At 34.0% G+C, this 72,089-nt stretch overlaps 2 protein-coding genes across 3 annotated transcripts; both read left to right on the top strand.

Annotated features, from left to right (window-relative positions):
• Positions 1-23,234: 23,234 nt before the first annotated feature.
• LOC124938664 (probable protein kinase At2g41970) lies at positions 23,235-26,469 on the top strand. Of its 2 annotated transcripts, none has more exons than XM_047479146.1 (8): positions 23,235-23,469; positions 23,587-23,793; positions 24,046-24,302; positions 24,395-24,521; positions 24,611-24,884; positions 25,601-25,733; positions 25,876-25,962; positions 26,067-26,469. In XM_047479146.1, exons 2-8 carry the CDS (start codon positions 23,700-23,702, stop codon positions 26,196-26,198), a joined length of 1,104 nt encoding a protein of 367 aa, XP_047335102.1. In that variant the 5' UTR covers positions 23,235-23,469; positions 23,587-23,699; the 3' UTR covers positions 26,199-26,469. The 2 variants fall into 2 exon arrangements, with proteins under 2 accessions (XP_047335102.1, XP_047335103.1); XM_047479147.1 differs by having other exon boundaries at positions 23,558-23,793.
• Positions 26,470-42,186: 15,717 nt separating this feature from the next.
• LOC124938304 (F-box protein At3g58530) lies at positions 42,187-48,033 on the top strand. The gene is made up of 13 exons (XM_047478724.1): positions 42,187-42,418; positions 42,538-42,597; positions 42,764-42,847; positions 43,011-43,141; positions 43,251-43,326; positions 43,419-43,489; positions 43,567-43,653; positions 43,959-44,031; positions 44,121-44,188; positions 44,281-44,349; positions 46,525-46,630; positions 47,501-47,570; positions 47,728-48,033. The coding sequence occupies exons 1-12, from the start codon at positions 42,218-42,220 to the stop codon at positions 47,564-47,566; spliced, it is 1,092 nt and encodes a 363-aa protein (XP_047334680.1). The 5' UTR covers positions 42,187-42,217; the 3' UTR covers positions 47,567-47,570; positions 47,728-48,033.
• The last annotated feature ends 24,056 nt before the right edge of the window (positions 48,034-72,089 follow it).

Genomic DNA, 72,089 nt, shown 5'->3' with positions numbered 1-72,089 from the left:
TAAACAGTGAAGTCAAGATAATACTGACAAAAGTGAACAAAAACCGAGAGATCAAATGACAATCTCGAACTTAAGCCACAATGAGATGTCGTCAGGAGAGAACCTCACGAGTCTGCCACGAGGCTCCTTGTGTTTGTAAATTCTATCCTTATGACCGATTTTTTTAATAAATAAAAATGAAGTTCGAGAAATTTTATAAATTTGCTATACAAGTTCGTGTCTATTTATCAAGTTTGGACAAGTATTTTTCTCAAATTAAATGTATTATCCAAATTTTGTCCAAAAGGGGCATTGTGTATAAAAACATTTTTTACACCCAAATTTATAACTTTTAAAAATCCCGACCAAATAAATTAATTTTCTAAATATATATATATATATATATATATATATATATATATATATATATATATAGTTTTAAATTGTGTCCTATCAACAAGATACCAAATTAATTATGTTTCAAACTATTTTAAAATAAACCCAAATGAAATAAATATAATAAAAGGGTAAAATAAAATAAAATAAAATAATAAACTAGGGAACAATACACATAGTATTTATAAAACTACTGTTGCACAAGATAAAATATAGAAATTTAAATATATTTGTAAAAAAATAAGTAGAAACACTTTGCTCATATAATATTAAATAATTGTCTCTTATGTAAAATGTATAAAAACAAACAGATAACACAATATCATGTAAAATATAAGAACCACAAAATCTATGCAAAACAAAACCTTGAAAAAATAACTTTTTTATAAATAAAGCAAAAGTTATATTTTTCACCTCTTATACATAGAATTGCATTCATCATGGGTTACAACATTGTTAAGATTGACCCTCAGCATAACCTACAATTAAGGACGGACTCAGAAATTACACATAGAGTCTGTTTGAAAAAATAATTAAAATTAGTAAAAATAAATTTGGATAGGGTTGAATAAAATAATTAGAAAACTATAAATTTAACGTGAGTTTAGACTTTTTTTTTTAAATTTATAAGAAAAAATAGTAAATAAAAATGAAGGAGCCTTAACACTTTTCTATAGGTAAAGTATTAGATTGAATATGTAATTTGGGTTTTTAAATTTTAAGCTTTGTTTGGGAGGGAAAAAATAAAAAGAGAGGTTAAATAGGTTTATTTTAATTTTGTTTGATTTCAATAATTATTTAAATTTTTGCCATGTTTTAGAATTTATTTAATATGATTTTTAATGTTTTTATATTTTATGAATATTTTTATTTTTTAAATTTATTTATTTTCTTTATATTCAAATCATATTTTATAATAAATAATTATTTTATTTAAATATTAATATTTCAAAAATAATAATATTATTATTATTCACGTAATAACTACTTTCACCTTCTTTTTTTTTTACATGAAACCGACTTTCAATATAAATGTATATAAGAAAGTATTTTAAGTAATTTTATTTGGTTAGACAATTTTTTTATTATTATTTTAAATGTTACAAATTGAATTAAAATATTTTTATTATATTTAATTATATAAAAACTTAATTAAAATTTTATTTTATTAAATTTATTTTGGTTTTATAACATATATTTTTTAATATTTCCTTATGTATAAAAATGACTCTGAAGTAGATCTAGGTTTTTTTAACAAAAATATATATATATATATATATATATATATATATATATATATATATATATATATATATATATATATATATATATATATATATATATATATTTTGTAGAAAAGGGTTGAGGCTCTTCATTTTTTTATTTTTTATTTATTTATATTTTTTATTTTCTTTTATAAATCTAAAAAAAGTCTAAACTCACGTTAATCATTCCTTAAATTTATAGTTTTCTAATTATTTTATTTAACCCACCCAATTTTTTTTTTTAGTAATTTTAATTATTTTTTCAAGCACACCTATGTGTAATTCCTGGGTCCGACCCTGATTATAATATATTATCGATATTGTAATTATAAAAATTATTATAACATTAATCATAATTTTTTTTGGTTGTTTATTTGTGAAAACCTTTGTAACTGTAAAGTTATACGGGATTAATGGCTTTGTCCGAACAGTTCAAAAACAATAAACATGAAACTGATATATCTAAAAGTTATTTCATACTTCGATCCAATATTACAAACATAACATTTTCAATGGAGTCATCCACCTAAAAGTCGACTTTATACCTCATGTACAACACATACAACATAACATACACTACTTTTAATTACTATATAGACACGGCAATTAGTCACATACTTTGGAGTTTGTTTATTCGAAACATACGCGTCACAATAAAATCATTTCCATTTTGAGAAACCTTTTGTGCAATAGAAATTGCATGAATAATATAACCATTTTTATTGCAGATTCTATTAATGGCTTAATGGCTTTGTCCGAACAGTTCAGAAACAATAAACATGAATCTGATATATTTAAAAGTTATTTCATACTTCGATCCAATATCACAAACATAACATTTTCAGTGGAGTCATCCACCTAAAAGTCGACTTTATACCTCATGTACAACACATACAACATAACATACACTCATTTTAATTACTATATAGACACGGCAATTAGTCACATACTTCGGAGTTTGTTTATTCGAAACATAGTACACGCATCACAATAAAATCATTTCCATTTTGAGAAACCTTTTGTGCAATAGAAATTGCATGAATAATATAACCATTTTTATTGCAGATTCTATTAATGGTTGCTTCCAATATGATTGTGCATTTATGATTAAAATACATTTATAGAAGTAAGCTATACATTTATATATTCATTTTATTTCTTTACTAACATCATACATATAAATTTGAATTAATATACATGTAAATCATTTTATGATAGAAACACATAAATTTACAATTGTTTTTATTAATATTTAGGAGTCTTTCATCTTAAAATAGCCTAATATCTTAAGAGAGTTCTGATAGGATTCAAATTTACATTAGAAAATTTTAGAACACATACACCAAGTTATTTAAGACATTAAACTTTATACAAATAAAATTGCACAAAATACAAAATTATTTTATAAACGCTAAATTTTAGCATTTTTTAACATTATAAATTGATAATATTTTAATTATTTTTATGAAGATGAATGTTTTGTTGAACGAATATTTATTAATGATTAAAATATTTAATTTAAGTGATTTTTTGATGTTAAAATTGGATTATATATATTTTTAGCCAATCTATTATCATTAGTTAAAAATATTAAATTAAAGAATTTGGATTAAGAAATGTGTATTACAAATGACTTCAATAAATAAATTTAAATATATATAAGAAAAAAATCTCTTGCCCTAATCATTAATTGTACTTGAAATTAAAAGTTATTTATTACATTTAAATTCTTATTTATGTATAAAAATTTGATTAGAAAATAAATAAATAAAAAACATATTTAACTACTCATAATTGATTTAGAATAAAATAATACAGAAAAGTATATGTTAGTAATTTATTATATATATATAAATTGAACCATTATTATATATAAAATAACTGTTCAATTATATATATATATATATATATATATATATATATTTATATATATTTATATATATTGAACAATGTATAATTGGAATAAGTACATCAATGAACTCAATTTCCTTAGTATTGATGTGGAACTACTATCTATATGTATAGCACATAAATGCAAATGCATACATCCTCATCAAACCAGAGGTTTCTAGAAACGCGATAATAAATTTACGAATATCTTGAAACAAAGGAGGAATAAAAATACAACCCAGTTGATAGAAATTTAAAGAAGTACCTTAATGAAGCCAATTCCTTAACATTCAAAGAAATACCATAATGAATTCAATCATTAGCATTGATGTGGAAGCATTGTGTTCCGCACATAAGTGCATACTTCCTGATTAAATCATGAGACTTTCCACAAATTGACAAATGTTTTGGCAATCAAAAACAAAGTATGATTAAAAGTACAAACGAGTGGATATAAATTTTAAGAAGTACCTTAATGAAGCAATTTTTTTAGTATTGTTGTGGAAGTATGGCCTACAGCATATAACTGCATACTTTCTGATCAAAGTATGAGGGTTTCCACAAAAGCGACTACAAATTGACAAATGTTTTAAAAAATCAAAAACAAATGATGAAAATTACAAACTAATATGAATACATTAGTTCTATATAATCCACAAGAAGAGATAAAAAATTTAAACATTCAAAAGGTTGTAGTCGTACTAGTATAGCAAAATTTAAATATCAATGATCAATAAAAATCCATTTCAAATAAAACTGATCAAATGGGTATGAATAGATTGTTTTTATATCCATATACAAATATTATTAAGATATCACATGTGAGTCTAAATATTGATGGTTAATAAATTTGAATGTTGTTGGTCTTTATTGTGTTTTATTTATTAGGCTTATTTAACTATTAATGAGCTTGACTTGTATATATAAATAGTTTAGGTGTTATAGGCTAATTTACTTCTTTAAAAGGGTTGTTTGTTAAGATTGATACATAACATTTAAGACTTTTAAAATTTTTTATTTTCAATAAATATTATTATCCTTCCCAGTTTTTTCTTAAATTTCCTTCTTCATCATTGTTTTTAGTGTTAGATGTCTTGTCTTTAAATTATATAAATATATAAACAATACAATGTTATACATATAAATAAAATAATTGAAATGTATACGAAAAATGATATCACCAAATAAATGGTTGATTCGACGCATGTTCTTAATTAGCATAATCCCTTAAAACAGTTTCATCGTCTCCCGTTTGTGCTGGAACTTATCGCATATGAATGTCTCCCAGAGTACAACGAATCTAATAGTGATTCTGCACTAGAATCACTACGCATCAAACTTGACCAACGTACCTGAACTATCATCGAGTTTCAATGGAAAATGTCGAACGAAATAACTCGAAGATCACTCACAAAATAAGGAGATGAATTTTGCAATTCTAGAGTGAGAAATGATGAGATGATGTATTTGTGGGAATTAAATAGAAAGACTATTTATATTTTTGAAATATAAAACCAACCATTATTCTTTGATGGAACCACTAACATTGATTGTGTCTTCATTACCCTTTGTATTTCCTCTTAATTAGGAAAGACTACATTTTTCTAATTGCTAATAAATTGATAACAATAATCTCGTGAAGGTTACAATGACAAATAATAACATTGAATTTATTTAATTTGTTAATTACTTCTTAAATCATTAAATATTAATTAAACAATTAACAAGTTAATTATAATAATTTTTAAGTATTTGGATCAAATTTCATTTGATTTTATCTACTCAAATTCTCATTTCCATTTATTAATGGAATTTATGAACTAGTTTAAAATTCTAACAATCCCCCACATTAATGGAAATTTAAAGATTAACCCGGTAAAATATTCAACAGATGAATTATACATAGGATAGGTAGGTGTAACCCTTTGAACCTTCCCTTATGAAACTATATAACTTTACTAGTCGATTAGTAGTCTCAATGTCCTTGAACTATTCTGTCATTTGTGTAAACGATTACACACTTTCACATATAATTCTCTTTGAATAATGTCAATCTCTCATAGTTGTGTTGTTTTGGCCATGGAACACGCGCCTAGTTCTGTGAGAGGGTCTAGAATTGAGTCGTGCAATTCTTTTTAAGCGACCCCACTTCTCCATCACATAGGTGATCTCTTTGCTCACAAATAATTATTAAAAGCGATATGTTTATCCTCGTTAAAATATATATTGTTTTCGTTATAGGTTTAATACTCAACAATAACTTTCTATGTCAGTACAGTTATGTTGTCCAATTGAACCTAGTTCTTGGGATCTCTAGTCTGCATATGTTGAGTTTTACTTCATACCAATTTATAGTAGGCTCATGTCTTAAAAGACATTCATATTAACTTTCTATTCAATAATTTGGTTAGTGGATCTACAATGTTATCTTTGACTTATATAGTCAAATTTGATAACTCTATTAGAGAGTATAGTCTAATGACATTATGTCTAAGACATGTATGTCCAGACTTGTCATTGACTTTAAACTTGTCCAATTTCAAATTATTATCACATTAATTAAAATTCTCATTGGTACATTCTTAGATAACATTGGAACATCTTCTAATAAGAAGCATAGTCCTTCGTACATGCTTACCATTTAAACATTTTTTTATGAAAATATTGTTTACTTGGCTAATTAGTAGACAAAATGTCTTTAAACTATTCTGCCTTAGATAACTTGAACTATTGTGCTTACCATTTAAACATTTTTTTATGAAAATATTGTTTACTTGGTTAATTATTTCATATATCATTAAGAAAATATCTTTATAAAATACGTCGATAATTAATTATTATATTGACAATTTATATTTAATCAAATACAAAATAACTAATTATTATAAATAATTATTTATGTCATCAATTCGTCAATTTCTTAATGAATGATGACTTTTAATTTTTCATAGGAGTTATTGTATACTAAAAGTCACATAACGTTTTGACATTTCTTAGAATTTTCTATTAAAATAGATATACAATAATCTTTATTTACGTATGTATACAAATAACTAGTTAATCATACATATTATGAATTAACACAAGTTATCATATTATTAGTTAATATGCATGTTATATATATAAGCAGTCACTTAGTAACACAATATATAACTATAGATGTACTTCATGTCTTAATTGAAGTAATTACATTATCATGATTTGACCGATAATTAACGTGAAGCGACAAATCTTAAAACAAATCTAGGTGGATCGTTCTCAACGAGATAATTCTTGCGAAAATATTTTTGACTCACATAGTGTTCTCTTTGAACGCATTCATATAATTAGTTCTAACACAAATGACATTCATTCTCTGTCATGATTAATCACATAATTTCTGTTAGGATCGACACTGACAATAGAGACTGGGGTTTGACAATTGTGAACAGCTTACGATATTCGATTCGATAATAATCCTATAGGCGATTAGTATCTGTTTTTATTTTTCGCAAATCTTCACAAACTCTTGAAATGGATTCAAGTGCAGAACTGTTTGTTGGATTTGAAACATTAGTCAAGCGAATGCAAATGGAAGAAAGTAAAGAGCACATGGAGTTTTATGGATGTTCGGAGATAAAACTCCTACGTTACCCTTTCTTCCACAACCGGAAGGATATCTATTAAGACTTTAATTCAGATACAACTCACTGAACTAGATAACTCTCTATAGAACAAAACACCCTCTATTCAACTTACAACATTGAGGTTTCTCATAGAAAAGAAAGTATGCAATAACAATATGATCACGGCTAGACATTAAGAGATTATTTTTCTTTTGCTTGAGAGACTTTCTTGAAGTGAATGTGTGTGTCGTTGTTCGAGTGTTGTCCTTGGTCTTCTATTTATAGTTGAAGTGCACCAACGGTCGAATATTCTTTGTGGACACATAACATGTGTCCCTTGGACGACCGCCTATAATACGAGAGTACAACAGACTCTGAGTATATTGATCGTGGCCGTACCGAACAGGTAGTGCGTCGAATATCCTCTAATATTGTCTTGTACCGGGGATGCAATTGAGAGATATCCACGTACGTGGTATTAATTCATTTGATAGAATTAGATATCTTGTCAGACTGCTGAAGGCAGGAAAAGCAGACAGCTGAGTGATCGTGGTTAGACAGGAGCTACTTTCAGATGGTTGTTAAAGCAAGAGATCAGACGTTCTTCTTTAGACCGCGTCTAAAGGAGTTAGTCAACCTCGTCTAACTACGTTTCCCTTTAAAACGCGTCTAAAGGGGTTAGACTTCCTTGTCTAACTATATTTCCCTTTAGACCGCGTCTAAAGGAGTTAGACTTCCTCGTCTAACTACGTTTCTCTTCAGACCGCGTCTAAAGGAGTTAGACTTCCTCGTCTAACTACGTAAGACGTTTATGACTGTATGCTTAAGACCGAGTCTGAAGTAGCGAAGTCTTTTAGGTTTGTGCATGCACAAAACAAATAAACAGCTTAGTCTTATTTAAACCACATCATCAAAATTATGTTCCAGACCATAAAAATCGTTTGTATTCTTTTAAGTTAATTAAATTATTTATTTCTTAATTAACTTTCTCTTTTCTTTTTTTTTTTAATTTTTCCCAACAATTTCAATTAGGGTGTGTTTGGTAACCCTGAAATTGGCATTGGAATTAGAATTGGAGGGTCCAATTCCAATTTTTATGTTTGATACACACTTTAATATTAAGAATTGGAATTGGAATTAGAATTCCAATGGAATTCAATATTTTATAATTTTATAGTTATCAATTCAAATCTTTTTAAGTCGGAATGGTAATTCCAATTTTTTTTATAAATTTTTTCAACAAAATAATTTATTTTTTATTTTTTAAAACACTATTAAAGTTTTCGATCGATAATATTAGTTTTGGAATTTATGATGATAAAATATTGAACCGATATTTTTTTTAGTTGAATAAGTTTAACACGTTTTTTTACGTTTTTGACATGTTTAATACATTTTTCATACAATAAACACATTTATGTCATGTTTAACACATTTTTCACGTTTTTGGCACGTTTAACATATTTTTTTTACATGTTGAACACATTTAATTTATTTTTGGCATGTTTAACACGTTTAACTCGTGTTTTACACGTTGAACACGTTTTTTCTATGTTTTTGACACATTTAACATGTTTTTCACATTTTGGCACGTTTAACAAGGTTTCATATATTCGGCACGTTTAACACGTTTTTGACACGTTTTCACGTTTTTGACACATTTTACACGTTTTCTATTTTTGGCACATTTAACACGTTTTTAACACATAAAACACGTTTAACACGTTTTTCACACATTAAACAAGTTTATCATGTTTTTGGCACGTTTAATACGTTTTTCACGTTTTTGACACAATTAACCCTTTTTTTATACGTTTAATACATTTTTCATGTTTTTGACACGTTTAAAACGTTTTTCACACATTTAACACGATTTTGGTACGTTTAACACGTTTTGACACGTTCAACATTTTTTCACGTTTTGACACATTTTTAACATGTTTTTGACACGTTTTACACGTTTTCACATTTTTGCACGTTTAACACGTTTTTCACACATTAAACACGTTTAACATATTTTTGGCACGTTTTTCACATTTTTAACACGATTAATGCATTTTTACACATTTAACACGTTTTTCATGTTTTTCACATGTTTAAAACATTTTTCACACATCAAATACGTTTAACACGTTTTTGCATGTTTAATAAGTTTTGACACGTTTAACGCATTTTTTACACGTTTTTCACGTTTTTGACATATTTAACACGTTTAACAAATTTAACATGTTTTGACATGTTTAACACGTTTTGACACGTTTTTGTCACGTTTAACATGCTTTAACACGTTTGACACATTTGACACATTTTCTCATTTTTACACGTTTAACACATTTTTCACACATTCAACATATTTATCATATTTTTGGTACGTTTAACATGTTTTTAACACGTTTTTTACATGTTTAACATATTTCATGTTTTGACACATTTAATACATTTTTTATATGTTTAACATGATTTTGACACATTTAACATATTTTTCATTTTTTTTACGTTTAACATGTTTTTGGTATGTTTAACACATTTTTGGCACGTTTAACACGTTTTGACATGTATAATAAATTTTGGCATATTTACCACATTTTGACATGTTTAATACGTTTTGGCCCGTTTAACACACTTGTGACACATTTTATATTTTCGATCTATTTAATTAATTTATTTATTTTTGAAAATTAATAGGGTTTACCATATTTAAGACTTTATTTAGTATGAATGATTTAAATATTATTTAAATAATTCATATTAATCTCACATTTTATTTCTTTAACTAATTTAATAATTAAAATAATATAAAAAAATCAACATTGTGTTAAACGGATTAAAAAAACGTATTAATAATGTCAAAGACATATTAGACGGAGCAAAAAATAAATTAAACGGATCGAAAATTTTAAATGTTTCACAATTATGTTAAATGGGCCAAAACGTGTTAAACATGTCAAAATGTGTCAAAAGTGCCAAAGCGTGTTAATTATATTGTTAAACATGTCAAAAACATGTTAAACGTTCCAAAATGCGTTAAATGTGCCAAAAAAGTGTTAAACGTGTTAAAACTTGTCAAATATGTTAAACGTGCCAAAAACGTATTTTATTGTTCAAAATATGTTAAACGTGTTTAAATGTCAAAAACATGTTAAATGTGTTAAACGTATTAAAAACGTGTAAAACGTGCCAAAACTTGTTTAATGTGCTAAAAATATGTTAAACGTATCAAAAATTTATTAAACATATCAAAATGTGTTAAACGTGCCAAAAACGTGTTAGACATTTTAAACATATCAAAAACAAGTTAAACGTGCCAAAAATGTGACAAACGTGTTAAACGTGCCAAAAACATGAAAAACATGTTAACCGTGTAAAAAAAGTATTAAACGTGTTAAAAACATGTTAAACGTACCAAAAACGTGTAAAAAATAGTTAAATATGCCAAAAATGTGTTAGACATGTTAAACATGTTAATAATGTGTTAAACGTGCTAAAAATGTGAAAAACGTGTTAATCATGCCAAAAACGTGTTAAACGTGTCGAAATGTGTTAAACGTGTCAAAACGTGTTAAACGTGCCAAAACGTGTTAAACGTGCCAAAAACGTAAAAAATATGTTAAACGTGTGAAAAACAGATTCAAGATATCAAAAATGTGTGACAAAATCATTTTTACAAATTAAATTTCTATATAATAAATCATTATGATCTCCAATTCATTTCATAATTTTACATAAAAAATTGTAATGATTTCAACAGTCAAGAATAATGTTATTTTGACAAATTAAATTTCATATAAAAAATCGGTACCGACTCCATTCATCTCATAATTTCTACACAACACACATTTTTATCGTTATACTACTACTTCAGACCTTTTGTCTTATTTTTAGAGAAACTTATTTTTTACCTTTTTGACTTAGGTCTTTCAAAAAAAATGATAACTTAATATCATAAATAAAAGTAATATATAAGTCAATCTGTTAGATAAAATTAGACCGGTTCAAATAAACCTAACTTAAATAAACCTTCCATGTAGGAACAAGGAACCGGACCGGACAAACAAAACAACCGGCTAAAGAAAACTAGCCGGTCAAGCTAGTAAACCGACCAAGAATACTTGGAACATGACCGCACAAAGAAAGGATCGGCCAAAGCTTAAAACCGGAAACATCAGACAGCCGATCGGCCACAAGGCAAAGGAATAACCGGAAGAAGTCCGGTTACATCACTCGTACCGGAAGCCATCCGGTTAAGTCAAATGACCGACCAGTACAAGAAGATAATTCGGGTATCTGTTGAGAATGATACCAAAGGAACAGACTGAACACTTCCATATCCATACAAGTCTGAGGAAAGTCTGTAGACTGCAGAAGACAGTCCTACAAGATCTTTCCACTTCGGGATAAGTCAGAAAGGAGATCTTCCAAGTACAGACAACTGTCTAACAGACAGTGCCTACATTGAGTAAAAGACAAACCTAGCAGGTTTGTCTTACACACCGGAAGAACAGACCGCCAGGTCTGAGACAGACCGCCAGGTCTGAGGTTGACCGCCAGGTCTGAAAAGATGACCGCAGGCTCTGAATCACTGAATCACTGAACCTCTGCACCTCTGCTCAGCCAATCAGATTCAAGGAAGTGAAATATGACCGTTGGCATATTTCACCTATAAAAGAGGCAGTTGAAGAAGAGTAAACACGGGACACATGTGGGACAAGTAAGATACAGTGAAACAAGTGAGAAATTCTAAGAGCATTTACTCTACAAGTGATAAGACTGTGCTGTTCTAAGAAAGCCTAAGTGCTAAAGTTAAAGTGTGTGTTTTACAATTTCGGTGTAAATTGTAAGAGTGTTATCGAGCAGGAAATAAGTCTCGATCGGATTGTATTTGTATTCCTTAGTGAATATCCTTCTCGCGGTTTCGAGAAGAAGGGGTGACGTAGGAGTTTTATCTCCGAACATCCATAAAATCTGTCTTGTTATTTACTGTCTGCCGATTTCATTATCTAACCGATCTGTACCGCTCCAACCTACCTAATCCCATCTAAGCCGAATATCCAGATTACCGAAACCGACCCACCAAATCTCAAACCTTCATCATCTAAAACCGGTTAAGCCTATCATATAAGTGTGCCGCTTCAACCTGAAAGCAAACCTCTTCCGCGCTTGAACCTAGTTCAAGGGTTTGTGACAGGTTGTGAAGTATTGAAACCCCGATGTTAATCTCTAACCGGATTAACCACCACCCTTCGAGTGAGAACCGCTAACCGGTCCAACCCCCGGTCCTCCAGCGGCTACCTAGATCCTAACAATTGGTATTAGAGCTGAATCACGGTCTGACGAACCGGTTGAGGATCACGGTACAAAATCACACTTGAGAGCTGAATATCAGCTCCTCAATGATGTGATCGGTAGGAGCATCTTCGGGAAAGATGTCACAAATACCTATAGTACCTCGAACTTCAACATGATGGCGGCTATAATCACCGGTACACCGGTGAACTGGTCTAGGGTGCTGTTTGACGTTCTCATCTGGATGGTTGGTATCCGATCAATCGGCTTCATCCCCCAACTAAGCTGCCTTCTTGTGGAACTTGGTGTTCTGACCTGTCCCGGAGAAGGTCTGAACCAAGCCCAAGTGCTGACCAAAGAGATAATCGACTCTTTCTATGAGCAGTTTGAGAGGGCCTGGAGGAGAAGGAACCGCCGTAACAACCCTACCGGTGTCATCAACTCCCACGCACATTGAGTCACTCCCTCCTGCACCCGGTCATTTTGTTGCACGTACCGGGTGTATCCTTATCCAGCATCATCATGATCACTTTGGCTTCTATCATGTTTCCCTTCGGTGTTATCTTTGTTCCCTATTCGGCTCTATATGTGCCTTTTCGGTATTATCTATGTTATTTTCGGTCTCTGTTGATTAACCGCGTTCGTGTTAATGCAATTAATGAAAGAGAAATCCTTAATTAATGAGATAACCCCCAACCACCTGAACATTTACTATCCAACCAACTTGGTTACTTCCCAACTAATACCTACCTCGGGCTCCGCAATCTGCCTCTTCCCAATAAACATTGGAAACATAAAGATTCTCTTGTCTAATAAAACAAAACTGACAATCAAAGCTCATGTTTTCCCTCCAAAACCGACCTTATATAAAGGGGTATCCTTCACTCAGCTCAACACATCCTAACACATATATTGCTTCTGAAATCTCTTGAATTCTATCTCTCTCAAAACCGTAATCATGCCAAGCCGAACCTTGGGAAATTTTTTAAGCATCGATTTCGATTCATGTATGGAGGAATGGGACGGGTTGCACGCAAAGGAACTCATGTTCGAATCCCTCATTCTTACCGGCCTTCGACCGTTCCTTGAAGAATCCGGTCCGATTCTGACTGAGGACGTTAAAGCGTTCTTCAGAAGCGCCTGTATCAGGGGCAATTACATTGTCTCTACGGTAAGGGACCACACTTTCTGGCTCGATGAAGCCGACTTTGCCTCCTTATTCAACCTGCCCACAGAAGGGTTCTCTGATTTTCCACCTCTGGAAGGGCTTGACGAATTCTATTATGCACTCGTCTTTTCTGGAACCATGGAACCGGTGGAAAACCATGGGCCCAAAAACCTTTTGGGGAGACACGCTCAACTTCTTCTTGAGATCGTCACTCGGTCCATTCTTTGTCAGTCCCCAAATCAGCGGTACTCAAAGAACACCTACAACATGATGACCAACATCTTTAGCAAAAAGGCCATCAACTGGTCCACGGTCATCTTCTAACGTCTGAAATCCATGGTGATAACCAAGAAAGGTCTTGGTTATGCACCTCACATCAGCAAACTAATTCTCTCATACCGGCCAGAGTTTGGACCGGGTACACCGGCTTCACCCTCGAACATTCTTGACAAGGATTCGGTGGAGGAAAGGATTTCCAGAATGTTTCTTCCATAAGCTGTATTTTTCTATTTTTATGTATGCCTATTTCAATCTACTTGTCGGTTTCCCTTCTGCAATGCTTCATGAATACAATCTCATTTCAGTTTAAATGACCGAGTTGTCTTAACATCTTGAATATACATCTAAGTAACCGATTAACATTATCAAAACAACCGCGTTCCTATCCGGCTTCAAAGAAAAACCGCTTAAACTCAAAAGATTGCAAAACTCTACTCACTCTAACTAACCGGTTAAATTTAGAAACCGGAGCATCAATCGGTCTCAAAAGAGGGTTGCGTCATCAATGGCGAAAGCAAAACTTTTGGAGGGAAATTTCCTGCCCAAAACTCCCGCCCCTGGTTTACCGCCCACGGATTGGCACCTTTTCACTCCCGCCCATGGTTTGCCGCCCTTTCAACTTGGAGGGAAAACTCCCGCCCAATGTTGATGGGACGGTTGGGCTTTCAAACCGCATCTATAAAAAGGATTCTCGGCCATTCTATTTCATTCTCACGCGAAACTACTTTCTCTCTCTAAGCTCTCAAACTCTCTGAAGCGGTTATTCCTCAAACTTTCTCAAACTCTCTAAGATGGGGCGCGATTCGGCATTGTTTAAACACTTGACTCAGGTGGATTTCGAGGAAATCCGACAGAAAGGCACGCACGAGGCAAAAGAGGTTATTGACCGGGTAGCCGAAACCGGTCTGGAGTATTTTCTCGGCGGCCCTCATATTCTATATAAGGATGCGGTTACGGAATTTTTCAATACCGCAACCATCTCTGACAATAAGATCACCGCAACTGTATGCGGTACTGAAATAAAGCTCATCGAGGCATCGGTGGAAAAGAGCCTGCGACTTCCAACAGCCGGCCAGGATGCAACGGCAGACATAGAGATTAAAACCTTTGAGGCAGCTTGCCAGATACTCTCGGCGTCTAAGGAGCCGATAAAAGTATCCGGTAGCAAATCAACGTTGAAACCGGAGTATATTCCAATCTGTGATATCTTCGCAAGGCGATTCTAGCAAGGGGAGGAAACTATAGCAGCCTAACAAAGGACAAAATCAGGATGCTGGTCGGCCTGATAGAGGGAACAAAGGTTAACTGGGCAAAGGCAGTGTTCCACAATTTAATGGAAATGGTGAAACCGGACTCAAACCGGTCTTGGGGATACTCCGTTCCTCTCGGTAAGATCTTCCTTCATCATAATCTCAACATCGGTCCCGGCGTCACCATCTCCTCAAGAAGCCTGATACGGTCCAAACAATTCCTGGAAAGGAAGCAGCCGGCCCCCGGTTCCACAGGTGGCCGAAAGAAGGCAACCGGCAAGAAAGCGGCCCCAGCCAAAGAAAAGGCCGAAAGCAAAGGAAAGGAGAAAGTAACTTTCTCGGAACCGCCGCAGCAAACGGAGGATGAAGAGTCGGCCTCCCTTCTGCAAGAACCGATACAGAAAAGACCGATGACGAAAGATCGGCCAATGAAGAAGAGCATTCGGGGCAAAGTCCCGATAATGTAGGTCCTGACACAAATCCTGAGACCACCGAGGGCGGTGAAGAGGATGGTGAAGAAGGTGGTGACGAAGGCGGTCACGAAAGAGGTAACGAAGAAGAGAAGGAGGACGAAGAGGCCGAAGCCGATAGGGTAGCTCTGAAACTCCTAAAGGGCATTAAAAAGCGAGCCGAGACGATTGAGGAGTTATACCTGGAATGGCATGAGCACCGGTTCGGCAAACCGTATAGGCAAATCCTACCGGGCTACACAGACGTGGAATGCCTCCAAAGACTGAAGAGAGTGGAGGACGTGGTCATGGATATCACAAAATCCGATACCATTGAAGAGGTATTACACCGAACCTACCTCTTAAAACCACGAGCACAACTACGGAAGCTAACCATACGCATCCGGAAGATTACGGCGAAGTTCGAAGAGGTGGGACCGGAAGACACCTTAACACCGCTGGTATTGGAAAGGATGGAAAAAGCCAAAGGAGACCTTATTCAAGAAATTGATCGGCTGGAAGCAATGTACGGTCAAAGGGAAATACCGGTTTATACAGCTCCCCAGATTGATACAAGTCCGGATCACTGCCCAACACCTCCAAGGGCGAATTTGGCAACAGAGGAATCCGATGAAAGGGCGGATCCTACTCTCACCGGGCATTCTCCACTTACACAACCGGAAGTCTCCGAATCAGACTTCACAAAGGAATGGGTTGAGAGCCGATTTCAAGAGTTTGAAGACTCCGAGGTTCTCCCTTTGAAGGAGAAATTCCAAAGAACCGTTTGCTCGGTACTCAAGTTCGCCAACACCACAAGGTATCTTTTGGATAGAACACAGGACCGGTTCTCAGAAATTGATGAAGATCAACGGGAAGAAGCGGTTCTGCGCGGAAAACATCTTAAGCGAACCGTAATTTTGGAGGATACGACCTCCGAGATAAAAGAGAACTTTGCCCGACTTGAAAGAGAGACCGATCAACGATTAACGGAGGTTGCTAACGACCTGGTCGGCACAACACTCGAACGGGTCTCCGACCTTGAAAAGAAAAATGAGGGTCTCGAGGCCGAACTCAAGGCGCTTTCCGAACAAGTTGCCGAACTGCTGAAGGCCAAGATAAATGCGGATGCCGCGGCTGTAGAGGCTGATGCCCAAGCGGCTAAGAAGGTCCAGGATGAGCTGGACGCCGAAGCAAGTAAAGAGAAGGAGGCACCGCGACCATCGCAACTTACCGAAGAGGAAGAGGAAGCCGAGCGGATTCGAAGGGCAGAGGCTAAGTTTCCAGGACTTGCAAAGAAGGCAGTCGCTCAAGCTGCGAAGGATGCTGCGCGGTTAGAAAGGGAAAGACGGAGGCTGGAAGGCTTCGCAGACGACAATAAAAAGAAAAAGGCGGCCTCTTCCATTTCAGCTCCGACAAAGTGAAAGAGGGAACCTTCAAAGAAAGCTCAAATAGCCGACATGCTCAATGAGGTCACTGTCGGTCATTGGGAGTACACCGCAGCAGGTTACTCAGGTCGAAGAGGAGGATGAAGAACACCTGCAGCCCCGGTCTACAAGACAACGAGTCTCCGAACCGGCCAGTCGACCGCAACCGATGAAGAAAAAGTGGAACATATATGATTTCTCGGACTCGGAATAGGGGCTCTCTTTCCTTTACTTGTCTTAGTATTTTTATATATTATGTTATTTTCGGTTATCTATCATATATATAAAGCTATTTTTGAAACCGGCCATCTTTTGCATCTCTACTTAGTTTTGATAATTTTAAATAAAATAATCAAAAAGGGAGAAATTGATAAGATAAAAGATAAGACTTTTCCAAAAATTTTCTCAAAATTTTTCGAAAAATTCTCCTAAGTCAGTTTCAAAAATCCGGACAAACAAAACAACCGGCCTACGGTTGCAAACTTACATGATTTTGATAATTTTAAATAAAATAATCAAAAAGGGAGAAATTGTTAGATAAAATTAGACCGGTTCAAATAAACCTAACTTAAATAAACCTTCCATGCAGGAACAAGGAACCAGACCGGACAAACAAAACAACCGGCTAAAGAAAACTAGCCGGTCAAGCTAGTAAACCGACCAAGAATACTTGGAACATGACCGCACAAAGAAAGGATCGGCCAAAGCTTAAAACCGGAAACATCAGACAGTCGATCGGCCACAAGGCAAAGGAATAACCGGAAGAAGTCCGGTTACATCACTCGTACCGGAAGCCATCCGGTTAAGTCAAATGACCGACCAGTACAAGAAGACAATTCGGGTATCTGTTGAGAATGATACCAAAGGAACAGACTGAACACTTCCATATCCATACAAGTCTGAGGAAAGTCTGTAGACTGCAGAAGACAGTCCTACAAGATCTTTCCACTTCGGGATAAGTCAGAAAAGAAATCTTCTAAGTACAGACAACTGTCTAACAGACAGTGCCTACATTGAGTAAAAGACAAACCTAGCAGGTTTGTCTTACACACCGGAAGAACAGACCGCCAGGTCTGAGACAGACCGCCAGGTCTGAGGTTGACCGCCAGGTCTGAAAAGATGACCGCAGGCTCTGAATCACTGAATCACTGAACCTCTGCACCTCTGCTCAGCCAATCAGATTCAAGGAAGTGAAATATGACCGTTGGCATATTTCACATATAAAAGAGGCAGTTGAAGAAGAGTAAACACGGGACACATGTGGGACAAGTAAGATACAGTGAAACAAGTGAGAAATTCTAAGAGCATTTACTCTATAAGTGATAAGACTGTGCTGTTCTAAGAAAGCCTAAGTGCTAAAGTTAAAGTGTGTGTTTTACAATTTCGGTGTAAATTGTAAGAGTGTTATCGAGCAGGAAATAAGTCTCGATCGGATTGTATTTGTATTCCTTAGTGAATATCCTTCTCGCGGTTTCGAGAAGAAGGGGTGACGTAGGAGTTTTATCTCCAAACATCCATAAAATCTGTCTTGTTATTTACTGTCTGCCGATTTCATTATCTAACCGATCTGTACCGCTCCAACCTACCTAATCCCATCTAAGCCGAATATCCAGATTACTGAAACCGACCCACCAAATCTCAAACCTTCATCATCTAAAACCGGTTCAGCCTATCATATAAGTGTGTCGCTTCAACCTGAAAGCAAACCTCTTCCGCGCTTGAACCTAGTTCAAGGGTTTGTGACAGGTTATGAAGTATTGAAACCCCGGTGTTAATCTCTAACCGGATTAACCACCACCCTTCGAGTGAGAACCGCTAACCGGTCCAACCCCCGGTCCTCCAGCGGCTACCTAGATCCTAACACAATCTATATATACATATATAATTACTTAGCCCGCAGCCCGCAGGTTGTACAAAGCCCGTAAAACATACTTAACCAATTAACCAGGCGCAGAACTTGCCGCCTGACGGGCTCGAACCCAGGACCTCATGGAAGCCTCGGGGATATCCACCTCTTGTTTCCACTAGGCTAGAAGAGGGGATTATATTTCCTTACTTAACAATCAACATACCACATTCTTATTAATTACCAATGTTTAAGAATGTATATATTTATAAGGGAAAATTACCTGGGCGGCCCTCGAACTATCTCTATCGCATTTGTATATATATATAAAGTTTTTATAAATGATAAATAATAATAACTAATTTTTCTTTTCTAATTATTTTTTCTCTCATATTATATATATATATATATATATATATATATATATATATATATATATATATATATATATATATATATAATAGAGATATTAAAAAAAAATATAAAAAGATTTTATCTTATATTTTTTCCCTCACTTAATCATATAAAATATATATTGTCTTATAAATAATTATATATATAATAACACTATAATATATTTATATATATATATATATATATATTTAGGACCGGTTTCAACTATAGCAGGGGTCTTAGTATAGTCAGAAGCTCACTTCAATTTTACTTTGCTTAGAGATTAAGATCTGTTTCTATTCTTCTCAAGCTCTTGAACAAGTGCGGAACAACTTGCTAGGTTTGAAGCGTCAGATGATTGAATGCAACTAGCGGAAATGAAATAACACAATGAGTTTTATAAATGTCCGGAGATAAAACTACTACGTCACCCCTTCTTCCTCAACAAAAATGATTTCACTAGAAGGATTTGATTTGTATAACGCCTACACAAACCCAGTCAGAAATCCAAGACTTAATTGGCTGTCTGTTATGAACTCCTAGTTAACTCTCCGTTGAACAGAACAACCTTTGTTCAACTTACAACACTGAAATTTCACATAGAAAGAACAGTAGAGAAATTTTAGAGTAATATTAGAGAATGTAAACACAATGCTTTAGAATTCTTGATTTGTACAGAGTGTTCAACAAGTAAGAAATATTTCAAGTACTGAGAGTAATCATATGGTTGGAGAGATAGTGCTGAAATCCGAGAGATTAATAAACCAAAAAATCAGCAATTCGTCTGTTGTCCTTGGATAACTATTTATACTAAAATCGAGCCAGCGGTCGAATCTTCTTTATGGACATGTGTCCTCTTTCCATTGGATGTACGCCTAGATATACGAGGTAGTACAACAGAGGATATGTGTTTGATCGTGGGCATACCGGATTGTACTATAGGATATTCTTGAGATCGTGGAGTACAGGACATTACAAAATGTAAGATGGAATATTGAGTATGTGGCACTTGGGCAATATAAGCATGTTTAGACGTTTGAGCAAGACAGCTGATAAGGAAGCTGAGTGCCATACTGATGAGCTGAGTAGATAATCAGATGCCTCTTCAGACGACTACTAACGTACGGCATCAGACATTTTATCAAACTTCTAAGAATATTAGACGATGTTTAACTGTGTTTCTTCTTTAGACTAACACGTCTAAGAAGATTATATGATATCTAACTGTGCTTCTTCTTCAGACTAGCACGTCTAAGAAGATTATACGACGTCTAACTCCGCTTCTTCTTCAGACTAGCACGTCTAACCGCGCTTTTTCTTCAGACTATCACGTCTAAAAAGATTAGACGACATTTAACTATGCATCATCTTTAGACTAGCACGTCTAAGAAGATTAGACGACGTCTAACTGCGCTTCTTCTTTAGACTAGTACGTCTAAGAAGATTATACGACGTCTAATTGTGTGGTTCTTCTTCAAACGAGCACGTCTAAGAAGATTAGACGACGTCTAATTGTGCTTCTTCTTCAGACTAGCACGTCTAAGAAGATTAGACAATGTCTAACTACGTTCTTCATCAGACTACCACGTTTAATTGCGCTTGTTTCGGACCGCGTCCGAAGAGACATGTTTCTTTAGATTTGTACCTACACAAATATAAATTACCCACTTAGTTTTGTACAAACCATATCATTAAAACTATGTCATATTAATTTAAACTTATTCTCTTAAGTTTATTAAATCACTTTTCTTAATTTATTATTTCTTGTTTAATTAATTTTTCTCTTTTCTCTATTTAATATAATCTAACAATTTCCCCCTTTTTGATAATGTTAAAATTAAGTTAATATTGAGTTAAAAGGAGACAATCAAGTTAAAACATGAACTTAATAACTTAACCATTATATTTATGAATATAAGCTACGAAAAATTATTCAAAGTTTAACACTTCCTCCCTTTTTGGTCTTCATCTTAGTTATAGAAATATTTGTGCCAACCTTGACCTCTTCCTCCACCTTGACCACCACCGCATTCACCTTCACAGCCACATCCGCGGTCTTCTTGACAACTCCCACTTCCATTTCTATTTGTCTTCTTCCTTGTGGAACGAGTGCCACATGCACTTATTCCCCCTTGATTTCTTTCTCCTTCATGTCTTTCTTCCCCCATTTTAGCATCATCAGTAGCGACCGCATCTTCTTCAGCCTAGAAGCGTGAAGCAACCGCATCAACATCTTCGATTCGCTCAGCATCCACAATCCTCAGGAATTTGGAGATTTCAATCATCTAGAGGGTGAGGGATTCCATCATAGACCCTATTTCATTGTGAAGCTCGAGGCTGAAAAACTTGGACTTGTCATGATTCTCAACACGATATCTGAATAGAAATTCTTGCATCCTTCCCGCCTAATGGTGGAGAATCTTTACGTCATGAGCATTCTTCAGCAAGTCTTTATGATTTCTCTTTTGGGTAGCAACTAAATCAGCATTAGCCTTGGAAGTCTCTTCAGAATGCTTCTCAAGGTTCTCCAGCCTTGAAGACATAAATTGGATGCTCTACTACATCGGAGCCAGAGCGTCTAAGATAATCTTGTGAATGTTCATAGCTCTCGGATATGCTTCCTCAAACATAGAAGGAGTAGCGAAAGAGACAATATGGGAATCAGATGGCATAGAGAGAAAAAAATTAGCATGAACGCTTACCTGAATAGAGTGCTCTAGTTCCTTGTCTTGAGGTTCCTGAGACACATTGATCAATGCCCTCGATTCACCTCTAGCTTCTTGGATTTCGACGCATAAATCCTTGATAAAGCCTGATACATCTTCAGAACAGAGAAATTGATCAGCCTCCTTCTCTTCAGATGCCCTTTGGAAGATAGAATCAGAGGTCAGCTCGCCCATTTTGATGTATGTTCGGTCAAAGAGGAGGAGGGCTGAACAGGTTCGGATGCCCTCTTGGAACAGATGGGTTCCCCCTCAGGAGACGGGGTTTGCCTTTGTTCGGACGTCAGGGGAACTTCAGACATCCCCTTCTGAATAGACATAGTCGTCTACTCAGACGTGAGAATAAATGCCTCCTCAACAATAGGAACTATCTTCCGAGCTTCAGATGGGAGGGGTGTCTGTTCAACAAAGTGACAGGAAGAGAACCACCTTTCTTCAACGGACGATTCTTTTTGCTCGATGAAATGAATCGACGACTTCAGACATCCCCTTCTGAATAGACATAGTCGTCTACTCAGACGTGAGAATAAATGCCTCCTCAACAATAGGAACTATCTTCCGAGCTTCGGATGGGAGGGGTGTCTGTTCAACAAAGTGACAGGAAGAGAACCACCTTTCTTCAACGGACGATTCTTTTTGCTCGATGAAATGAATCGACGCTTGCTCTTCATCTACTGAAAGCATCTGTCGGCTATAAAGATATGGTGTGGTTCACCTTGTAGAATTTTGTCACTTAAACAAATAGTATGCAAGGAGATTTGTATAGAACATCAAACAAAAAAATATCATTGAAGATTAGTGTATAAGTTTGTATCATAGGATGAAATTTGTTATACAATATTTGAATCTTTCTATTCTCTATACATTAATTTATTCTCATAGTTATTTGAATGTATATGTATTAATATTTTAAATCTCGAATAACTCTATTTTTCACGGGGTATTATCTATCGGTCACGTTTGGTTATGCTTGAGTTTTTCTTCCTACAAATATGTTTGAATTTTTATTTTATTTTCAAATTTATGCTCACCAATCATATCTGGTGAAGTTCAATTTTTTGATGTGAATATTTTAAATTTGAATAGAAAAAGTAATAATAAAATATTTGAATTCCATGTGAGTACTTAAAGAGCATGGCGGATAATTGTTGGCACGTCGAGAATGGTTGCAGCATAGTGGAGGCCTTGTTTGGTTTATGGGTTTAAATACTATACAACTTTCCCGCGAAACAAGCAAGATCATATTTATTATTTATCACCCCTTCAACATATGTGTGTGTGTGAGAGAGAGACAGACAGACAGAACGAAAGGGAGAGCGAAAATCGGCAATAATTTGTTCTTTGTCTTCTGTTCCTTCTCTCTTTTCTTTCGTTTCTTACAATTTTTTTCTTCCTCATTTCCTATAGCAGTCCGTTTTCTCTCTGCTTTCCGAAGAAAGACAGCCATTATTATAATTATTATTATTATTATGATCCTTGTTCTGCAACACTCGCCTGATCACAACGTATTTCACTCAAGGTATGCATGGAATTTCTCCGTTGATACTTGAAAATGCAAGCCTCGTAATTGCAGGCTAAATGATTTGATATATTATTCCGATGTTCAGGTAGGAATTCCCCATTACTTCCTTTTCAGGGCTGTAAGAGTATAATACCCTTTCCATCCATCAATCCATCCATCCATCAGGGTTGGTTATTCATGATCTCTTGAGTTTAGCTTTCAAGGTTGCCTTAAAATAAGGTCAAACAATGTCGTGTTGTGGAGGTGGGGAAGAAGAACTTGCTGGACCACCTGCGAATCAATATGCAGCCCCTTATAAAGGGGGAAATGCCTATGGTGGTGGTAATGAATTTTCTCTTTACTTTTTGTTTAATCTTTTTTTTTTCTGGGATGCAAATGCTTCCTTCAAAATTAATAAGTGTCTGATTATAAGTTTAGGATCTTATAATAATTGTCTATGATCATTGCCTAGATAACATTTTTGGTTTCTACTAATTGTAGCTGTTTTTGTTTATTTTGGAAGACATTTGGTCCCATATTTGTGCCTATTTAATATCAATAGTAGTTTTGACCGGTTTTGTACTGGATACTTAGCCGGTGGAATGGGAGAACCGAGAAGCTCAAATCAACCAAGAGGTGGTGGTCCTCAAAAAGTTTTGCCCATTGAAGTCCCATCTATGGAATTGAGTGAACTCAATAGATTGACGGGTAACTTTGGAACCAAGGCTTTGATTGGTGAAGGTTCTTATGGTAGGGTCTATAACGCGACATTACAAGAGGGTGAGCAGGTAGCAATAAAGAAGCTGGATACAAGTGCTTCAACAGAGCCTGATAATGATTTCTCAGCCCAGGTGAATTAATAATCTCATTGCCCATTCTTCTTTCCAGCATAAAAAATGGCATGCCTTATAATCAACCCTTTTTTATATTTGATTATTTGCAGTTATCAGCAGTTTCAAGGCTTAAGCATGAACACTTTGTGGGCTTGTTGGGTTATTGTTTGGAGGCAGACAACAGAATTTTGGTATATGAATATGCAACAATGGGATCTTTACACGATATATTACATGGTATGCTTTGTTTCCATATGCTCAACATTGTTGTTTAGATTTTCTCTTGTTTATACCATTTATTATTGAATTATTCGATGATGATCCAGGAAGGAAAGGTGTACAGGGTTCTGAACCTGGTCCGGTTCTAGCCTGGAGTCAGAGAGTGAAAATAGCTTATGGTGCAGCTAGAGGGCTTGAGTATTTGCATGAAAAAGTGCAGCCTGCAATTGTTCATCGTGATGTCAGATCTAGCAATGTCCTTCTATTCGATGAATTTTTGGCAAAGCTAGCTGACTTCAATTTGACAAATCAGTCTTCGGATACTGCAGCTCGACTGCATTCTACAAGAGTCTTGGGAACTTTTGGTTATCATGCTCCAGAGTAAGTTTTCCCTAAACATGTGATTCATATATATATATATGGAAGATGATGAGCTTGCCTTCTTGCTTTCTTATCTATTCTCCCAGTAGTTATATATTTTTCCCTATTCAGAATCCAAAACTTCTTAATTCAAAAGATCTGGTTATGCAGACTACACCACTTAAGTTTAACTGACAAAATATGTTTTCTATGGTCCTACAGAAAGATTTTTTTTTCTATATCTTGATGACTTAGATACAAATACATTTAGCTGGATTCAAGAATTTATTGATTGTTCGGAATAAAGAAAAACCAAATCATAAGTTTTTTCTAGTTCATTTGGAAACACATTTTGAATCTGTTTTCTTATCTTGATCTGGATTCAGATACAAAAAATAAAATTGTAAATATATTTGAATAACTTTAGTTTTCAAATGTGTATGTATCTAAGTCAGATAAATAAACAGAGGAAAAATAAAAGTGTTTTCAAATGGGCCAATATGTTTGGATCACAAAACAGGCAACAAGAGATATATAGCCCACAAGGAAAAGGTTGTACAAGCATTGATTCATACTTTGCAACCTTGCAAATTATATTAACAGTCATATTTAGGTGAATAAGAACTTACAAATATAGTATTCAACATGTTGCTTTTGGTAGCCATCTTAAAATTACACCTTTGTGTATCCCTTTTTAACAGATATATATAATGTAGCTACATCTCTTCTTTTTGCAGGTATGCAATGACAGGGCAAATAACTCAGAAAAGTGATGTCTATAGTTTTGGAGTCGTTCTTCTTGAACTTCTAACGGGAAGGAAACCCGTTGATCATACAATGCCCAAGGGGCAACAGAGTCTCGTTACATGGGTATACATATATATTGAGCATATCTGGAAACTACTATTCTATCAAAATCTATCAAGACAAACAAAATTGCAATGAAAATATGTTGATAACAAAATAGATTTGTCAAGGTACATGTCTAACAATGCTGCTAAAAAATTGACAGGCAACTCCTCGGCTAAGCGAAGATAAAGTGAAGCAGTGCATAGATCCCAAGCTAGGGGATGATTACCCACCAAAAGCAATTGCTAAGGTTAGCTTTCTCTTCTAAGTTCATCATTCATTTTCATGTATGGAATTTTACATTATAGCAATTTCCTGCTCACTCCTAACTATCTAGTGTACTTGTTGGTCCAGATGGCTGCAGTTGCAGCACTTTGTGTTCAATATGAAGCAGACTTCAGGCCAAACATGACAATTGTGGTGAAGGCTTTACAGCCGCTTCTCAATGCAAAACCGGCTGCTGCTTCCGCAGAATCTCGTGTATAGAGGTGAAAAGTGTTTCAGGATGGGATACCATTTTTTCCTCTTCTACGATTCCTTAAATTTGTTAGTAAAAAATAGTTTGCACTGTTGTTGAAAGTAATTTAAAAATTTACTGGAGCTAATGCAGAACAGAGGAAAGTCTGATTATTATTAGCAGTCATTTTTTTATTTATGCTACAGTACTTAATGGGAAACATCCCTTGTACCAATCTTATACATACATTTCTTGTCTACATGTAATGGATCATGTTGTTCATTCTTTTTAAATCATCTTTTCATTAAAAAACGAAATGGAAAGTTTCTTTCAAACATTATAAAAAAGAGAGGGAAACAAAAAAAACAATATATGGAAGAAGTTTAAATCCCCATTTTCGAATTGAAACGCACCGGACATCTTTTGAGACAATCAAACTCATAATTTTATTCCTTCAAAGAGTTTAAGGTTTCTACTGCATCATAAGAACTTAAATCAATCTATTTCTGGTTTCTACTGCATCATAAGAACTTAAATCAATCAAATTTAAATCAATTTATTTGATGTAAGAGTCGGCGACATTGAGTGGAGTCGGCTTAAGAGACTAAAATGTCACGTGTTCAATTCCATCTGCAAGCGCTTTGAATTGAATCGGAGGGACATTGCTGTCGGGTGTCATTCGAAAAAAAAATTATGTTAAAAATGTGTATTTATAATTTAATTCAATATCTTTTATCTAATTATTAAAAAAATATGACAAAACTTACTTTTATCCACTCGTTTTATTTAAAATTATTTTGTTATTTTTTTAAGTTTACCCAAAATCATATAAATTGAAATATTTATTAGGTACAAATAAAAGTAATTTCAATAAACAAATCTTCAAACATTTAACTTTAAATCAAATTATCAATCAAATATAAAGTTCTACAAGGTATAATATTACTTATTATTATATACTTATTTGAAAAAAATAAGAATATTAAAAAAATCATTTACCCAATTCATTCGAGGGTGCATTCTTAAATATTTGATTACACCTTTAGGCATCTACACTAAGGTTTTTTATCACCAATGTTTGTGTTACTTAAGCCGATATTCCCTCCATGGGCGAACCCTTAGGTTTTCTCACAAATATTTGCGTTACTCAAGCCGACATTCCCTCCATAGACAAACCATTATGCTTTCTCACCAATGTTCCGCTTCATCTACTAATGTTCGCGCACTCACATATAATAATTATTTATTTTAAATGGATTCGAACTCTGATATTTAGTATGAAATTTTAATATTTTAACCGTTAAACCATTATGATTGTTAAAATAATTTTATAATTATATATATATATATAATATATATATATAATATATATATATACATATATTATAAATTAAATTTTGAATAATTATATAAATTATCTACTATATCTAATATTACTTATTATTATATACTTATTTAAAAACATAAAAATATTTTTTTTAAAAACTAATCAATTCATTTAAGTTTTTATATCTATAATTATTTTGATTATTTAATAACTAAATTTGAAAATGCATTCTTAAACACTTAGATTATATACCTTTAGGCATAAACCCTTAGTTTTTTCTTATCATCAATGTTTGTGTTACTCAAGCCGACATTTCCTCCATGCACGAACCCTTAAGTTTTCTCACCAATGTTTGCGTTACTTAAGCCAACATTTTCTTCCAAGATCTTTAGTATGAAATGTTAACACTTTAACCGCTAGACCACTTATAATTGTTAAAATAATTTTATAATTTTGTGTATGTTTATTTATTTTTGTAAGTTAAATTTTAAATAATTATATAAATTATCTATTGGAGTCTAATATTAATTATTATTATATACTTATATATATATATATATTAAAAAAAAGTAACTAACTAATTCATTTTTTAAGTTTTATATTTATAATAATTTTGATTATTTAATAACCAAATTCGAGAGTGCATTCTTAAACATTCAATTATACATTTAGGCATAAACTTTTAAGTTTTCTTATCACCAATGTTTGTGTTATGCAAGAAGACATTCCCTCCATGGACGAACCCTTAAGTTTTCTCAACAATATTTGCATTACTACTCAAGTCGACATTCCTCCATGGACAAACCTTTAGGTTTTCTCAAGCCAACATTCTCGCCTCCGCTACCAATGTTCGCGCACTCATATATAATAATTATTTCTTTGGGATTCGAACCCTGATTTTAGTATGAAATGTTAATACTTTAATCGTTAAACCACTTGTGATTACTTATTATTATATACTTATTTGAAAAAATAAAAATATTTAAAAAATCAACTAATATACTTCTTTTAGAGGGATTTGAACCCTAGTGTCTAGTATAAAATTTTAACCATTAAATCACTTAATGAAAATCATTATATTATATTATATATATATATATATATATATATATATATATATATATGAGTTAGATTTTGAATAACTATTTAAATTATGTAATTTTTTTATACAAAAGAAAAATATATAATAAAAATAATTATAATGTATCTCTTATACTAATATTAAATATAAATTTTTTAATTAATAATTTAATAAAGATATAACATTATATATAATAAAAATTATTAAATTTATTATCCTAATTTTTCTTAATATATTATATAAATATATTAATAAAAATAATTTTATTTTTATTTTTTTCCTCATATATATATATATATATATATATTATTTTAATTAAAAATATTTTTACTTAATTTATTTTTCAATATATAATAATTATATAATATTTATTTATATCATTATTTTATATTTCTCCTTATGAATATATATGGTTAGAGACTTATGAATATATATGGTTAGAGAAAGAAAAAAATTAATTAAGATAGAGAGAAGATAGAAAAGAAGTACTTGAATGATTGTAGTGCTTTGATTTAAGTATCATTATATATTTTTTCTAAATATATTAATAAAAATAATTTACTTTTATTTTTCCTCTTATATATATATATATATTCTAATTAAAAATATTTTTTACTTAATTTATTTTTCAATATATAATAATTATATAATGTTTATTTATATCATTTTTTAACTAAATTTCATTTTAAAAAATATTAAATGTGCTTTTTTGTGTTATATATATATATATATATATATATATATATATATATATATATATATATATATATATATATATATATATATTAAAAGAAAAAAAATTAATTAAGAAAGAGAATTAATGACGTGAATTGTTGTGGTGTGTTTAAATATCATTAATTATATATATATATATATATTATTTACTATTATATAAATATCATATATAAAATTATATTTTAATTATAATTTATATAAATTAGTATTTTTTATTGTATTTTACTCTATTTATATATTTTAATTATATATATATATTTAAATATATATAATGAATAAATAAATTAAGATGAGAAAAAATAATCTATATGATCCTTAATTTTATAAAAGAAAATTAGTATCCCTTCTAATCTATATATACAAAATTAATATAAAAAAAACAAATTCTCTACATATATAAATATATTAAAAAGATAAAAGAGAAAATAATTAATTATTTTTTTATTATTAATCTATATAAACTAAAATTTTAATTATTTTTTACTCTATTTATATATTTTAATTATATATATATAATAATAATAAAAAAAGAAAATTAAAATGAGGGAGAAAATAAAAAATAATTTATATAATTATTAGTTTTATAAAAAAAACATTATCCCCTTTAGACTCTATTCTATGTATCTATAATAACGTTTTTTTCAAAAAAAAAAATAACGCTTAACCAAATAAACTTGTAATATAGATTTAGAAATCTACTAGCTCTCTACAATTAATAAAGATTACTCTCTTATAATTTATATATTTTCATATGAAGTCTAACTATATATATATATATATATTCTCTCATTAGCCTAAATTTTGTACATTTATATATAAGAATATATATTTAAAATATTATTTATCTATAAATATTTTAAATAAAATTAATATTATTCAAATTTAATTAATAAAAAATTATTTTTATTTTATAAAAAATTAATTTAATTTTAAACTTAATGTTAACATATATTTTATTCCTTCGACACCACACTTAACCCCTCAATTGACCATTATCTTGTGACTCACACTTTTTCATATGTCTTTTTTATTCATCGGTGAACCATTCACCAATCTTAGTCGACCTCAATTGATGACACATCTTTTATCTCTCATCAAACTCAACCACAAATCTTAATTCCTACCTCACACTCGACAAACCACCTACCACCCGACCTCCATCTCGTGACTTCACACTTTTAAATACTCGTCAAATCACCCATTAATTTCGGATTCACACTCGACAAACCACCCACCACCCGACCTCCATCTCGTGATCTCACACTTACAAATGCTCGTCAAACCAACCACTAATTCCGACATCACATTCGACAAACCACCCACCACCCGACCTCCATCTCGTGAACTCACACTTTCAAATGTTTGTCAAACCAACCACTAATTATGACCTCACACTTAACAAACCACACACCACTCGACCTCCATCTCGTGACCTCGCACTTTCAAATGTTCATCAAACCAACCACTAATTCTGACCTCTCAACAAACCACCCAACACCCGACCTCCATCTCGTGACCTCACATTCGACAAACCATCCACCACCTGACCTCCATCTCATGATCTCACATTCGACAAACCACCCAACACCCGACCTCCATCTCGTGACCTCACATTCGACAAACCATCCACCACCTGACCTCCATCTCGTGACCTCACATTCGACAAACCACCCAACACCCGACCTCCATCTCGTGACCTCACATTCGACAAACCATCCACCACCTGACCTCCATCTCGTGACCTCACATTCGACAAACCACCCAACACCCGACCTCCATCTCGTGACCTCACATTCGACAAACCATCCACCACCTGACCTCCATCTCGTGACCTCACATTCATCAAACCAACCACTAATTTCGACCTCACACTCGACAAACCACCCAACACCCGACCTCCATCTCATGACCTCACATTCGACAAACCATCCACCACCTGACCTCCATCCCGTGACCTCACACTTTCAAATGTTCGTCAATCCAACCACTAATTTCGACCTCACACTCGACAAACCACCCAACACCCGACCTCCATCTCGTGACCTCACATTCGACAAACCATCCACCACCTGACCTCCATCTCGAAACCTCACATTCGACAAACCATCCACCATCTGACCTATATCTCGTGACCTCACACTTTCAAATGTTCGTCAAACTAACCAATAATTCTGACCTCACACTCGACAAATCACCAACCACCTGACCTTAATCATGTGACCTCACACTTTCAAATGCTCGTCATACCAACCTCACACTTTCAGATGCCTCGTATACCACCCGACCTCCATCTCGTGACTTCACACTTTTAAATACTCGTCAAATCACCCATTAATTCCGGCTTTACACTCGATAAACCACCCACCACCCGACCTCCATCTCGTGATCTCACACTTACAAATGCTCGTCAAACCAACCACTAATTCCGACATCACATTCGACAAACCACCCACCACCCGACCTCCATCTCGTGACCTCACACTTTCAAATGTTTTGTCAAACCAACCACTAATTCTGACCTCACACTCAACAAACCACCCACCACCCGACCTTCATCTCGTGACCTCACACTTTCAAATGTTCATCAAACCAACCACTAATTCCGACCTCACACTCAACAAACCACCCAACACCCGACCTCCATCTCGTGACCTCACATTCGACAAACCATCCACCACCTGACCTCCATCTCGTGACCTCACATTCGACAAACCACCCAACACCCGACCTCCATCTCGTGACCTCACATTCGACAAACCATCCACCACTTGACCTCTATTTCGTGACCTCACATTCATCAAACCAACCACTAATTCCGACCTCACACTCGACAAACCACCCAACACCCGACCTCCATCTCATGACCTCACATTCGACAAACCATCCACCACCTGACCTCCATCCCGTGACCTCACACTTTCAAATGTGCGTCAAACCAACCACTAATTTCGACCTCACACTCGACAAACCACCCAACACCCGACCTCCATCTCGTGACTTCACATTCGACAAACCATCCACCACCTGACCTCCATCTCGAAACCTCACATTCGACAAACCATCCACTATCTGACCTATATCTCGTGACCTCACACTTTCAAATGTTCGCCAAACTAACCAATATTTCTGACCTCACACTCGACAAATCACCCACCACCCGACCTTCATCTTGTGACCTCACACTTTCAAATGCTCGTCATACCAACCTCACACTTTCAGATGCCTCGTATCCTTTGTTTAAAAGTTGCGTCAATAAAGCATTCTTGAAAATCTAAATTTGAATGTTTTGGCATTCGAACCCTAGCCTTAAGTATAAAATGTGAACACTTTAACCACTAGACCACTTCAGATTGTTGAAATAATTTTATTATTTTGTGTATGCATATATATTTTGTATTTAATATTTATATTTTGTGTAAACATTAACTAAAAAATTATTTATATATATGATTAGAGAAAAAATGTATAATAAAAGATAAGATGTATTTATATAAAATTAATGATATATATATAAATTATTAATAAATATATATATAATTAACGAGGGAGAAAATAATTAGAAAAAAATATATATAAGATAAAAAAATATATTTATAGTCAACATTTAATTAAGAAAGAGAGAGGAGAGAATATTTGATGATGAAGTGGATTATATTTGTGGTGCTAGTTGACTTTAAGCGTTATTATATATATATATAGATATATAGATATATAGATAGATGTTTATTTACTATTTTATATAAATTAGGAAATTTCTCAAGACACACCGATAAAAATATAAATTTAATAAAAAAATAATTATAATAATATGTATTTTATGTTTAAAATTTTTAATAAATCACGGATAATATATTAAAATAAAAAAGTAGAACATTCTCATTTCACATTTTATTTATTTCGGTAAAATAACTCATTTTCTCACATATCTTATCACATTTTTTTTTTCAATGAACCTCTAATCTCGTGACCTTACACTTTCACTTTGGTCAAATAAAATATCTTAAACATTACCAATCTCTTTTTTACCTCACTTTAGTCTATCAATGCTCAGTCGACCTCTCATCTTATGAACTTAAAACACTCAGATTGACAATCATTTCATTCCACATTTATCTACCAATTAAATCGGACTTCTCATCTCGTGACCTTAACTTTCACTTCGGTCAAACAACTAATATTCTCGTATATTTTAACCACCAATATGAATTTATTTCCCAATCGACCTTTATCTCTTTACTTTACTTTCACTTCGACTAATCAAAAATCATATAATTCCATATTTATCCATCAATCACAATCGACTTTTATTCTTTTAAAGACTTTACTTTCACTTCATCAAACAACTCATCTTCTCACATATTTTATAATATATAACCCAACATTCTTATTCTTACTTTGGCTAATCGTACATCTCATTACACATTTATCTACCTCAATTAACCTCTCATCTCGTTACCTTACTTTCATTTTGACTAATTAACTATCTCATTCCACATTTATCCATCAATTCACAATCGACCTCACATCTCGAGACTTTGCTTTCACTTCATCAAACAACTCATCTCCTAACATATTTTACAATAATACAACCCGAACTTCTTTATCCTCAATTCGGCTAACTATCCATCTCATTCCATATTTATCCACCCTAATAATCAACCTCTCATATGTGACCTTACACTTTCACTTCCGCCAAATCAACCATCTCCAACATCACCTATCTCTTTTACTCTTAACTTTGGTCATCAATCCTCAAATGACCTCTTATCTCGTGATACATCTCCTCACATATTTTACAACATGATTTTTTTATCCTCACTTCGGATAATAATTTCATTCCACATTTATCCACACCCTAATCACCCTATTATATTGTGTGACTTTACACAATTTCATTTCGGTCAAATCAACCATCTCCAACGTTACCAATCTCTTTTACCCTCACTTTGACCCATCAATCCCAATCGACCTCTCATAGCGTGACTTTTACTTACATCGATTAACCAAAACCATCTCATTCCACATTTTTTATCCCACTAATCTCAATCGACCTCTCATTTAGATACTTTATTTTGATTTCGGTCAAACAATTCATCTTCTCACATATTTTACAATAAACGACCTGACTTACTTAACCTCACTTCGATTGACCATCCCATCTCATTTCACATTTATTCACCCTAGTCGGACATCTCATACCGTGACCTTAAACTTTCACTTTGGTACATTACCAATCTCTTTTAACCTCACTTTGGCCCACCAACCCTCAATCGACCTCTCACCGTGTGGCATACTCACTTTGACTAACCAAATATCTCATTCGATATTTTTATCCACCTCAATTGACCTTTAATCTTGTGACCTTACACTTTCACTTGGTCAAATTAACAAACAACAAACCATCTCCTTACATATTGTGAATGTTATTTACTCAACCACCAATTCATTGCATATTTTAACCATCCATCTCAATCGACCTCTAACTTTGTTAATGTCAATTACCCAATTTCATTACAAATTTTAACCAATATCATTCGCATTCAACCATCTCTTCACTTCGATAAATCAAGATTTTTATTTCACATATTAACCATCAATGTTTTTAATAGTTTAAAAATTGTTCCTAACGAGATTAAAACCATGGTCTCTATTATGTAGCATTAATACTTCAACCATTAGACCACTTAAGATTGTTGATTTATATTTATAATTTTGTGTATGCATATATAATTTGTATAACTAACCATTAATAAATACTTATTATTTTAATATATTTAGATTAAATTTTTATTTTAAAATTTATTAATTTTTTCACTAAGGTATATATATATATATATATATATATATATATATATATATAAATGAATTATTATTATATTATTAATGTTAAATTTTTATTATTACTTTAAATAAATTTTGTATTATTAATTTTATTTATTTAAATTTATTATTAAAATAAGAAATAAAGAAATGTGTCATTTTTTTCATAATTAACTAAACTCTCTTTTTCACTGTTAATGAATTATTATTATACTATTAATATTGATTTTTTAATATTATTTTAAATAAATTTTAAATTATTAATCTTATTTATTTAGATTTATTATTAAAATAAAAAAAATATTAATTTCTTTCCTAATTAACTAAACTCTTTTTTTCAATTATATATATATATATATATATATATATATATATATATATATATATATATATATATATATATAAATAATATATTCCTGGAAAACCAACCACCAATCTCAATTACAATTTCACACCTCGTATCTTTCAACAAACCAACCACCAATCTCAGTTGACCTCTAATCTCGTGACTTCACGATCATTTGTTATTAACCTTTAATCTTTTGACAAACCACATCCCAATCACACTTTAACACGTCTTTTATCCATAAGAAAACAAACCACCAATCTCATTTGATATTTAACATTGTGACTTCACACTTTAATCAATCAAATATTTGATACATATCTTTTATCCACTTTTAATTGTTACAAGCCTATTATCAATCGGTAAACCACATCCCATCACACTTGGTTAAAGAGTTATATTTTTTTTGTCAGATTGCAAGTTTGAAACATACATATATTATTTTTAATTTTATTTTAACCGTTTTAAGTTTATGGGTGGGTCAACCCACAATCCGACCTAAGTATTTATTTACTCTCACATATATATTCAAATTAACCAGAGCTATTGACCCGACAATCTGGATACTTTGAAATTAAACATTATTATATTTATAAATTAATTAGTTAAATGTCTCATGTTTATAGAATTTGGTGTTAAATTTAAAATAAAAAGTCTTATTAATCTAGTTGGTTAAATGGTTGTACTTGTTTTTATTAGGTTGCACTTTCAGAACATACATATAGAATTTTTAATTTTATTTTTAACCGTTTTTAGTTTATGGGCGGGTCAATCCACAATTCGACCTAAGTATTAATTTACTCTCACATATATATCCAAATTAATCATAACACTCGAGCCTACAATCTAGACACTTTAAAATTAAGCATTATTATATATATAGATTAGTTAGTTAAAAAGTTGAACTTGTATTGTTAAGAATGTCCCACGTTCATCAAATTTTGTGTTGAATTTAAAATATAATGTCTTATTAGCCTAGTTTGTTAAATGGTTGTACTTGTTTTTGTTAGGTTGCATGTTCGAAACATACATAAAAAAATTTAATTTTATTTTTAACCGTTTTAAGTTTATGGGCGGTCAACCCACAATCCGACTCAAGTATCCATTTACTCTCACATATATATACAAATTAACCATAGCTCTCGAACCCGACAATCCGACACTTTGAAATTAAGTATTATTATATATAGGACAAATTACCTAGGAGGCCCTCTAATTACTCTAGTCGCTCTCGCTTTTAGCCATCAAATTATTTTTTAAAACAAATCGCTTTTCAACTTTTAAAAAGGTCACCAATGACCCTTATATTAAGTTAAACATAACGTGTTAAGCTTAATTTTATATATATATTATCTTTAATAATTAATTTTTATATTTTTATATTTATAATTATTAAATCTCTTATATATATATAATATTATATATATATATATATATAAATATATATATATATATCTTTTATCATTATTTTTTATATTTATATAATTATTAAATCTCTTTATATATATATAGATAATATATATTATTTATTTTCATCTATACATATTTATTCTAAATTATTTAATTTTTTATTTGCCAATCGTTATTTCTTTATCATTATTTTTTTTCAAATTTCTTCTCCCTACCATTTATCTAAAATAAATTAATGTCCATTATTAAAATATCAAATTAATTATAACATTAATTTATTCTTTATTATATTTAGTCCAAAGAAAACCAAATAACGTAAATAAAAAATTGATTTGACGGGCACTAATCCGCTATGTCCCTTCCCACCGAAATTTAGGTAGGTCTGAAATTTGATCTCTCTTTCTCTTTCTCTTCCTTTGAAATCGCGGATTCTCCACAAAAACCAAAACGCCGACAAGAAAATGGATTAACGTCCAATGGCAACTTTACTCTCTCCATTAATCTCACAGCTTCTCGTTCTCTTCCTCCTTCTCCTTCATTCCTCTTCAAGAAGTCCTCTCTCAATCTTTATTTCTGCGTTCGACAATGCGTTATAATGAAATCTCCTCTCAATCATAACTCACTTCGTAACTACAGCCGAAATTACTGCTTCCTTCTTTCTCTTCTATAGAGAAATGATAGAATAAATATGTATAGATAATAATAAATAATATATATATATATATATATTTAATCTATATATAAAAGAAATTTAATAAATATATAAATATAAAAATTAATGATAAAAGATATATATAATATTATATATATATACATATACGATTTAATAATTACATATATATAAATATAAAAAATTATGATTAAAGATAATATATATATATAAAATATTTTAAGCTTAACCCGTTATTTTTAACCAAAAAGTTAACGGAAGGGTTATTGGTGACATTTCTAAAAGTTGAAAGAGTGATTTGTTTTGAAAATTAATTCGAGGGCTAAAAGCGAGCGATCGAAGTAATTAGAGGGCCCATGTAGATATCATATATATAATTATTTTTTTTATTGCTAATCTATATAAACTAATATTTTTATTGTATTTTACTCTATTTATATATTTTAATTATATATATATATATTTAAATATGTAATGAAAAAATAAATTAAAATTAGAGAGAAAATAAAAAATAATTTATATGATCATTCATTTTATAAAAAAACATTATCCTCTAATCTATATATACAAAAATCAATCAATTTTTTCTCTATATATAAAAAGATAAATATATTAAAAAGATAAGAGAGAAAAAATTAATTAAAAAAAATAATATTTTAATTATATATATTTAAATATATATATATAATAATTATTTTTTGTTCAAATTATTTTTCTTTTAATGCTAGGTTAGATTGTTTTATTGTTACATGATAGTTTTTTTTTTTCAATTTATGAGAATGCATGTATTCGATAAAGAAGTGGATGAGTTACAATATGTGATTAGGATGGTAGTATTAGTTTTGCTTTCACAAGTTAATATGTTAAATTAAAACCATATTTTTGTGACATTTCTTTTTGTCTTTAAATGAGAATAAAAGATGTTGAAAGAACTAATCAACTGAAATAAATGATAAATTTAAGTTTTTTTTTTCTTTTTCAATTTATAAGAATGCAGGCATCCGATAAAATAGTGAATGAATTATTAGGATGGGAGTATGAGTGTTGCTTCCACACGTTAATATGTTCAATTAAAACAATATTTTCGTCACATTTTTTTTAAACGAGAAAAAAAGATGTTGAAAGAACTAATCAAATGAATTAGATGATAAATTTGAGTTTTTTTTTTTATAAATTTGATAAATTGAACCATCATTGACCGGGGAACTCTCGGTCGAGGTTATGATTTCTCGGTCGAGTGCGGGGGTTTCTCAGTAAAAAATCATGCCATGTTTGTTTTCTCAGTCGGATGCATGATTTCTCGGTCGGGTGTAGGAGAGGGTTCAATTTTCTCGGTCAGAAATTAAACCTAGGAAAAACCCTCGATCGGACGTCAATAACATCAAACTTGTATCTTGATTGAGCCTTTATTCTTCAATCCAAGGGAATTAGGAGCTCTGTCTAGTCCCAAGGGTAATTTATAACATTATCCCGATGCATCATTCGATCGGGTTGATGTCCCATTTGATTCAAACAATTTTTGAACATAAATAAAAAAAATTTATTTTAATGATTTTATTGGGTATAAGGAGTTTACCAACAACTTTCTTATACATAGAAAATATAAAGTTCTTATACAAAACATACTCGTTAAGTTTGTTACAAACAAATCTCTCTTGTTGATATTTACATAAAGAGTCTAAAAAGGAAAAAGTGTTGACGGAGGTCACAGACTATATATCCAACTGTAGCATGTTCCCACATTAGAAGCTTCTTCCTCTTTATTTTTCTTCACCTATTCATATTCTTGAAGAATGAAAGTCATGTAACTCTTTCTCTTTTCTAGGATAATCATCTAGAGGGAGTTGTGCCATTTCTTAAGATATTACGCATAGACCTTGTGGTCGATTGGCCTGTCTATAACGAAAGTAGTCTATATAGAGTTATAACCGAATTGTTTGAAAATGCTGTGGGTGTAGTAGAAGGTTAATCATTCCAAGCCCATAAGAATGATCATGAGTTTGTCATCAATCATGAATGTAATTTTCTTGATGGGATACCATGGGAGTATCTCCCTGGCTTCGTCGTTATTCTCCACAAGAGGTTCAGGCGAAGCTTTCTTCATTCTTCGGTATTGAAGAGAAGAGGACATGATGTCTTTAGGACATACTAGAGGCAAACGTCTAAGCTTGTCGAGCAGCCAGATGTAGAGAATCAAAGGTGAGCCTCTTTTGCTCATAGTGGAGGTTAAAAACGAGTCGTTCAGACCCATTAACATTTCAGCCAGAATGATATCTAAGGGGTCTTTATTTCCTCTACGCATGTGGTATGCTAACTCCATGATTCTTGAGGAGGGTTTACCATTTGATGGCGTTAGGAAGAAGTGAGCTAGTAGGATCATTACCGTCATCATGGATGATTATAATGTCAAGGGGATTTCACCATTTCTTACTTACATCTTGGTCCATTTTTGGAAGTCGATATATGTCTTTGCAAGGATAATATCGGATATTGTCTTGGCGTATCCATACTCCTCTTGCAAGAGCTTCTTTAGGGACATAAATTCTAAAAATGGTTTCAGATGCATAACATTCTCATTGTCCATAATTAGGATCGATAGTTCCACTCGTTTTCATGGAAAGTATCAATCCACGAGATCCGTACGATATTTTTTAGCATTGACATCGTATGTGATCGGAAATTCAAAACATTTACAAAAATGTGTTTGTTTTGAAGAAGGAACATGTTTGAGACGTTAATTTAATAGACCCATGCATATTTGCACTCGTCTTCTTTGTCCATCAAATACTTTGTGCATTCTTCATGACACATCAATGCCCAATATCTATAGGAATCAATTAAGAAGTTTTGAGAGAGGTGTTTTTCAAAGGATATGATTTGGGAAAATGATTCTAACAGTTATCAATTCAGTTCTTCTTTCAGGATCAATTCCCGATACTCCAAATATCATCTTTTCTGCAGATATATTCATTTGTATAGCTACCCCGTAACCCGCAAAGCAACCTCTCTTCTCCACTGAAAACAAACCAGAACTATATCAAAATTTTGAACCATCACAAGCACTATACAAATAGATTTATCAGATCTCAGCACTAAACTGACTAATATATACATATATCTCTCCTGAAAATTGACGTTGTGTGTCGTTGTGTTCACCGTTTACGGTTTAGGGTTTAGGAAGAGAGAGTTTCTTACGGTTTAAGTTTAGGTTTATGTTTAGAGAGAAAGGGAGAATACCAAGAAGAGAGAGAGAACGAGGAAGAAGAGGGCAAAAAAATAATGGAAAATATATTAAATATTAAGGACATTATGAACACTAGCATGTAGCTCGTGCATTTGCACGAGTAATGATAAATAAACCGAGAAAAAAATTACGATTAAAATGTGATAACAATTTTAATTTACTCTCACATATATATTCAAATTAACCACAACTCTCGACACAACAATCCGAACACTTTGAAAATTAAACATCATTATATATATATATTAGTTAGTTAAAAAGTTGAATTTATATTGTTAAAACGTCCCGCGTTCATCAAATTTGGTGTTGAATTTAAAATATAAAGTCTTATTAGCCTAGTTCATTAAAAAATTGTACTTGTTTTGTTGGGTTGTAAGTTTGAAACATAGCTGTAACATTCTTAATTTTATTTTTAACCGTTTTATGTTTATGGGAGGGTCAAACCACAATCCGATCAAAATATCCATTTACTCTCATATATATATTCAAATTAACCACAACTCTCGACTCGGCAATCCGGACACTTTGAAAATTAAGCATTATATATATATATATAGATTAGTTAGTTAAAAATTTGAACTTATATTTGTTAAAATGTCCCGCGTTTATCAAATTTGGTGTTGAATTTAAAATATAAAGTCTTATTAGCCTAGTTGGTTAAGGGTTGTACTTGTTTTGTTAGGTTACAAATTTGAAACATACATATAACATTTTTAATTTTATTTGTAACTGTTTTAAGTTTATGGACGGGTCAACCCATAATCTGACCCAAATATCTATTTACTCTCACATATATATCCAAATTAACCACAACTCTCGACCCGGCAATCCGGAAACTTTGAAAATTAAGCATCATTATATATATAAATTAGTTAGTTAAAAAGTTGAACTTATATTGTTAAAACGTTCCGCGTTCATTAAATTTGGTATTGAATTTAAAATATAAAGTCTTATTTTATTAGCCTAGTTGGTTAAAAAGTTATATTTCTTTTATTAGGTTGTAAGTTCGAAATATACGTATAACATTTATAATTTTATTTTTAACCGTTTTAAATTTATGGGCGGGTCAACTCTTAATCCGACCCAAATATTTATTTACTCTCACATATATATCCAAATTAACCATAGTTCTCGACCCGACGATCCGTACACTTTAAAAATTAAACATCATTTTATATATATAGATTTCATAAACTATCTCTTCGTGTGACGAGAATACATAGTTCGCGTGACTTAAAGGCTATTTTAGACTTTGTAAATGTAAAAAAAAAAAAAAATCATTTAGGTAAACATTACAAGGCCTAGATAATTTTCCAAAAACCGGCCATTACCGGGGTCATTTTGTCAAATTTCCCACCTTCTAAGCATCCGAATATTTAGGTCTGATCTCTCACGACTCACGGTAAGAAAGAACAATGACCGAGCTACACGAAATGGAAGAAGAGAGAGATGAGACACAGGTAGAGGAAGACAAACAATACGCTTGGAACCGCGAAACAGTACCCAGAGTTCTCAAGATTGTTAGTACGAGGCTGTCTCAAAGAGATCTCATCTCTCTTCTACTCGTCAGCCCCTCGATTCATCGCACTCTCATTTCTTATTCCTCTCTTTGGCTGGTATTTGCACTTCTTTAATACTTTCCCGAATTATCACTCTATTTTCTCAAGGAGAATACCTCTAAAATTATTATCACTGTGGTGTGTGTTGATGCTAAATTCTTAATATTTTGTACTAGGTTCTTGATTTTCATGAAATGACCAATGCTGGTGATCGACTCGTCTCTGCTTTATCTCTGGTCTGTCCTTAGAAAGATTCTATCCTTTGTGTACGATATGATCACATTTCTTTTGTCCTCCTGAATTAACCTATCTGGGCATTAAGAATACTAGAAAGAAAAATATGAAGTTCCCTTCAGGCAGATGGGTTATTTCACTTCATTTGATGTGTTTTGAATTTTACAGCAAAGGTACAGAAATGTGAAACAAATCATCCTTGAATTTGGTCAAGATATTGAAGACACGCATCTTGATATCCTTAGAAGCAAGGTAGTTTATAATGGATATGCCTACTTGATCAATCTTCCATCTTGTTAATGAGTATCATTGTATGCCCATGATTTGGCCAGTCACAACATATTAATTTGATAATCACTGAATGGCTTCAAATATGATATCTTCTTAAGCAATATAATTGGCTTCAAATGTGCAGTACTCAGATTTTCTTGGAAGTCTGGAGCTTATAAATCTGAATGGCTGTCAAAAGATATCTGACAAGGGAATCCAAGCTATCACAGCTGCATGTCCAAATTTGAAATTATTTTCCATCTACTGGAATTTGAGGTACCTTAATGGCACACTTAAGAAATCTATAATATAGAAACTCAATTAAAACATGAAACTATATATATATTTTTTCTATTAGTTCTTGTTAAGTTTGGGATATATTCAGGGTTACAGATCAATCCATAAAGCTTTTGGTGAAGAGCTGCAAACGCATAGTTGATTTGAACTTGAGTGGATGCAAGGTTTACGTTTTTTTTCTTTCTTTCTATAAGTTCTCTCATGAGTGTGCTTTTTGCAACTTCTTATGAACTATTAGACCTAATTGAATTTACAGAACATAACGGACAAAGGCATGAAAATTATTGCTGACAACTACAGTAATTTGGAACATTTGAATCTCACTCGGTATATTTCATTGATTAAACTTTTGGAATATTACAAAACACTTGTTTGTTATAGAACCACCCTCCCCTTACTTTCAGGTGCATAAAGCTAACAGATGATGGCTTACGCTACATATTGCTAAAGTGTCGTTCTCTTCGCAGCCTGAATCTCTATGCGCTTTCGAGGTATTTATGTATATTAGAAATTCTACCTATAGAGAGGACACATGATTCTACTTCCTAGAAGTTTTGTATTGTTTCAAACTTATTTTGCTTCCTGAGCATGGATCAAACTTGCGACAAACAAATTTTGCTTTCTGGACTTTTGAAAGTTATTCAGATTACTTCTCATCGTCAATTTTTGGTTAATTCCGTTAATGTTTTGATATGCAATTTAGAAAGTGATAGAAGTACATGAAACAAAACAAGCCTGACACGCAAAACGAACTTCTATCCTTTTGTATTAATATAAAATTTGGCTCCTCTTACAGCTTTACTGATGATTCTTATAAAGTTCTATCTTCATTAACCCAACTTGGATTCTTGGATCTATGTGGTGCTCAGGTATATTTTCTACTTCCTTATATGTAAAGTTAGGCATATCATTTCCATCACTTGGCTGGACACTGACTTTTTAGGGAAATGGATGCTAGAATCTAACTGATGAGGGACTCCTTTGTATTGCCAAGTGCAGGAATGTGGTCTCTCTCAATTTGACATGGTAAAACATATAACTCATGTTTGATTATAGGAACCACACAAGGCTAGTAATATTAACTTACACTCATGCGACACTTACAAATATTTCAACAGGTGTGTGCGTATCACTGATGAGGGAGTCATAGCGATTGGAGAAGGTTGCCCCAATCTTGAATTTCTAAGGTATTAAAACCCCTTGAGTTGTATATGCTTGAGGTACTCTCTATAGCTATGTGTGTTATTAGCTATAGGGTTGAGGTGCCCGTGCCACTCATCTCATATGCACGGTTTAAAGTATTTCAAAAATATATTTCTTTCTTTCATTCTTTCTTTCTTTATGTTTTCTTGGAAATGAGAGGGGCACCCCTCTCTATTTTGATGTCTTAACTATCAATTTTTTCTAATTGCTTTATTGGTATATATGTGGTTAAAATATGAAGGGGTTAACTAGGATAGACAAAAAATCACAACACTATGTGTTAAAATTGAAATAGATTGGCTTCATATGGGAACACTTTTGTATCTCGACCTGGCTGAAAAACTGCCAATGAATTGGTTGGTGGATACAATCATTGAAGGAAGGAGCTTATGGACATGTGCCCCGTTAAAGCAAGCATTGCATTGTCTCATATGAAGTTGCTTAATCTTAGAAGCTTGGCTTGGAAGCATATTGAGTTCAAGCTTGGGAATGGTTTGGGGACTCTATTGTGGCATGACCCGTGACTTGAATAGTCCCCTCTCATTCTCAAACCTGAATTCAAGGACCTTAATTTGAGGTACAGATGTCGGGAAGCTAAAGTTGTTTAGGTGAGAGTGGGGAATGACACGATACTTCAAGCAACTAGTGAAGGTACAAAGGGTTTTGGGTGAAGTGATGAGCCTGGTGACTAATAGAGGAAGGGTGGACACTTGGTAGTGGAAAGTTGACAATGAAAACTCCTTTCACACTAACCTAACCAAGTATGGGATTTAATTAGAAGCAGTGGCATGAAAGTAAATTGGTGGAAATGGTTTGTTTACAAAAAATCATTATTTTTTTAAAAGGTCAATGCATTATGAATAAATAGGTGTTTGAAGTCAATGAAAAGCATGTTGGAGATCCAAAAAAAAAATAGGACAAACAACTTAAGGTGCCAGGGAGCTCAAAGGCTGAAATACCATCCAAAAGAGCTTGGACAATCATAACACTATGCTGTCTAAAGGAAGAATGAGAAGGAAACGATTGGCAAAAATATCATCGTAACGATCCCTGATATCTTCCTGGAGCCCAATTAATTCCTCGACTGAAACATTATGATCCCCCTTGCAGATTTCCGCCAAGGTCATCAAGATAGCATTCCGAAGCAGCCTGTTCGGATGACATTTGTTTTGAAATCTTCTCCTGTTACTTTCCAGCCAGACGATCCACCAGAAAACCGCCGTAATGTAAAACAATCTTTTTCCCAACCAAGAGATCTACACAATTCTATCCAAGCCTCCCAACAACCAGCGATCGAAGCTGACATAACCCTCTCTACACCAATGGTATTCAATGGAGTGGAAAGAGATTAAAGAACGGATTGTGCAATATACCAAAGTTAAAAGCTTTTTCTCCAGTATATACAAATGTATTTTGGGGCTATGATCTATGAGATATATAGATGCAAAAGAATGTTAAGGCTTTCTCAAGAGTTAGAAGAAGTGAAGAGAAAACTTGGAAAGGCGGACTTACACTGGTCTACAAGTGGAAATGAGTTCAGAACACCTTTTAAAATTGGCCCTTTTGCAATGTGGGGTGGAAAGTGATAAACAAAGGATTGCTTAGTTGTTTATCAAAATTTTGCTCAAACCATCATTGTTTTGATTTGTGTGTTGTTTGTTTGGTTGAAAACGGTGTGTTTCCAATTTCTTTGAAAAGTTGTGTAAAGACTCTTGGGTTTATTTTTTAAACAAAATGGTTTGCCGTTTTCCCCCCAAAAAAACACCATTTTCCAAAACGAAGAAAGAAAAGAAAAGGTGTGGGTGGTTGGGTATATCAAAAATCTGCAACCTTTGAAAAGTCTTCTGTTTGACGTTCTAGTTGGCTGATTACAACGACACTAAAGAGTTGTTTCTTGTTGCTTCAAGGAGAATATTGAGCCCTCGTCATATCGGAAGATTAATTCTATCGCCCACACCTTTTTTAGTCTTATCTGGATATAGGCCAGACTAAGTTTGTACACTGATTCTAAAGGGTTCACACGTAGATGAACAAAAAAAGGATGAAATGATGTTTTCCAATGAAGCTCTGTAACCTTGTGTATATCGTATGGGCTTGATTGTGGCTATAACTGATTTAGATATTTATATGTTCCTAATGAATTGTATTGAAAATTGCAGCTTGTTTGGAATTGTTGGTGTGACTGACAAATGTTTGGTAGCTCTTTCATTGTCCTGCAGCAACACACTTACAACACTGGATGTGAATGGATGTGTTGGCATTAAGGTATTTTGTTTAATTCAAAAGCATTTTATGCCATGCTCTGACTATTTGTTGGGTAGTTGAAGTCTCTTGTAAACCTTGCATTTCTGCAGATCTGTTTTCTTTGTTTTTCATGATATACCAAAAAGAAGAAAGGTTGTAAGATGTGATTTCAACGATTATAAGTAATTCACGGAGAGCAGAAAAGAGAATGAAACATGACCACAATTTTTGATCTATCATTGAAATCATCTCGTACCTTTATAACCATAAGAGTCAATTATTGAATATACTTAAAAATATTAAAAATAATTAGAAAAATAGAAGTTTCAGTTAAATAGTATTTTTCAAGGAAAGAAACTCATTTTGCTTTCCTAAACTTGTATCAATAGCTCATTATGCTTCTTGAACTTGCGTTGGGCTTGTTTTTACTTCATGAACTTTTAAAAGTAACTTAAATTACTTTTCATCTTTAATTCTTGGTTAACACCGATAAGTTCTTAGATTATAATATACAGTCAATGAATGATTAATGGGTTGCAACAATTGTGTGGAGATGGTTTAGAAATCTAATGGAGTTAACTAATAAATATTGGAAAAAAGTAATTTCAGCCCGTTTTTAAATTTCAGGAAGCAAACTAGCTCCTTAGCAAAACGAGCTGTTGATGCAAGTTCAAAATTGAAATTAGTTTTCTTTCCATTTGTTAACTGAGTTCATAGTAGGTTCAGAATACATCATTTGACAAAAGTGGTTTTTGAAAGATGTTTTATAGGAGAATCCACTCCTCCCAGAATGAGTCCTAAATTGTGTAGCCTTTTTCTATCTAGAATGATAACAAAATCATGCCAATAATATATTTTTTTCACTGTAATAATATGTCATTGCTTTGGCAGAAGAGAAGTCGAGAAGATCTGCTCCAACTATTTCCGCATTTGATATGTTTCAAAGTGCACAGCTAGACGGGTATCTCTTCTCAAACGTTCACTCTTTCCTTTTAATGGTCTATCTAGATTCAGCTTATATGTAGTTGCTTTTAACTTTTAAGATCAACTTATTGAGTGGAAGGCATTAAGCAATAGACATGGTAATGAATGACCATAAGCATTCACTGATCTTGCAGGCCCGGAAAATGCCCTCATACAAGAAGAAAGTATTGTCCATCTTGATGAATCACAGTGGAGGATTCGAGATTGTGACTTCCCAATAATGGAAGATTGTTGATTAGTATTGTGCCTTAGATTTTGTAGTTTTTATTTTTGGAATTTTATATTTTGATCTATTAGTTATTACCTATTATTGTTCTTTTTTTACACTTTTATTTTACTTTTTTAATCTTATTACAATTGTTTGTCTTTTTTGAGATAATTGGTTGTATTTTTCTCTAATTCTGGCCATCTGATAATTGGTTGAGATAATTGTTGTAATAGTGAATTTGTTCTAATCTTTTATTTTATTTTTATTATTTGCTATTAAAAAGTCTAATAACTACTATTAAATTACAGTAGAAACTCTAAAATAATACACTTGGGATGACCAAAATTTATAAATTAAAAGAGTTATTAATTAATCGATAAATTAATAATTATTAAATTATATATTAACTAATATTTTATTAATTTATAGTAAAATATTTAGTTTATAAATACTTTTAAGCTTTCACTTAATTATTGTATACATATTGAACAATTTCTTGTTGAGCTATGAGAAAACAATACCAGAAATTCTTACCATGCTAAGAAAAATTAGAGACGACATTAAAGGGAAAATTGATTTCAAAAAAAACAAAAATACAATTGAGTCATTTTTCAAAAAAATTCATGAATTATTCATGTAATATGTTATATATAAGGAATTATTAATTTATATTTTATATGTGGTCTAAAGAAATTATCAAAAATGTATTATCTTATAATTTTAGCGAATTATTATTTAGCACCCTATTTCCGAATCGGGACCGACCAAAAATATTATCGAGTTTCTATTTTAATTAATAATTAAATTTTAACAAAAAGTTTATTAAATTTTTTTGATTAGTGTAAAATAAATAATTCTTTATTTTTTACACCCTACCTTCAAAAAGGGGAAGGGCTTTTATATGGGGAAATTTGATTAAATAACCCTCATAATATGTCTAATTCCCAAAACGGTTCACGGTTGATAAACCTTGCAAAAATGGTCTTTTCATCCTGTGAAATATCGATCATGCCCCTAATAAATTTTTTACCGTTGATGTGCGATCATTACAGATGCGAGAATTGTGTAATGCTCACACATTATCATACGAGCATTACACGGTTCTAACACATTGTAATGCTCGTACATCAGAGTATATAAATTCTAATTCTAATTTTGATCCTCATTTTAAAACATTTCAAATTTAATTTCTCCACTCTCCACGACTCCACTCTCCAACGTCTCATTTCAACCCGCACCACTTCAATCGGGAATCGTTCGTCCCTCTGTCTCGTTTGAACTCATCATCGTCCTTCCGTTCGTCTTGTCGTTCTATTATTCAGGTCAGTTTAGGGTTTGGGTTTAGGGTTGTGTAATGTTCTTATTCAGCCTGACTTTTATGTATAACTCTAATGTATGCTTATATATTGATGGATAATCCTTAGTCTTTATGGTATTTGTAGCTTTTAAGATTTATCTGTTTATATTGATGGTATATGGTGTATATGTATCCGCATCAGTTCACTCACGAGCATTGTATATTCACAAACATTGTATATTCACGAACATTGTATATTATGATGTTTCTTAGCTTATCCAATGTTGTATATTCACGAACATTGTATATTCTGATGTTGCTTAGCTTTTCCAATGTTGTATATTCACGAACATTGTATATTCTGATGTTGCTTAGTTTTTCCAATGTTGGGTTTATGTGTAATATTCTGGTTATTGCTAACTTACGGTTATTGTACATTCTCAGCTCCGTTCGTTCAAGTTCAGTAGCTGAAGACCCACAACTCTTCGTTCTCAAATGAGTTCTCAAATGGGTACATTTATTTTATGTGAAGCAATAACAGAACATTATAATACGTGTATAATCGTTGAACTGTTTTCAATTGCAGCTCAAGTAATTCTTTACCTTGATGGAGAGTGAAAAATTACGGATTACAATACTCATTTTGTTCCAAAGTCAACTAGAGGTTTGAATGTTCCCCTAAATTCTACATATACTTAATTAGTTGATATGATCTATTCTGCTACTAATGTTGATAAATCTATATATGATTTATTGCTTCAAACCAAGTATAATACTCCAAGTATGAATGACAAATTTTTCCTATATAACTAATCAAACAAGATATGGATGTGAACTTCTTTTTACTTAAAAACTCGATATCACTCCACCATCACATTACACTATGTGTATCTTTAGTAGAGAATTCACTACCTAAAAACCCAATAAACCCAACTCAAGAAAGTGTAGTGGTTCCAACAATTGATGATCCTGACGTATTCCCGAAGTTTCAGTAGCAGGAGGTTGTCTTTGAAACTTAAAATGACATAGAAGAAGCCCCATGTTTGCGTCTGAATGAGGGGGTTAATGATTGGGTTCCTAGTACACAACCAAACAATGATTGGGTTCCTAGTACACAACCAAACAATGTTTGGGTTACTAGTACCCAACCAAGCTACAGTGATTGGGTTGTTAGTAACATACCAAAAAGTGAAAATTCGACACCTAGGGCATTAACTTGAAAAATCGGATTGGAAGTCAGTGCGTTGTTTGAGAATAAAAAAGAACTTTAACTAAGGTTACATAAATATGCGATGGCTAATCATTTCGAATTCAAAGTTGAGAAGTCAAAAAAAGATATTTGGGCGGTTAAATGTTTGGATCAGAATTGCAAGTGGAGATTGCGTGCTGTGAAAGGAAAATCCTTGGAAATGTTTGAGATTCGAAAATTTGTAAAAGATCATAGATGTTCAATTGTGACGAGGCAAGAGAATAAAAGGCAAGCACCATCATGGGTTTTTAGGGAATGCATGAAGAGCAAGTACATGGACCATCACCATGATCACATGCCCAAGAAAATAATGGAAGACATGTAGAGAACTTATGGAATAAAGATGACTTATAATAAGCTTGGAGGTCTAAGGAAAATGCCCTAATGGCGGTGCGAGGAATTATAGATGATTCCTATGATAAATTGCCATCATATCTTTACATGTTGAAGAAAAATAATCCGGGTACCATAACAGACATCCAGACAGATGAGTTTGGTCATTTCAAGTATAAGTTCATGTCCCCAGGCCTCTCAATTAGGGGTTTTAAAGGCTCTTGCTGTCCGGTATTGTGCGTCGATGCCAGTTTTCTTAAGCACAAGGTTGGAGGTCAACTATTGGTGACGATAACATTGGATGCGAATGAACAACTATATCCTGTTGCATTCGGCGTTGTTGATTCAGAGAATAACAACTCATGGATTTATTTCATGTAAAAACTTAGAGATGCAATTTGATTAATTGAAGAACTCATCTTTGTATCCGATAGACACCCAAGCATTGTCAATGCCTTGTGCTCATTTTTTCCAGAAGCATGTGATGGTGCATCTACATACCACATCAAGATGAATATTATGGCCAAATTTAAAAATGATCATTATCACTTAGAATTTGATTTGACTTCTTGTGCATACACAATCTCGTAGTTTAATCGGCATTTTAAAAAGATCAATGCTAAGGACCCTCATATTGCCATGTATTTGGCAGATATTAGGTTGGAGAGATGAAGTCGTGCCTTTTCCCCGGTAAACGATACAATCAAATGATAAGAAATTACGCCGAGAGCTTTAGTAGTCAAAGTAGGGAGGCTATAAAGTATCACATAACAACCTTAGCTGATTATTTAAGATTCACAATACAAGAATGGTTTAATAATAGAAGAAAAAAAACGTCCAATCACACGGAACGTGTATCTCATTATTATGAAAAGTTCTTACGTGATCAAGCTGAGAAGACCAGATTATATAACGTCATTCTACTTAACCGATTCGAGTTTTATGTGCATGACGGTGAATTTGATTTTAAAGTTGACTTCAAAGGATTAGCTTGTAGTTGTAGGATATTTGATGTATCTGATCTTCCTTGCACTCATACTCTAACTGCTGCCCGTACCCGTAAATTAGATGTCTATGAATTCTGCTCAAGGTAAAGATTTACTGTTGAATCTATCTAACTAACTAACCAATTGCTCACATGTTCAATTGTTATCTTTTTCAGGTATTACTCAACTTAATCGTGGATCAATGCATATGCGGAGACATGCTATCAAGTTTTTCATCAAGACTCTTGGGATATTCTTGAAAATATCAAACATCGAGTGTGCCTTAAACCACCTGTTTGTTGAAATTAATGTTTTTAATTAAAATAAATATTTTTAATTAATTATGGTATTGATTAGGATAATATTGGGAGGTTATAAGTTACAATATTTAATTCTAAGATAACGAAAAGATTTTTATTTTTATTATATATTTACCTTGTAATGGGATGATTAGGGAATCACAACAAAATAATAATATTTTCATTTCCTTTTGTAACCTTCGTTCCTTATTTTTCTCTTCAACCCAACAAAGTGGTATTAGAGCTTCAAGATTGATCCATGGCGATGCTAGGAGATTTTTGGCCGATACGAGGAGCGCAACTCATTTTCGACGGAGAAGATTATGATTATTGGAGTGTTATGATGAAGACACTCCTAGTCTCACAAGATCTGTGGGATTTGGTGGAGAACGGACACATTGAAGATCAAGATGCCGCAGGATCATCAGATCGTTCATCCGATAAAAAGTTGAAGGAGAACAAAAAGAAAGATGCGAAGGCCTTATTTATTATTCAACAAAGTATTTCTCGTAAGCTTTTTCCGAGAATAATAGGGGTTAATACATCGAAGGAAGCGTGGGATATATTGCAAAAGGAATTTGAAGGGAGCGATAAAATGAAGACAGTGAAGCTCCTGACTCTCAAACGAGAGTTTCAAAATTTAAGGATGAAGGAGAAAGAAACTCTACAAGAGTACTTCTCAAGGGTGATCGAAGTTGTAAATCAAATCAAGTGTCTTGGCGATGACTTGACCGACAAAACGGTTTGTGAGAAGATCTTGATAAGTCTTTCTCCAAAGTATGACAATATGGTGGCCATTATTGAAGAAATGAAAGACCTCTCGTCACTCAGTATTCACGATTTGATGGGTTCTCTTGAGATGCATGAACAACGGATGAAGCGACATACCGAAGCTTCCATCGAAAGTGCCTTTCAATCAAAAGTGAGTGTAAAAGAAGATTCTACTGAAAGCTCGAGTAAACGTCAATATTCTCGTGGCGGTGGAAGTTATGGAAGAGGTCGAGGACGTGGCCGAGGGGGGGGGGGTAGAAACTTCCATGATAACAAATTTTGTCATCATTGTAAAAGATCGGGTCATGTTGAAGAAGACTGTTATCATAAAGGTAAACCTCAATGTTTTAATTGCAAGAGGTTTGGTCATATGCAAAAGGATTGTCGAGATCAAAGAAGAGAGCAGGCTAATTATACCGAGGAGAAAAGGAATTGTGAAAGTGATGGAAGCACATTTTTTGCATGTCAAGCGGCTATTGGAAAAAATGATAACGAGTGGTATGTTGATAGTGGGTGCAGCAATCACATGACCGGAGATGAGTCAATTTTTTGCAAAATTGACAAGAGTGACACAACTCGGATCACAATGGGTAATGGTGCTGTGGTGAAATCAAATGGAAGAGGTACGGTCGCAGTAGATTTAAAGAAAGGTAAATTGTTAATCCATGATGTGTTGTTTGTTCCGGATTTAGCTCAAAATTTGCTGAGTGTTGGGCAGCTTATGCAAAATAATCATGCATTGTACTTCAATGATGATTATTGTAAAATTTTTGACAAGAAAATTAATAGAGAGTTGATTGCGGTTGTTAAGATGGAGAGGAATCGAAATTTTCCTCTTAATCTTAAACCTGCAAGTTGTGCATCGATGAAGACCGATGTTGAAGATATGTCATGGTTGTGGCATAAACGGCTTGGGCATGTGAACTTTGAGAGCTTGAAATTGCTAACCAGAAAAACTATGGTGTATGGGTTGCCAAATATTGATGACAAGCATGATGTTTGCGAGGCATGTGCTCTTGGTAAAATCCATCGAGAGACGTTTCCGAAAGAGAAAGCCTAGAGAGCAAAATCATTGTTGGAGCTCGTTCACACTGATATCTGTGGTCCGATGTCCAAAAACTCTCACGGAGGTAACAAATATTTTATCACTTTTATCGACGATTTTACAAGAATGTGTTGGGTCTATTTTTTGAGGCAAAAATCAGAAGCACTTTCTGTTTTCAAGAAGTTTCAAAGAATGACTGAGAGACAAAGTGGTAAGGTGATTAAAAGATTAAGAAGTGATAGAGGAGGAGAATACAACTCGAAGGAGTTCAAGAAATATTGTGAAGATATTGGTCTTGAAAGACAATTGACGACGAGTTATACGCCAGAACAAAATGGCGTTGCTGAGAGGAAGAATCGAACAATTGTCGAGATGGCGAGAACCATGATGAATGCAAAGGGGTTACCATTGACTTTTTGGGCCGAAGCAACCTATACAGCAGTTTATTTATTGAATCGTTGTCCGACAAAGGCGGTTGAAAACAAGACACCATTCGAGGCATGGTCCGGGGGTAGAAAGCCGTCAGTCAATCACTTGAAAGTGTTCGGATCCATTTGCTATGCTCATATCCCGATGCAAATGAGAAATAAACTTTAAGATAAAGGTGAAAAATGTATATTCGTTGGCTATAGCACCAAGTCGAAGGGATATCGACTTTTTAGCTTGAAGAAAAATAAGGTGATTGAAAGTCGGGATGTGATCTTTAATGAAAAAGAACAATGGGATTGGAAAGAGAAAGGTGTTGAGGATGTACAGATGCTGGTTTTTTAAGAAGATCGGAGGGAGTCATCTAGACAAGTCAATGAAAGTGGTTATGAAGAAAGTGAGCATCAACAATCTCCGACAACACAACCCGGGGCGAGTTCATCCATTCCGATCCTTACTCCGGTAAAAATGAGAAATTTGAACGACATATATGCTCGATGTAATTTCTGTGTTGTAGAACCTGAAAGTTTTGAACAAGCTATTCAAGAGGAGATTTGGGTGAAAGCAATGGAAGAAGAAATCAACATGATCGAAAAAAATGAAACTTGGGAGTTAGTAGAGAAGCCGAAAGAAAAAGATGTGATTGGGTTGAAGTGGATTTACAAGACGAAAATGAGTCCTTATGGTTCGGTTAAAAAATGCAAGGCAAGATTGGTGGCAAAAGGGTATTCTCAACAACCTGGAGTCGACTATCATGAGACATTTGCACCGGTTGCGAGACACGAAACGATAAGGTTGTTGATTGCATTAGTCGCTCACAAAGGATGAAAGCTTTACCAACTTGATGTGAAATCTGCATTCTTGAATGGAGTATTGAAAGAAGAGGTGTATGTGGTACAACCACAAGGCTTCAATGTTGAAGGAGAAGAAGAAAAAGTATACAAGTTGAAGAAAGCGTTGTACGGATTGAAGCAAGCACCTCGTGCTTGGTATGGAAATATCGATGAGTATTTCTCTAAAGGAGGATTTTTTAGGAGTCCTAGCGAGCCGACACTCTACATCAAGCATGGTGAATCCGGTATGCTGATAGTCTCTCTTTATGTTGATGACTTGATTTTTACTGAAAATGATGAAAACATGATTAATGAGTTCAAAACTGATATGATGAAGAAATATGAGATGAATGATTTAGGTTTGTTACATTATTTCTTGGGTATTGAGATTGATCAAAATGATGGAGGTGTATTTATTTGTCAAAATAAGTATGCCCAAAGCATTCATTTAAAATTTAAAATGGAGAATTGTAATCCCGTGATGACTCCATTGGTAGTAAATGAGAAGTTGGTGAAAGATGATGGTAGTGGTGATGCTGATGTGGTACAATATAGAAGTCTGGTTGGGAGTTTGTTGTACCTTACGATTACAAGACCCGATATCATGTATGCTACAAGTTTATTATCTCGGTTTATGCACCGACCAAGCAAAATTCATCTTGGAGTTGCAAAGAGAGTGTTGCGATACATTAAAGGGACTATGGAGTATGGTCTCATGTTTGAAAAAAATGATAGTGAAGATATTGAGTTGTTTGGGTTCTGTGATAGCGATTGGGCTGGAAGCATGGATGACATGAAGAGTACATTCGGGTATTGTTATTCACTAGGTTCAGGTATTTTTTCATGGGCCTCGAAAAGCAAGAAAGAGTTGCACATTCCTCCGCCGAAGCCGAATACGTATCGACAAACGAAGCAACCAAACAAGTGGTTTGGCTAAGGAAGATTTTAGAAGACATGGGGGAGAAACAAGATATGGCTACAGTTCTCTTTTGCGATAGCAAATCGGCAATTGCTATGTCGAAAAATGCGGTATTTCATAGTCGAACAAAACACATCAACCTTAAACATCACTACATTCGTGAAGTAGTGGATGATGAAGAAGTAATGATCAAGCACGTAAAGACTGGAGATCAACTTGCAGATATCTTCACTAAAGCACTTCCTTTAAACAAATTCGTCTACTTACGAGATTTGTTAGGCATGACCAACAAAAACATTAAGGGGGAGTGTTGAAATTAATGTTTTTAATTAAAATAAATATTTTTAATTAATTATGGTATTGATTGGGATAATATTGGGAGGTTATAAGTTAAAATATTTAATTCTAAGATAACGAAAAGATTTTTATTTTTATTATATATTTACCTTGTAATGGGATGATTAGCAAATCACAACAAAATAATAATATTTTCATTTCCTTTTGTAACCTTCGTTCCTTATTTTTCTCTTCAACCCAACACTGTTAAGGTTAAGAAAGGGAGGCCACAAACAAAGTGTAGGTCATCCCAAAGTGACACTCGTAAGGTACTGAGACGATGTAGCTCATGTGGTGGTCAAGGTCATAACAGGGCAACATACAAATTAGTTATGCCTGCACCATCTATTGCAAGAACTGCAAGAGCATCATCACAGCCACCATCATCTCAACAACCATCATTTCTAGCTTGAACAAATGTTGGTTTTGTCTTATGAATATTGTATCAATTATTGTTGATTTTGTTTTATTAATATTGTATCAATTATTGTTGGTTTTGTCTTATGAATAGTATGAATAATTGGTTATGCACAAACTAGTAGTGGAATTAGAAAAGGTGCATTCTAGACCTGGTTATAAAACCAAGTATAATACTCTAGATGTGCGAACATTACAGATGTGTGAGAATCATGTAATTCTCGTATGATGATGTACGAGAAACATGTAATGCTTGTATGATGTGCGAGCATTAAAAATGCGAGAATCATGTAGTGCTTGCACATCATCATGCGAGAATTACATGATTCTCGCACATCTCTAATGTTCGGACATCATTACACTAGCATTATTTGATTTTTGCCGGTTTTGGGATCAATGTCGCCTGAATTCTGGACTTTTATAGACATGTCTAGCGGTCGATACCTTTGGGATAAAAAGTTCATCTTCTTGATGGGTTCAATGCGAGAAAATATTTTGATTCAAAATAATTATACAAAATATAAAAGAAATGAATGATGAATCAAACCTACATTCTCATTTTTTGATGAGATCGTTTTCGGCTTATGACAAGTGCAATGGAGTAACAAGATGAATCAAACCTACATAATGAAATTTGAAACTTTTTTATAACAAAATGAACCATTCATTTACACATACAACTTAAAGAATAAGATTTCATGGCTCTATAACAAAATGAACCTGTTTTACAACAACTTAAAAGACTATCACATATAACTCATGGATCTATAATTTGGTTATACAACCTGACTGCCCACTTTTGTCTAAAAAAATCATGTTCTTTGATACCACATCTTCTAAACCTAGTTTAACAGTTATGTACTTTATATACATTAATACAAACATACCACAATCCCCGCTTTGACTTGCTTTGTGACTTCTGGGTGGGGGATTCTACGAAATGTTAACATGTCTAAGGTAAACTTAGGATACCTGGCAATTTCCACTTCAGACATTGCTTGTTTTACAAAGTACGAAATCATTGCATACATGGGTATCATGGATTCTGCAAATGTGTCGTCATTGTAAATTGTATAATCACAATCATACACGTCAGTTCTCCATTCTTTTAGTCGTAGAACACATAGTACCTGGTGCATAAATTCAATGTTGAATGGTATATAAATATCATCAACCGTGCTCCACATAAGCATATATCTATCCTCTAAACCCTATGGGTACTCCATATAGCATACATCAAATTTAAAGTGTTTTGGATCAACAGTAAACTTTTCATAGTCTGATGCAAACATAGGAGTTAGATGAACATCCACGATTTTGAAATTTTTGTGTAAGTCTTCGGGTAAGTGAGTGCTCTTTTTCTTAGCATAAAACATGCATCATTAATCTCTTGCACAATATGCGAGAATTACGCATGAACAAGATGGAGAATTACGCATGAACAAGGTGAAGAATTATACATGAACAAGGTGGAGAATTATACATGAACATATAATGAAGAATACCTTATCAGTGAGCCATCTACATGTACGAAGCAGGTTTTGGAAGAAATCAAAGTTTGTAGAGCCAGTATTTACATACACCGATTCAAAGTTTTTCTTGTTCCTCATCATTTTCAACAAGTTTTTTAGTAGTTCCTCATCAATTTTCACCATTGAATTGACAGTGATTGGATCTTTGAGCCTCAATTGTTTTCTAGTAGGGTCAGTGTAAGGAGAAAGTAGTTTCTTCGACCTCATACTCTTTCACTTATATTGGACTCCCGTATACTTGACTTCCTCCAGATCCTCATCCACCTTCTTCACCTTCTTTTGCACATTTACCTTGTTCTCCACCTTCTACTTCTACACATTCTTCCTCTTGTCCATCTTCTCCACAAACACATCATCTTCCTCCTCCTTGTCCACCTTCTTCACCTTCTTTTGCACATTTGCCTTGTTCTCCACCTTTTGCTTTTACACATTCTACTTATTGTCCACCTTCTCCACAAACACATCATCTTCTTCCTCCTTGTCAATCACCACTCCCTCCACCTTCTCAATCAACACTCCATCCACCTTCTCAATCAACACTCCACCCACTTTCTCAAACAACACATTTTCATCCAACTTTTCAATCACCACTCCATCCACCTTCTCAATCAACACATTTTCACCCAACTTCTCAATCACTAAATCTTCATTAACCACATTTTCACCCAACTTCTCAATCACCACACCATCCACCTTCTCAATCAACACATTTTCATCCACCTTCTCCACATTCTCATCCTCAATCTGGTCCTGCACATTGGAAAAATTAAAAAAATGCTATTATAGAATATGCGAGAATTGTACATAAATAAGGTGGAGAATTATACATACCTCTACCTTCTCAATCACCAAATCTTCCTCATTATTATTATTCTCCAACAGATCATCCACCACCATCTTATCCTTGTCCACATTGTCCACATCCACCACCTTCTCCGCCTCCTCCACATTCTCATCCTCAATTTGGTCATGCACATTGGAAAAATTAAAAAATGATATTATAGAACATGCAAGAATTGTACATAAACAAGGTGGAGAATTATACATACATCCACATTCTCAATCACCAAATCTTCCACATTCTTCTCAAATAGATCATCCACCACCATCTCATCCCTGTCCACATTTTCCACATCCACCACCTTCTCTACATCATCATCAATCAACACATCTTTCTCAATCTGGCCCTACAAATTGGAAAAAATTATACAAAAAACCTATTATAAAACATGTGAGAATTGTAATAAACCTCATCCTTCTCAACATAATCAATCTTCTTCACTAGATCCTCAATACACACATTCACCATCTCTAAATCGTGATCATTCACAATATCCTCAACCTTCTCATACTTCTACTTCTTCTGCTTCCTATTCATTATTCTCTTTGTCAGTTTCTCTTTTAGTGTGGCGGATATTCTCCAACTCTCCTTCCTCTTTTTCTTCTCTTTCCTCCTCTTCAATATTCTCCTTCTCAATTCCCCCTTTAGTATGTCAATCTGTTTTTGTAGTTGGTTGAACATCTGAAGTTGATTCTCTTTAAGGAGCTTTATTTCATTTTTTTGGTTTATTTACCTCTTTCGTCAGTTGATCAATCTACATCCATCCTAAGGAAGCTGTTGATATTGGAGTCATTTGAGGTCCATCATCATATTGGAGACCTATTGATGTTGGAATCATTTGAGAGCCATCATCATCTTCCATTGTACCGCGGGTGCTCTCGATAGAATCAGGGGTGCTGGGGCTGGGGTAGGGATGCAGGTTCTTCTGTTGGTGGTGTTGGGGTGAGTAATTTGTCTTGTCTTCTTCATGACAGGTTTGGGAGGAACTACGTCTTCAATCTCTTCATGTTTCCTCTTTCTGAAATCTAGTTCAAATAATGAATCATACAAATTACCTCCCATATCTTCAAACTCCTCTCCACTATATAAGATCTTCTCCTCTTCAGACACTTCCATCTTTTTAATAACCTTGCCTTGTAGGGCATCATGAATATCAGAGACGGTGGTCTTCCTGCTGGATTTGTACTGTATTATCCTTGGGCAGACAGGCTCATTCGCTTGCAATATCCTCTTGGCAAGTTTTGTGATAAACGTTTGCATAACCTCATAGGTCCATACTTGGAAGGCTAGTGCAAACCCACATACGATATAATAAACATCCAACTTCTTGTCTTCCTTCTTCTTCCTCATGGCTTTCTTCTTCTCTAGACATATCGACTTGAAGTGTTCCAAGTCCTTGTTCAAACCCTTGAGGGTTGCTCTGAAGGACAATTTTCCCCATGGAAATTGGATGAAAGTGTCGATATCCTCGACCATGCGGAAGAGTTTGATATTTATCATCCTCCTTCGGTCAAGGGAGAACAAATAATGGCAAACAAGGAATACCATGCCCAACTTCAATGTATCTTCCTTATCAGAGCAACAAACAAATTTTGAGTAAAGGTATGTTGTTTTAACAATCATATTACCTTTAAAATATTTTATCACCAAAGGTGGACATTCTATAACTTTATTGAAAATGGTTTCCACTACAGGGAATCTCCCAAATTTGAGGCATGTGACTAAGGAAAACTCCTTCATCCCAAAGCATAGCTCCTTTCCATTCACGATGAACTTCATCTCTTTAGAATTTGAGCTTCTTTTCCTCAAGAACATTTGATGGATTATCGTTCCTGAGAACCGTAGTGACGGGGCTCCTTTGAATATAAATCGGAATTAGGTTTGCTCTAACCTTTCCATGAGATCCATTTTAGCAAACTTGGTGACAATTTTGGACAGATTGGATTTCCATGATACCTTGCCAGTAAACTCAGGAATTATGATTGACGTCATCTACAAAAAAGGAACAACATTGGACAAACAATCAGAATATACAATATTCAATCATCTTAATTATCAAAGCATCAAGATTCGTTCCAAAATTGAAATCAATTTCATACACTCAAGAAAATCAAGCACCTTCATCATAAATATATGTTACTCATCACATCATAGCCATGAATTCATGTTCATCGTCTCATCAACATCATTGCATCACACCATGTAAGCAAATTCATCCCAATACATCTACTCATTTGAGTTTCACTAAGGCTCAAATCAATTCATGATGTGCGAGCATTACAGATGCGAAAATCGTGTAATGCTCGCATGATGATGTGCAAGCATTATAGATGTGCGAGAATCGTGTAATGCTTGCATTTTTTTCCCACCAAATTGAGCTCAACTCCACACTCAATCATGAACATTGACACCATTCCAATTTCAAATACGAATTAACTCAACATCTCATAAATTTCTAATTACATTCAAAATATTGAAGAACACTTAAGCCATTCCTCAAATCTTAAACACGATTCTAGGTCATCCAAGTATATTTATGTCAAGAATCAAACCGAGCTAGGAATTATGGAAAACAAACTTACAGATGTTCGCGACAATCTTCGACTACTCCAACTGCTTCAGACAATAACACGAAAGGGAGACAAAACTAGGGAAGATTAAGCGACTTTTAGGTGCACTTTTAGATTTTCTCGCCTGTGGATAGAAAATTCGGTGGATAGGCCGTTGTTTATCAAACGTGGGCCTTTTTTGAATTTGACCTATTATGAGGGTCATTTGATCAAATTTCATAAAACCAACTAAATAGGAAACTGACTGAATAAGAACGTTAAACATAAAACCAAACCATAAACCCTAAAATCTACAAATACCCTAAAGACTAAGGATTATCCATCAATATATAAGCATACATTGGAGTTATATATAAAAGTCAGGCTGAATAAGAACATTACACAACCCTAAACCCAAACCCTAAACTGACCTGAATAATGGAACGACGAGACGAACAGAAGGACGGGCGATGATGAGTTCAAACGAGACGGACGGACGATTCCCAGTTGAAGTGGTGCGGGTTGAAATGAGACGTTGGAGAGTGGAGAGTGGAGAAATCGAATTTGAAACGTTTTAAAATAAGGGTCAAAATTAGAATTAGAATTTATATACTCTGATGTGCGAGCATTACACGATGTGCGAGAATTGTGTAATGCTCGTGTAATGATGTCCAAGCATTACAGATGCGAGAATCGTGTAATGCTTGCATAAGGATGTGCGAGCATTACACGATTCTCACTTCTGTAATGATTGCACATTAGCGGTAAAAGTTTTATTAGGGGCATTGCCGACATTTCACAAGGCAAAAATGCTATTTTTGCAAAATTTATCAACCGTAGACCTTTTTTTGAGTTAGACCTATTATGAGGGCCATTTAATCAAATTTCCCTCTATATGGGCTCATAGAACATAAATAAATAATTTGTTTTATCAGTTTGTATTTAAAATATCAGACAATTAAATAGAATTAATATTATGTTTTAATATATCTATTTTGTCCATAAACAAAATAAAGAAAAGAAAATGACCAAAAGAATATTATGTTTTAATATATCTATTCTATCCATAAACAAAAAAAAAAAGAAAATGACCAAAAGAAAGGTGAAATTTGACGAAATGACCCTAAAAATGTCAATAAATGCGCGGATGATCAACGCATAAATTTAATTGCACAAATGACAACTTCAAAATATTCTGATGAAATTTTCCCGTCGCGTAACGTGAAGGGCAGGTTCGTCTCGCGAAAAAAATGCCTGTGAAAAGTCTAGAATGATCGTGCACTTCGCGTGACGATCCTGCTCTTCGCGTTACGCGACGAGGGTTATTTCGTTAGAATAGTTTGAAGTAGTCATTTGCGCAAATAAATTTATGCGCTGATCACCTGCGCATTTAAGATGCTTTTTAGGGTCATTTCGTTAAATTTCCCAAAGAAAGAAACCAGTCTTTATTTAATGTAACTCATTATTTGTTTTTTTAGGAAAAGAGAACAAGAAAAAGGAGATGAAAATTAATCAAATAAACCCCAATCTCTTTCATACTTAACTTCTAAAGGAGGCTTGCTTTTTCCAGGGTTGGGACGTCTGCTACACGAACAAAAAGGCTAGAGGCAAAAAAAAATAAGAAAAAAATTAATATAGGGGATTCATTTTATTTGAAAAGAAGGAAGAGAGATGTGTTTATATTTTTTGAGAAAGGAAGAACAACTAGCTTTGGGATTGCGATTTAAAATATAATTCGGATAAAAGCTCATCTCTTCATCGTTAATTTTGAAATGTACGTATTTGAATGGAAATGCTTGTCTAATGTTGTTTGGTTTGTTGATTGGTTGGATTTGTATTTAAAAATCATCTATCAACTATTACTATGAGTCTAGTAGATTGCTGACTGCATAAGTAAGAAAATAGAAGAAATAGGGTCGCAGTTAAGACATCTAAACCTTTCTTGCCGGGCAATCACCCGTGACTTCCTCCTCCCTTGATCAAGCACCCTTGCGTTCTCTCGACCGGACACATTTTTCGCACGGCCCACACACCAAGCATGTCTTTCCATTGATTGGTCGTTCAACCAAAAGCCAAATAAGTTTTAGACCCATTTGTTTTAGTTTCTCATTACTGCAATATTATTACAATATTTAAACTATATATAATAATAAAATATATAATGCTCATAATTATGGACATAATGTATAATATAAGTTTTGGGTGGTTTTGGTAGATGTGAGCTCTAGGTGATGTGTAATGATGAGTTTTGGAAGATGAGTTTTGGGTGTCTTTGAGAGACTTTGGGAAATACATTTTCTAGGAAATTTGATGAAATGATTCTAATAATTACATTTTTTTTTTTAAATGACAGACAGAATAAAGTTTGAAAAAATGACCTTATCGGCCTGTCTAAAGACGAAAATACCCATTCGCGTCACGCGACGCATTATCGCGTGGCGCGAATGAATGACCGGATAATGCTCACAAAAATGACCTCGCGTGACGCGAAAGGGAGCGTCGCGGGATGCGAATGGGTGTGTCACATCACGCGAGGTCAATTTTGCAAAAATTATCACGTCATGCAAGATATTTTTGTTAACATTATCAGGTCATCCTTCGCATCACGCGATGATGCGTCGTGTGACGTGAAAGGGTATTTTCATTCGAAAAAGTCATTTTTGTAAACTTTATTAGGCCTGGATAATTTCCCAAAATGTCGTTATTATGATCATTACATCAAATTCCCCCATTTTCTATCTACCTATCTTTCATTCAATCTTTTCCAATATTTCCACAATTTTATTCATTTTTCCAATATATCTATATTTTTCCAAACATTTTATTTTTACTTAATTTTGTAAATATAATATATAATTTTCACTAGGTAGATAGTTAAAAGTATTAAATATAATCTAAATTAAATAATTGAAATGTATTATAAACTAAAATAAAATATTATACAATCAAATATGCATTTTATTTTAATGTTTATATAACAATTTTATTGAAAAAAAAGTTCTAAGTATATTAAAATTGAAAAAAAAATGTTTGAGCAAAACGACAAATCATTATAAGAAAAAAAATGGTACTTAATAAGTTATTGATCTCGTAAATACTCGAGAAAAATGATTAACTCCCCAATAGACTCAACTAGTTTTCTTGAACGAATATCAGAAAGCGTCATAATAATAGCATTATAAATGATACACATCAGACGACTATGATTATTAAAAGTTCGACGAGTTTTTTCCAACCAGATAGTCCACCAAAAAATAATTGGGATGATAACCCAAATATATAGGTATGTCATATCAGACGCATCAAACTAAACTTTCTATCAACTACCCAAAGACTCGGGCATCACCCAATGAATCCCAATAATACTTCACAAAAGATGTTGGGTCAAATTATTTTGACTATGTGTTGAAATAGTTTGACTATTGGGATTTTGATGATGAAATGATTTATGCGCTTTGATGCAGGTGTATCAAAATCATATTTCATGAGACTTGGCTCTAATGAGGCTCATTAGACCGATTTGGCATTAGATGCACAGAATTAGACGTGTAGTCTAACTCGTGGAGTTAGACGTGAAGTCTAATAGATTCCGTAATTAGACGTGCAGTCTAACTCGTGGAGTTAGACATGTAGTCTAATAGATCTCGGAATTAGACGTGCAGTCTAACTCGTGGAGTTAGACGTGCAGTCTAATAGATCTCGGAATTAGACGTGCAGTCTAACTCGTGGAGTTAGACGTGCAGTCTAATAGATGTCGGAATTAGACGTGCAGTCTAACTTAGCAGAGTTAGACGTGCAGTCTAATGTATACGGAATTAGACGTGCAGTCTAACTCAGTGGAGTTAGACGTGTAGTCTAACTTAGAGGAGTTAGACGTGCAGTCTAATGTATACGGAATTAGACGTGCAGTCTAACTCGTAGAGTTAGACGTGCAATCTAATAGCAAGTAAAAGTTAGACGTGTAGTCTAACTCCTTCAGACAAGTCTGAAGTAGAACCGGAATTAGACGTGCAGTCTAACTCAATAGAGTTAGACGTGCAATCTAATGGTTTGTGAATAATTAGACATGAAGTCTAATTAGTGAAAGTTAGACGTGTAGTCTAACTCCTTCAAACAAGTCTGAAGTTGAACCGTAATTAGACGTCCAGTCTAACTCAGTGGAGTTAGATGTGCAGTCTAATAGAAAGAGAAGGTTAGACGTGTAATCTAACTCCTTCAGACAAGTCTGAAGTAGAACCGGAATTAGACGTACAGTCTAACTCAGTGGAGTTAGACGTGCAGTCTAATGGTTAGTGAATGATTAGACGTGAAGTCTAATTAGTGAAAGTTAGACGTGTAGTCTAACTCTTTCAGATTAGTCTGAAGTGATTGTAATTAGACATAAGTCTAATCCCATTAGACCAGGCGGTCTAATGGATTTTCTCTTAGATGAGGATGTTTGATTTCATTAGACGAGGCCGTCTAACTGAAATACGTCTAATGTTATGTTTAAGAAGTATGCTTGAAGCTAGCACCCTCCTACCCACGTGCTATAGTTGTACTCTACTCAATCTCCACTTTCTAATGAAGATTAGTACGATAGCTATATGCAACCAACCAACGAATGCCACGTAAGAGAATTTCCCTCATATTAATTGTTTTGCAGGTACATCCCTGATGGAATATTCGGCGCACTACCAGTTATTGTACGACCACGATCCTTGTGCTCAGAACCTGCTGTGTACAATGGAGGCTTTCCAATGGAAGAGTTTCACGTATCATTCTAAAAATTCGACCGCTAGTCTTTGCCCAGTATTTATCAAATCTCAAGGACAACGGACAAAGAAATGAATTGCCAATCTACAATCTCTGAGATAATTTTGCTTTCCTGAATTACAGAGAGAAATCAAGCCTTTGAATATTTATACAGTGAAGTTGCTTTCCTGATTGTACTGTGTGTGAATCAAGAGAGAGATAGAATCAAAAACACCATTAACTGAGTGATATTCTTCATCTTGTAAATTGAACAGAGTGTGTTCTGTTTAATAGTGAGCTAAGTGTGTGCAAACTGTATTTGATTCGAATCATATTATAGTGAAATCTTCCGGTGGTTGGAAGAAGGGGTGACGTAGGAGAGTTTCTCCGAACATCCATAAACAAACTACTGTGTTCTTTCATTTCTGTCATCTTTTCATTCTTCATCTTGAGATTCAAACCCAAGTAAACAATTCCGCCTTGATTCTGTTTCAAGTGTTTGCAAGGGTTTGCGTAGAATAGAAAGCGAATTAAATCTATAACAAGATTTCTTTCAAACCGTTTTTCATAAGTCTTTATCAATAGTCAGACCCCCGTCTCTATCGATAAAGCCGATCCTATCAATTGGTATCAGAGCCCTGTTTCTATTCTCAAGTTTTTCGACCATAATCAAAGATGTCAGTGCTACAGCCATTCCAACTTTCTCTCGAGAAAACTACATTGTATGGAAGAAAAGAGTTCGTGCTCATCTTTCTTCTCTTCATGGAGAAATGTGGAGTGTCGTCACAGAAGGTCCAGTCAAGATCGATAAGGAGAAAGCTGAATGGACCGCTGAAGAAAAGAGGCAGAACAATCTTAACAACATGGCTCTTGATGTTCTGTACAAATCTCTCGATGACAACATGTTCAATTACATTATCGAATGCGATACTGCCAAAGAGGTCTGGGACAGACTCACCCAACTATGTGAGGTCAATGAGCAAACCAAGGAAAACAAGATTATGGTTGCCACTCAGCAGTTTAATAGCTTCAAGATGCGTCCTGGTGAAACAATGAACGACTTCGACACCAGATTCAGCAAGATTGTCTCCTCCATATCCATCCTAGGCAAGACCTATAGTAACAGAGAGCTTGCTATCAAGGTCATGCGTGCTCTTCCAAGGGAATGGGACATAAAGACGATGGCGATGAGAGAATCCAAAGATCTTAACAAGATCTCTCTCTTTGATCTCTTCGCTGATCTCAAGGCATATAAGTTCGAGCTGAATTGTAAGATGGAAGAAGATCAACCCACATCTGATATTATTGCCAAGGCGCTGGTGATTGCTGAAGATCCACCAACCGCTCCGGATGTGAAGATGGCAGCTCAGCAGTTGAGCAGCGATGCCATGTCTCTCTTTGTGAAGAATTTTGGCGACTTCATGAAGAAGAAAAACTCTAACTTAAACTCTTCAAATTCTAATGACAATAAAAAATATAAAGCTAATGTTATGTGTTTTAACTGTGGTATTAAAGGTCATTATGCATCGGAATGCCGGAAGCCGAAACGTGAAGATGCCAAGGATGATGGAAAAGAGCTGAAGGCTCTTATGGCACGTGATGGGAAGAACAAACGAAACAACCGTGATTCCTACTTCTCATCCAGTGAAAGTGATGAAGAAGAGGTGACCTGCTTCATGGCGAGAGAAGATGAAGAAAGGACTCAAGAGACTGAGGTATTTGACTTTTCTTCCGAAAGGTTTTCAAGGGAACAACTGGTAGCTGCACTAGATGACATGGTCATCGAGTACAGAAAGCTAGTAGAATCCCTAAATGAAACTAAATCTTCACCAGATGTAAACAAACCGATTCCATTTCAAACTGAAGAGTCAAACGTTTTTGAAAAGAAGGTTGAAGAGATCTCATCTGAGAATGAGATGCTCAAAGAACAGATTCAAACCCTTTCATCTGAAAACAAAAGGTTAAACTATGTTGTATGTGCATGGACAAGGTCCGGAGAAGCTGTCAAATATCAGATCAGCAAGTTAAAACCTGTTGAATCTAGATCCGGATTGAGATTTGATAGCAATGACCCTAACCTGTCTTGCAAAAAGTCAAACTCAGTAAATGAAAAGCTTAAGAAATAAGTTTTGTCAAAGGGAGTATGAATGACATTGAATCTGATCCTATTCATGAAGAAGTAGCTTTCAAAAATGATATAATTTATGTTCCGCCGACTGTTAGCTGGCTTAAGAATAAGCTAGAAGCAACTAACAAGTCTGACAATTTAAAATCTGACTCTAAGTCAAGGAGTTTTAAAAGAAAGTCTTCTTCAAAAACTAAAGGATTAGTGGCTAGCAGGAAGTCATCTGCTAAGTCAAAATCTTATGCATTAATCACAACACAAAATGGGAAATCCATCAGAATAACTCAAATATGGATTCCTAAGGGACTAATTGATCGAGGACCCAATTGAATATGGGTACCAAAATGTGTAAATAGTTTCTTTTGTAGGTGATGCAAGAGGATTGCAGGAAGGAAGTAAAGAATACTCTTTTGAGTACACAGCCTAGAAGATCAACAATGACCTTTTCCATTCTATTAGATTAAATGTTTTTATTTGTTAAAAATATTTTTGGTCTTAGGACCACAAAAACTGTTTCTTATGCTTTTCTGTCCCTATACAAAATGATATGGAAAATTACTTTGAAAGTAAAGATACTCTCTAGACGAATATCCTTAATCGGTCTATTAGACAAGTGCGTCTAAAAGAAACGGTCTGTACTTAGACGTATTTTTGCTCAAAATCTATACATCTAAGTCTATATGTTGAGGTTTAAAACCTACGCGGTTAGACGTACACGTCTAATAGACGTTAGACGTTTTTACGTCATGAGCAAGAGGATGCTCACGTCTAACCAAACACACGTCTAACACGTGGTGTTCATATGGAATTAGATGTACACGTCTAATAGACATTAGACATATTTTCTTTATATAACACGAAATTAGACGTATACGTCTAATAGACCCATCTGTCTAATAGACGTTTAGTTATATGGATTTGTGCAGTAAGAAAAACGTCTAACTACGTGTCGATTAGACTGATCAAGGACAGCTGTCCCACGTGAAGAGCTATCCGTTTTTCCCACTCAAATATTAAACAGTCATCTCTTAACAACATGTAGACACGTGTCTTTCAAGTTTAGAGAAAATGACTGATATACCCTCATTTTTAATGATGACTCTTTGGAAAGGACATCTAACATTTATTGATGGGCCATAACCTTAAGAAAAGTGACGGTTATTCTGTATATCTTTCCTCTGTCTATATAAGGACATCCTTGCATGAGTTTGAAAGCTTTTCATCTCTCGAAATCCTTAAGAACCCTAGTTTTCTTTGCATTCCTCTCTCTAAGTTTCTCTGAAATCTTGTGTCTGTTCATATTCTTCTAAAAATGGTGAACAAGAGAATCACTTTGGGTCATTGTACATTGCAGGTGGATTTTCCATCGGTCTACACTTTCGATCAGCCGGAAGTAGTGGATATGTTCAGAACCCTAGAATATTCTAGGTTGAGAAAGTATATTGGAGTTCCATTCATATTCTATGAAAAAGAAGTTCACGAGTTCTTCAAATCTGCAACAATGGTGGGGGAATCTATCGTAGCAACCGTCAACGGCGTGGAAATATCTTTTGACGAAACTGTATATGCGGAGTTCTTTGAACTGCCGACGGAGGGGAATACGTTCGATATGATTCTTTCATCTGATATTATGCAAGAGATCAAAAAGGCCTTTTCTGCCGATGGCTCGATGATCCATGTAAATGGAAATAAGAAGGTCCTCAAACCTCACTTTATTTTGTTGAACGATGTGATAGCAAAAGCACTCCAAGGGAAGTCTGGTTCCTTTCATCTCTATAGTCAAGACCGTTTTGACTATATGTGCGTCATCTCAAAAGGAATCCATGTAAACTGGCCATCTACCCTTTTCCAGAACCTTTGCTTTTCTATCTTCCAGGAAAACAAGGAAAGCATAACGTATGCGACTCAACTGAGTCGATTGATGGAGCATTTGGGGGTTCATATGGGTGAACCTGAGCAGATCAACTCTCTCAGGGTATTCTCTGTCCTTACAGTTGCTAGCACCTTGATGAGGATGAAGAGCAATATGGAATCTACCTCTGGTGCATCTAGTTATCAAACAGGTGGTAAGCCTTCTACTCGATCCAGACAGCCTGCTTCCATTATGTCAACGGGGGAAAATAGGTCAAAAACTGTGAATGAATCGGAGGCTAGTTCCTCCAGTCTGAAAAGCTCCACAAAGAAAGATTCTGAATTAGTAGATTCAAGATTAAGGCAAGGTCCAAGTGTACTTGCCGTTACTCCCATGTCCTCTCTATCTTCTCCGACGACCATCCTGAGAAAGCCCTCGAGATCCGGTGTCTCGAAAGAAAAGAAGTCGAAGGCGCCCTGCGCGTCTAAATCAATGAAGGTAACTTCTTCTAGACCTTTGGCCGATGTGCCTAAGTTTGATGTTCCTGTGATGGAACAAGATGAATCTGTTTTTACTCAAGTAAAAGAATTTGCTGAAGGGCCCGCTATTGAGTCAGCTGGTCCAAATAATGAAAATCTTAACAGGACTGAGTCTTCTGTTATTCAACCCGATCAAGTAGCTGCAGGTGCTACAGAAATTGCTCAACCAGAACAAGGTGCAGCTCTTACCCTTGTTGCTGGTAAATCTGCTGAAAAGGAGTCCTCTGTTTCTATCAGAGAATCTCCCTCGCCAAATCCCGTTTCTAAAGATTCTTTAGTAGCCGGGAAGGTCACTCGTGTAGAGCTCCCTGCTGAGATGTGTAAGAAACCTCAATCGGCATACGAGTTGATGTGTTCCGCAAGGTTGTCATGTGGAATTGTTTTTAGTGAACCCAGACCTGCTCCAAGATCCATCGAGGTTGTTGGAAAAGGTAAGAATATTGAAACTCCGGTTAATGATGAGGTATCGGAGGCAACAAGCATTGTTGACCTCGTGTTAGATCAAGTCAAAGCCATTACGGCTGAAAAGATGGAAATTTTTGAATCATGGACCCTGGAAATATTGTCTGCCAAGTACAATGAAGCCCTATCAAATTCTGAAATAATCCGTGAATGGAAGAAGCGTGTAGCCAATGAGAAGAAAGCTCTCAAGTGGGCTAAAATTTCAGATGTGGCTGAAGCTCTGAAGAGAAAGGATCTTGTTGAAGTATTCTTAAGTGGAAGAGCACTATTCCTAATTCTTGAAGCTAGAAAGGCTAATTTTAACCCTGTTGAGAAAGGCTTTGAAGTGGAAGTAAAAGTGTTGAAGAGACTGGACGACATCATTGATAATTACGTCTCGGTTGCTACCCGATACTTTCATGGCGCTAATTGCTCTGGAGCAAATCCTTTTGATGATGATGAACCGATGAATATCTTTGATGTTAATGATGATACAGATAAGCTAGATGTTGCTCTCTTGATTGAATTTGGGAATCTTTCTGCTGAAGAAAGAAGTATTTTGGATCAACCTGTTCAAGAGAATCCTCATTTAGAAGAAGAAAAAGTGATTGTTCAAGAGCCTGAACAAGCCCATCTAATGAATGAAGAAGAAGTGATTGTTCAAGAGCCTGAACAAGCTCATCTAACGAATGAAGAAGAAGTGGTGGAAGAAGATGTTGTCGAGGAGTCTGCTCAAGCTCCTATTGATGAAAATGTTGTTATAT

Source organism: Impatiens glandulifera, chromosome 5 (assembly GCF_907164915.1).
Source record: "Impatiens glandulifera chromosome 5, dImpGla2.1, whole genome shotgun sequence".
Taxonomy (NCBI): Eukaryota; Viridiplantae; Streptophyta; class Magnoliopsida; order Ericales; family Balsaminaceae; genus Impatiens; species Impatiens glandulifera.
The sequence above is the reverse complement of the archived record's forward strand: the minus strand, read 5'-3'. Positions and strand labels throughout refer to the sequence as shown.

What these genes read in the sequence shown, in the direction of transcription:
- LOC124938304 (XM_047478724.1), top strand. Translation starts at nt 42,218, where the DNA reads ATGACCGAGCTACACGAAATGGAAGAAGAGAGAGATGAGACACAGGTA. An exon ending in TCGTCTCTGCTTTATCTCTG is followed by an intron (nt 42,598 to 42,763) that starts GTCTGTCCTTAG and finishes TGAATTTTACAG; the next exon opens with CAAAGGTACAGAAATGTGAA. An exon ending in AATCTCTATGCGCTTTCGAG is followed by an intron (nt 43,654 to 43,958) that starts GTATTTATGTAT and finishes CTCCTCTTACAG; the next exon opens with CTTTACTGATGATTCTTATA.
- LOC124938664 (XM_047479146.1), top strand. Translation starts at nt 23,700, where the DNA reads ATGTCGTGTTGTGGAGGTGGGGAAGAAGAACTTGCTGGACCACCTGCG. An exon ending in ATAATGATTTCTCAGCCCAG is followed by an intron (nt 24,303 to 24,394) that starts GTGAATTAATAA and finishes GATTATTTGCAG; the next exon opens with TTATCAGCAGTTTCAAGGCT. An exon ending in CACCAAAAGCAATTGCTAAG is followed by an intron (nt 25,963 to 26,066) that starts GTTAGCTTTCTC and finishes TTGTTGGTCCAG; the next exon opens with ATGGCTGCAGTTGCAGCACT.